Raw genomic sequence first — 72089 nt, forward strand, 5'->3', positions numbered from 1 at the left:
AAAGAATCAAGAAATCTATTAATTTCTCCCACACACATCTTGTGAAATGAGTACGTCGGTAAAATAAAAAAGAAAAAGTGGTCATATGGAGTATACCAGAAAGTCGTTCTTCAGACTCACCATTCGCGAATGTGACATCTACATCTACATGGCTACTCTGCAGTTGACACTTAAGTGCCTGGCAGAGGGTTTATCGAACCATTTTCATACTACTTCTCCACCATTCCAATCTCGAATGGCACGTGGGAAAAAGGAACACCTAAATCATCCGTTCGAGCTCTGATTTCTCTTATTTTATTATGATGATCATTTTTCCCTACGTAGGTGGGTGCCCACAAAATATTTTCGCATTCGGAAGAGAAAGTTGGTGATTGAAATTTCGTAAATAGATCTCGCCGCAAAGAAAACCGCCGTTGTTTCAGTGACTGCCACCCCAACTCGTGTATCATATCACTGACACTCTCACCCCTACTGCGCGATAACACGAAACGGGCTGCCCTTCTTTGCACTTTTTCGCTGTCCTCTGTCAATCCTACCTGGTAAGGATCCCACACCGCGCAGCAATATTCCAGCACAGAACGGACAAGTTTTATGTAGGCTGTCTCTTTAGTGGGTTTGTCGTATCTTCTAAGTGTTCTGCCAATAAAGCGCAGTCTTTGTTTCGCCTTCCCCACAATATTATCTATGTAGTCTTTCCAATTTAAGTTGCTCGTAATTGTAATTTCTAGGTATTTAGTCGAATTGACAGCCCTTAGATTTATGCGATTTATCGTATACCCAAAATTTATCGGATTTCTTTTAGTACCCATGCGGATGACCTCGCAATTTCCTTTGTTTAGTGCCAATTGCCACTTTTCGCACCATACAGAAATTCTCTGTAGATCATTTTGTAATTGGAATTGATCGTCTGATGATTTTACTAGACGGTGAATTACAGCATCATCTGCAAACAATCTAAGGGGGCTGCTCAGATTATCACCTAGACCATTTATGTAAATCAGGAACAGCAGAGGGCCTATGACATTACCTTGCGGAACGGCAGATATCACTTCTGTTCTAATCGATAATTTACCGTTTATCGCTACGAAATGTGACCTCTCTGAGAGGAAAATCACGAATCCAGTCACACAACAGAGACGATAGTCCATATGCACGCAGTTTGATTAATAGTCGCTTGTGAGGAACGGTATCAAAAGCCTTCTGGAAATCTAGGAATATGGCATCGATCTGAGATGCCTTGTCGACAGCACTCATTACTTCGTGGGAATAAAGAGCTAGCCGTATCGCACCAGAACGATAGTTTCTGAATCCGTGTTGTTTATGTATCAATAAGTCATTTTCTTCAAGATTATTCATAATGTTCGAGTACAGGTGAAGAAGGGATTGTACAGCGTGCACAAAGGGTCCTCTGCTGCACACAGTATGGTGGTTTCGTGGTGTAGGTGTCGATAGATGTACGTGAAAGTGTACAGTAGTAGGTATTCATTTACTCGTGCCGCAGACGGAATTTAGCAAGTAAACGCCTTTTGCGAGCAGTCCCTGGGTAAAGTGATGCGGCCTGTGGCTGCAGGAGAAAGAATCGCGGCCCCTGGTCGTCCTTTGTAATCTGCCCTCCGCCTGTCAGCCCCGAGCGGCCACGGCCTATCAATAAATCGCTAGCCCATTAAGTGACGGTGGGGCCTACTGGTTGTTCGACACAGGCGGCTAACCGCAGCGCCGACGCGGCACGTGAGCTACGAGCGGGTGCAGGCCGGGCTCGCCGCTGCGTTCAGTATACAGGAAGGGAGGGGGCACAATAAATATCCTAGGAGGTGGTAGTAACCGCTAATTCTAATATAACATTCTATACAACATGTGTGCAATTTTTATTGGTTACAGAGATGCACTTGTCACAGATACAGTTTTTCATTTTGCAGTTCATACACCAGTTGTTATATTTCTTTATTGATGGTCATGTTTGTTTTTTAGTTCAGTTTGTAAAAGTATGAGTTTATATAAATGAATTTTTAAAATGTGACTGTGATTTGTAAGTCAGTTTCACTGCATCGTTTAAGAACGTTCCGCTTATTCAGGGTGTTACAAAAAGGTACGGCCAAACTTTCAGGAAACATTCCTCACACACAAATAAAGAAAAGATGTTATGTGGACAAGTGTCCGGAAACGCTTAATTTCCATGTTAGAGCTCATTTTAGTTTCGTCAGTATGTACTGTACTTCCTCGATTCATCGCCAGTTGGCCCAATTGAAGGAAGGTAATTGAAGGAAGGTAATGTTCGGTGCTTGTGTTGACATGCGACTCATTGCTCTACAGTACTAGCATCAAGCACATCAGTACGTAGCATCAACAGGTTAGCGTTCATCACTAACGTGGTTTTACAGTCAGTGCAATGTTTACAAATGCGGAGTTGGCAGATGCCCATTTGATGTATGGATTATCACGGGGCAATAGCCGTGGCGCGGTACGTTTGTATCGGGACAGATTTCCAGAACGAAGGTGTCCCGACAGGAAGACGTTCGAAGCAATTGATCGGCGTCTTAGGGAGCACGAAACATTCCAGCCTATGACTCGCGACTGGGGAAGACCTAGAACGACGAGGACACCTGCAATGGACGAGGCAATTCTTCGTGCAGTTGACGATAACCCTAATGTCAGCGTCAGAGATGTTGCTGCTGTACAAGGTAACGTTGAACACGTCACTGTGTGGAGAGTGCTACGGGAGAACCAGTTGTTTCCGTACAATGTACAGCGCGTGCAGGCACTATCAGCAACTGATTGGCTTCCACGGGTACACTTCTGCGAATCCAACACTGTGTAAATCCTCATTTCAGTGCAAATGTTATCTTTACGGATGAGGCTTCATTCCAACGTGATCAAATTGTAAATTTGTACGACACAACATGTGGTTCATGCACGATGGAGCTCCTGCACATTTCAATCGAAGTGTTCGTACGCTTCTCAACAACAGATCCGGTGACCGATGGATTGGTAGAGGCGGACCAACTCCGTGGCCTCCACGCTCTCCTGACCCCAACCCTCTTGACTTTCATTTATGGGGGCATTTGAAAGCTCTTGTCTACGCAATCCCGGTACCAAATGTAGAGACTCTTCGTGCACGTATTGTGGACGACTGTGATACGATACGCCATTCTCCAGGGCTGCATCAGCGCATCAGGGATTCCATGCGACGGAGGGTGGATGCATATATCCTCGCTAACGGAGGACATTTTGAACATTTCCTGTAACAAAGTGTTTGAAGTCACGCTGGTACGTTCAGTTGCTGTGTGTTTCCATTCCATGATTAATGTGATTTGAAGAGAAGTAATAGAATGAGCTCTAACATGGAAAGTAAGCGTTTCCGGACACATGTCCACATAATATATTTTCTTCCTTTGTGTGTGAGGAATGTTTCCTGAAAGTTTGGCCGTACCTTTTTGTAACACCCTGTATACAAGTGCTGAGAATGTCGAATTGCTATTTGTGAACAAGTTATGTAAAAATATACGTTAGGGTGGTAGACGATTTTATGAATTCAGAATACGAGATTCAAGGTTGTTTGCTAAAGTTATTGCTAAACTGCACCAGACTGGAGCTTATAAGAATACGACGAACATTACTTGTAAACGGCCGCTGTCCGTATCATTTACAACGGATTCCATGCCTTCGACAAAGAGATGAGGGAACACAATGAAAATTTTGTCGTTGGCTAATTGCAAATTTCCGAGTAATCTCATTAATACTGCTTACTGATGAAACCATTTTCAGTCGTAGCGGTATCAATAGGAGTCGAACCTCATATCGGTGCTCTTAAGAAAACTCATCGGAGTAATCCGTTGAATTAAGGTCCCCATCAGTAACGTCAATTTGCAGCAGGCTTTTGGAATATATTTTCGAATATTTTGCATTTCGTCGAAGAAAACGATTTATTGACAAATAGCACGGGTTCAGAAAATATCGCTCTTTTGAAACACACCTATCTCTTTTTTTCTCACGAAGTAATGAGTGCTACCGACAGGGGATGTCAAATTATTCCATTTCTAGAAGGTTTTCGACACCGTTGCTCATAAGCGTCTTCTAATCAAATTGCGTGCCTATGGAGTGTCGCCACAGCTGTGTGAATGGAGTCTCGATTTCCTGTCAGAAGGGTCACTGTTCTTAGAAATCGATGGAAAGCTATCGAGTAAAACAGAAGTACCGTCTGGCGTTGCCCACGGAAGTGTTCCTGATCTACATAAGAGACATAGAAGCCAATCTGAGCAGCTTGCAAAGTCAACAGATGATCAGAACCAATTACAAAATGACTTAGATAAGAAGTCTGTGAGGTGCAAAAAGTGGCAGTGACTGTAAGTAATGACAAGTGTGAATTCATCCACGTGGGTACTAAAAGAAGTCGCTAAATTTCGATTACGCGATAAATCACATAGATCTAAAGGCTGTAAATCCAACTAGGTACTTAGGGATTACAGCTACGAATGAAACATAAGACTACACTGTTTTTGTTCTAATGTAGAACAAAAACAGTACTTGTTATTCAACCTTAAATATAGAATTGTTCTACCAAGAAGTAACGGAAGAATCCATAAATAAGACGAATAACTTAAATTGGAACGATCACATAGATAATTTTGTGGTTAAAGCAAACCAAAGGCTGTGATTTATTGGCAGAACACTTACAAAGTGCAACAGGTCTAATAAAGAAAATCCTTACACCATGCTTGTCGTCCTTTATTTATCTATTTTTATTTACACGTCAAGTTCCGTAATATCAGATTAAGGAGCAAATCTCCAACGTCATGGAACGTGTCGGTACATGAAATTACAACATAAAAGTAATAACAGATAAAAATAAAATGTTTGTGAACTCGAAAAAAGTCAAGCCATAAGTTTAAGTAAAAGCAATCAACAATACAACAGCCGTCCGGAGTGGCCGAGCGGTTCTAGGCGCTTCAGTCTGGAACTGCGCGACCGCTACGGTCGCAGGTTCGAATCCTGCCTCGGGCATGGATGTGTGTGATGTCCTTAGGTTAGTTAGGTTTAAATAGTTCTAAGTTCTAGGTGACTGATGACCTCAGATGGTAAGTCCCAAAGTGCTCAGAGCCATTTGAACCATTTGAACAATACAACAAGAACCAGCTTAATTTTTCAAGGAACTCCTCAACAGAATAGAAGTAGCGATCCATGAGGAAAGCCTTCAGTTTCGGTTTGAAAGCGCGTGGGTTACTGCTAAGATTTTTGAACTCTAGTGGTAGCTAATCGAAAACGGATGCAGCAGTATAATGCACACCTTTCTGCATAAGAGTTAAGGAAGTCCGATCCAAATGGAAGATTGATTTCTGCCGAGTATTAACTGAGAGCTGCTTATTCTTTAATTTACGCTGCCAACAAGCGGTCGAGATGTTCAGTAGGAGATGTCCAGTTTGTGGGACTTTCCCTTGAGGAACGCCAATATGTGTTTAACGGTTGTTGCTCTAAAAGTGCTGCGGCTTTACAGATGCAGAACTGGATGGATCAGATATTACTCTACCACGCACCACTTTCGAGGAAGAAATACACGGCTAGAGTTTCTTACGTCTCGTCTCTGTCGCGCTCATTATCGGCAGAGTAGCAGCTCGTCTGGGTGAGGATAAGGAGGGAAGTGACTGTCTATCGAAGGAATCATCGTAGTATTCGACTAATGTAATTTTTAAGAGTTGCAGGGAAATCTAGCTCTGGACGCAAGGCGAACGGCTGCCTAACGGTTCTGCTTAATTTTTTTTTTTTTTTGTCATCAGTCTACTGACTGGTTTGATGCGGCCCGCCACGAATTCCTTTCCTGTGCTAACCTCTTCATCTCAGAGTAGCACTTGCAACCTACGTCCTCAATTATTTGCTTGACGTATTCCAATCTCTGTCTTCCTCTACAGTTTTTGCCCTCTACAGCTCCCTCTAGTACCATGGAAGTCATTCCCTCATGTCTTAGCAGATGTCCTATCATCCTGTCCCTTATCCTCATCAGTGTTTTCCACATATTCCTTTCCTCTCCGATTCTGCGTAGAACCTCCTCATTCCTTACCTTATCAGTCCACCTAATTTTCAACATTCGTCTATAGCACCACATCTCAAATGCTTCGATTCTCTTCTGTTCCAGTTTTCCCACAGTCCATGTTTCACTACCATACAATGCTGTACTCCAGACGTACATCCTCAGAAATTTCTTCCTCAAATTAAGGCCGGTATTTGATATTAGTAGACTTCTCTTGGCCAGAAATGCCTTTTTTGCCATAGCGAGTCTGCTTTTGATGTCCTCCTTGCTCCGTCCGTCATTGGTTATTTCGCTGCCTAGGTAGCAGAATTCCTTAACTTCGTTGACTTCGTGACCATCAGTCCTGATGTTAAGTTTCTCGCTGTTTTCATTTCTACTACTTCTCATTACCTTCGTCTTTCTCCGATTTACTCTCAAACCATACTGTGTACTCATTAGACTGTTCATTCCGTTCAGCAGATCATTTAATTCTTCTTCACTTTCACTCAGGATAGCAATGTCATCAGCGAATCGCATCATTGATATCCTTTCACCTTGTATTTTAATTCCACTCCTGAACCTTTCTTTTATTTCCATCATTGCTTCCTCGATGTACAGATTGAAGAGTAGGGGCGAAAGGCTACAGCCTTGTCTTACACCCTTCTTAATACGAGCACTTCGTTCTTGATCGTCCACTCTTATTATTCCCTCTTGGTTGTTGTACATATTGTATATGACCCGTCTCTCCCTATAGCTTACCCCTGCTTTTTTCAGAATCTCGAACAGCTTGCACCATTTTGTATTGTAGAACGCTTTTTCCAGGTCGACAAATCCTATGAAAGTGTCTTGATTTTTCTTTAGCCTTGCTTCCATTATTAGCCGTAACGTCAGAATTGCCTCTCGTCGCTTTACTTTTCCTAAAGCCAAACTGATCGTCACCTAGCGCATTCTCAATTTTCTTTTCCATTCTTCTCCTTAATACGAGCCACCATATCCAGTGCCCACTGACGATCTGCAGAATCGCGCCGCATCGACCTGGCAGCTTCTGACTGCGTTAAAAAACTAAAAGCGGCTTCTCTGTGTCATGTCTTGCAGGAGCTCAGATCACAACATGTGTGGAATCATTCACCATCAGTTTTCCCGTTTGTCCCTTTTTGTGTATTGCTGAAAATGATATGACAAAAGAATTTATCACACTCAGTAGACATCACGCTCATACCGTGTAACACCGTCGCGAAGCAGAGAGGTCGCAAGTTCTTCAAGTATGCCACATCCAGCTGAAGCCTCTCACTGATGATTATATCAGGTAGACTCTCAATGAGAGTCGTAGAGATACCACATTGTCACGATGATAACTGCTGCTCGAAATGTTGAAATAAAAGTCCTAGCTCATGTTCACTGCAGCCTGAATTAGTGGGCGCAACTCGTGGTACGAAAAAACCTCCAAAACATCACAGAAAAATCTCCGGGCTGAACTGCAACTTCCACACGTGGCCGGTTAAACGCCTCACTGGGCCATCGGCGCACTCTATGCCGTAAATCATTTAAAAAGAGGCATAATCGCGTCTCTTCGGACCACACTACAGACCTTCATTCATCTGACGTCCAGTTTCTGTGTTGTTTGGCTCATTACGGATGTGCAGATTTATGTGTTACTGTCGCTAAAGGCCCTTTACGAGGAACCCACTTTCAAATATACATTGTATGCAGTTCCCTTCGCAGTGTTCGCCCCGAACCTGAGGAGGACCTGCATTCACTGGCAGCGGCAGTTCCCGTCGTGTTTGAAACCTACTGTCATTGAGAATGAGTGACACTCTTCTCCAGACACTGTCGGTCAGGATTTTTTTACCACCAAGCAGCATCGTGTTCAATGGCTGCGACTGGTTCACCATTGCTGGTAGACACATTCGACAATCCACGTAGATGCACCAACAAACTGGCTACTTCATTCACGGTGAGATCAATGGCCAAATACGTTCACTCCTTTCTGCTATTCTGTCACGTATAAACGTCAGCCCATATTACTGCGTCGATTCCGTACAGCTGACAGATACACACACCACTTCACCGCCACTATTTTGGTCACAAAATGAGTTCACCAGACGGAATATATTGATACCAAGCAGTAATGTGGTCCTCCACCGCTGACTAAATCATAGCAATGAAATTATGTATACTCGTACTCTACTCGCAATATAACTTTACAGTTTTCTGGAAGCTAAGGAATCAGTGGAAGTCAGATGATTTTGGACCTCTGCAGAATATTCTGTCGCCAGTTTCCGAAGCTATTAAACACTATAACTCGCCGAAGCATTGTAGTACCCACAGGCAATGTAATTTCAACTCAAGTACGCTGCCTGCCGTGCAAAAAGGAGACTTAGCTTATATCCCCCATATTCCCCCTTCCCCATTCCGGGCAGTAGCCCATAAGGATTCCCTGCAAAAGGGTCAAGATATGTTGTGCTTGTAGCACACATCGTTTCACTGCGATGGCTTACGTCAGTTTCTCTTTAGTGTACCATTTCGATTAGGTTTCCCCGGCCGGGGTGGCCGAGCGGTTCTAGGCGCTTCAGTCTGGAACCGCGCGACCGCTATGGTCGCAGGCTCGAATCCTGCCTCGGGCATGGATGTGTGTGATGTCCTTAGGTTAGTTAGGTTTAAGTAGTTCTAAGTTCTAGGGGACTGATGACCACAGCAGTTAAGTCCCATAGTGCTCAGAGCCATTTGAACCATTTGATTAGGCTTCGTGTTATTGTTGTTGTCTTCAGTCCGATGACTGGTTTCATGCAGCTGACCACGCTATTCTGTCCTGTGCAAGCCTCTTCATATTTGCATAGCTACAGCAACCTGCATCCTTATGAACCTGGAAACTGTCTTCATCTCTCTCTACATTTTTCGCCGCACTTCCTTCCACTACCATTTTAACGATTCCTTGATTCCTCGGGATGTGTCATTTCTACCGCTCCGTTCTTTTAGTGTAGTTGTGCCAGAAATGTCTTTTTTCTTATTAGTTATTAGATCTAATTATCTAATTTTCAGAACTGTCCTGTTGCACCGCTTCTGAAGAGCTTCTATTCCCTGCTTGTCTGAACTGCTTTTCGTCCACATTTCACTCCCATACGGGGCTACACTCCATACAAATACCTTCATAAAAGAAATTTTACTCTTAAATTTATATTAGACGCCAGCAAATTTCGCTGTTTCAGAACCTCTTTTCTTGAAATTGCCCGTCTGTATTTTACATCCCCTCTACTTCGATTACACTCAGTAATTACGATGCTCAAACAGCAAAACTCATCTACTACTTCTATTGTATCGTTTTCTACTCTAATTATATCAACATCACCTGATTTAATTCGAGTGCATTCCATTACCCTTGTTGATATTCATCTTATACTCTCTTTTCAAGAAACGGTATTTTATGTTTAATTGCTACTTGAGACCGATGCGTCTCCGACGGAATTACATTGTCATGAAAAATCTGCAAACTTTTCATTTCTTCTCCCTAAACTTTAATTCTCTTTCCACATTCTTCTTGGTTTCCCTTACAGTTGGCTCAGCGTACAGACTGAATAACATCGGGGGTAGACAACATCCTAGTCTCACTCCCTCCTCTATCATTGCTTTGCTTTCATGTCCTTCCACTCTTACAATGCAAAGTGGTTCTGTAAAAGATGTAGAAAATTTTTCACTCTCTGTATTTTAAAGAGTGTATTCCAGCGAACACTGTCCAAAGCTGTCTCTAAATTTACGAAAGCTTTAAACATCGATTTGCTTTTCTCTAGTCAATCTTCTAAGAAAAATTGTGGGGGTCAGTATTGCGCCGTGTGTTCCTACTTATCTCCAGGTCCCAAACTCATCTTTCCTGAGGTCGGCCTCTACCAGTTTTCCCACATTTCTTTAAGTAATTCGTGTCAGTGCTTTGCAGTCATGACTCACTGAACCGATAATTCTATAGTATTCAAACCTGTCAGCGTCTGTCGCCTTTGGAATAGGAATCATTACATATATCTTGCAAATACGAAAGGATCTCAATAATTGTGAGGGAATGTCGTCAACAGGGAACGTTTTGTAGGCGCCTTAGCTTTCACAAATAGCAATGTATTTGTCACGAGCAACGAAATCGGTTCCGGCTCTTAGGCCTACTGTATTGATCCTGGGCAGCAAGTATTAGTTTATTGACGTGGTTATTTGGCTGGTATCTAGCGAAGCGGCACCTGTTGAGCGCCACGGTCGGACAGCAGCAATGCACTCGAGTTTAACGCGGCGCGTCAGTGTGGTACTAACAGCGGCCCACGGGAAGTCCACCCCGCCCTCCCTCCACGCCACGTAACTAACTTGTGACGTCACAGTAGTTGTGTCGCCCGTACCTCTGTTCCTCCGTGCTGTGGGCTGCAGTGTATAGACCACGTGTGTGTTAGGTGTTCACTGTTTATTATGTCTTCTGTGTGAATGTTCAAACAACAACCTGCTTAACTTGTTAGTTTTGTTGTATTTACCAGAGTGTACATACAGTTTTTACGTCTTCGAAGAAGGTTTCTGGAACTGGGGAGACCTGAAGTCCCGCGTGACCCTACCGCTGTGACGCACACATTAGGGCCACTATATCCCGTTGGCTTTCAGAACTTTCAGAGCCACTCAGCGGTAAACAAGTATTAAAATGTAGCACTCCTTCCTGTTGAGGCCATCACGGTAATGGTATACCATGACCCCAGAAAAGAGCCGGAGAGTCGACACTCGGACGCATTCTAGTTCACCAATTCTCAACCTTTGAGACGGTCTAGAGGTTGAGGGAATCGGGCACGATAACACTAAATGGGGGGAGGGGTCGATTTTACTGAAAAGAAAAAAATATGAATTCAAAAAATGATTAATTTACTATGAGGAAAGCAAAGAAAAATACAATCTGACGCAATAAATAAATTCACATTCAAATTGATGCAATGCACTTATAAAAAGGACTGTATCAGTACTGCACAATGCATTTAATAATTAACTTTTCGATATTAACTTAAAAAAAGTTAAGTAACTGAGTTGGGCTTGGCTTTCACAGCAAAATTTCTGAAAAGGGAGGGGGGAGGTTAATATCGTAAATAGACATTCTGAGTTCTCCTTCAGCTGAGGCCCCGTTTTCTCAAAGACAGGATGTTCTGCATCTACATCGATAGTCCGTAATCCAGCTGACGGCGCGTGGTGGGGGGCATCCGTACCACTACTAGTCCTTGTCTTTCCTGTCCCACTCAAATACAACGAAGGAAAAATGACTATCAGGAAAAATGACCATCTACATGCCTCCGTATGAGCCCTAATTTCTCGTATCTTATATCAGGCGCAATGAATGTTGGAGGCAGCAGAATCTTCAGCAGTCAGCCGGTTCTCTAAATTTTCTCAACAGCGTTCCTCGAAAAGAACGTCGCCTTCCCTCCAGGGATTCCCATTTGAGTTCTTGAAAGATCTCCGTAATACTCGTGTGTTTTTCGAACCCACCAGTCATAAATTAAGCAGCCCGGCTCTGAATAGCTTCGATGTATTTCTTTAATTCGACTTGGTACGGATCCCAGACATTTCAGTAGTACTCAAGTATGGGCCGCACTAGCGTCCTATATGCGGTCTGCTTTACAGACGAACCACTCCTTCCCAACATTCTACGAATAAATCGAAGTCGACGATTCCCTTTTCCTACCACAGTCCTCATGTGCTCGTTCCATTTCATATCGCTTTGCAACGTTACGCCCCGAACATTACTGGTTTGTTTCTGCTGCTCATCCGCCTTGTCTACCAAATAGAAATTTTATCTAAGTCACTTTGTATTGTCCTACAGTCACTCAATTCCGAAACCTTACCGTACACCACAGCATCATCAGCAAACAACCGCAGATTGGTGCCCACCCTGTTCGCCAAATGCTTCAGTCTGGAACCGCGCGCCCGCTACGGTCGCAGGTTCGAATCCTACCTCGGGCATGGATGTGTGTGATGACCTCAGACGTTAAGTCCCATAGTGCTCAGAGCCATTTTTTTTGTTCGCCAAATATGTACATAGAGAATAATAGCGATCCTATCACACTTTCCTGTGGCGCTCCTGACGATACCCCAGTCTCTAATGACGCTCGGCGTCGATGACAACATACTGGGTTCTATAATTTAAGAAGTATTCGAGCAATCACATATATGTGAACCTATTCCATATTCTCGTACCTTATTTAAAAGCCTGCAACAGGGCACCGTCTCAAACGCTTTTCGAAAATCTAGACATACGGGATCTGCCTGTTGTCCTTCATAGTTCGCAGTATGTCACGTGAGGAAAGGGCAGCTGAGTTTCGCACGAGCGATGCTTTCTAAAACCATGTTGATTGTGGACATGAGCTTCTTGGTCTCAAGAAAATTTAATGTAGTCGAACTCAGAATATGTTCAAGGACTCTTCAGCAAACCGATATTAGGGATACTGGTCTGTAATTTTGTGAGTCCTTTCTTTTGCTGGGCAACGGCCTTGCCGCAGTGGATACACCGGTTCCCGTGAGATCACCGAAGTTAAGCGTTGTTGGGCGTGGCCGGTGCTTGGATGGGTGACCATCGAGCCGCCATGCGCTGTTGCCATTTTACGGGGTGCACTCAGCCTCGTGATGCCAATTGAGGAGCTACTCGACCGAATAGTAGCGGTTTCGGTCAAGAATACCATCATAACGACCGGCAGAGCGGTGTGCTGACCCCACGACCCTCCTATCCGCCTCCTCCTCTGAGGATGACAGGGCGGTCGGATGGTCCCGGTAGGCCACTCATGGCCTGACGACGGAGTGCTTTCTTTTGTCACTTTTATACAAAGGAGTCATCTGTACTTTTTCCAGTCACTTTGGACTTCGCACTGGCCGACAGATTCGCGATAAGTGGTGTTAGTAAAGGAGATGCTCTTTCTTTCAGTACAGAAATCTGATAATTGACCACTGCCGAAAATTCAAAGAGCGAGTTAATATTAAATTCAGTAATACACTGTCTTTTGATTTTGCCACTTGTCGTGAAGTATGTGAAGATTTTTTCTTCAGTAGTTGAGAGACCTCCAGGAGTATTTTCAAATGGACCGCTAACACTCTCGTAACGTGCTACCAAGTTTTCGTTTGCAACAAAATATTTTTAAATTACTTTTGAAGCGTGGTTAAAGGGTTTTCAATGGTTGCAAGAACAGTTTTTACACGTGTTTCTTCAGAATTTAAAATTTTAAGAGATTCTCAAATCAAATGGTTCAAATGGCTCTGAGCACTATGGGACTCAACATCTTAGGTCATAAGTCCCCTAGAACTTAGAACTACTTAAACCTAACTAACCTAAGGACATCACACACACCCATGCCCAAGGCAGGGTTCGAACCTGCGACCGTAGCAGTCCCGCGGTTCCGGACTGCAGCGCCAGAACCGCTAGACCACCGCGGCCGGCTAAGAGATTCTCGACATTTGTAAACATTTCTATGTTTTCTTGCTTTAAATATCTGCTCCAAATCCCAATTTTCTACAAAAACTATTAGCTTTAACACTCGTTTCTTATACATGTCTAGTTACTGCTTGGAGTTGAAAATAGAAGGTATTTAATTTCTCGAATATGCCGACCAAGTAAGTGAATTTCAGCACAAATAAACCATCTCGAAACTTCTTGGCTTCAGGTCGGTTTTCCTCTTCTAGAAAAATGGCAATTTCATTTCTTAATTCATAAAATCGTTGCAACAGTTACCCTCGCAATAAAATAGAAATGCGGAGTGTGCTGCACCCACGATTTTAACAAAGTACTGAAAAAAATTCTTGATGAACTCATTTATTTTGAATCCAGAGTTTCTTTGTGGATCATGAAATGTGTCCATTCACGCTGTGGAGATTTATGTTTCGGAAGTGCTTGTGTACTATGGAATCTATCAGATACTGAACGAGCACCATCGGTGCACATTCCGACGCAATTTTCCCGTTCTGTGTTTGCTCGTTTATAAAATCGTTTAAGATAGTATATTATGAAAGTGCTGCTGCTTTCAGTTATATTGGTTTGCAGAAAACTAACTGGTTTTAAAGTACGTCAAGATACTATTTCGAATGCAATAGTCAGGTTTGGGCAAGTGAAGAGGATCGAAATGACGAAATGAACATGTCGCAGTCAAACTCCATTACATCGAGAGAGGTATATAACTGAAGCTGATGAGTTCTTTTGGTACGACGCCAGTCGAAGCACTACTGGTCTTGTTAGTAATTAGGCCTTTGGACATGAAAGTAGGGTATCTAGGATCTTGTCAGTGGTTGCATAGACACAATGCAGCAAAAGTACAAGGCTAAACTAGCCAGAACGATACTGACAAGGAACAATTAAGGAATGTACGTATCTACATCAACATGATATTTCCTACATGAAGCCAGGATAGGATCAGCAACTTGGAAAAAGATTTACTGTAATTCCATCACAGTAGCCTTTTATTATACTTTCGAACTACCAAGCTCATTTTCAAGCCAGGCCGACTAAAGCCGCACTAATAGCTCATGGTTAGGCGATAATCAGTTCACACATAGATAACATACACATAATACACAGTCACTCTGTCGATGTACTCATGAAGTCTGTGCTTCATGAATACATCTACATTGCGAAACTGGTCTGATACTCCTTTTCATTGTGTATTTTGTATATATTAGCCACGTGTGAATTGACTGTCGCCTAACTAAGTACTGTTAATGAAGCTTTAGTATGCCTGGCTTGAAAACGAGCTTGGTAGTTCGAAACTAGTAGCCACCATTAAAAAAATCAGCTGTGATGAAATTACAATAAATAATTCAAATTAAGGAATTGATGCTTTGCGGCCAAAGTGACTGGGGCATCGGAAATACAGCACAGTTGGTGCATGGAGTTTTTCTAACCTCTTCTGAAAGACCTGAACAACATTATACAAGGTGGTCAGAGACAGTCTGAAAATCTTGTAAGGGTGTCGCAGGGTAGGTTGTGCTGAGAAATAATTGTTAAGAAAAACATTCCATACATTGCGTCATTTCCAAGTTAATTAGCACTGAAGTTAGTCAGGCTCTTACGTGCAAAAATAGAAGTGGCCCTCCAGAGATGGTGTCGCCATACGTTCCTCGTTTTGGTTTTCCAAAACTAAACAGGAGAGCGATACAAAAATTGGACATGGGACAGCAGTAAGAATCGAATCAGAGCCAAAGGCTGATCAGCTACGTGCGCTATTATCTACGCTTTGAGAACAAAAGAAATGGCTCTGAGCACTATGCGACTTAACTTCTGAGGTCATCAGTCGCCTAGAACTTAGAACTAATTAAACCTATCTAACCTAAGGACATCACTCACATCCATGCCTGAGGCAGGATTCGAACCTGCGACCGTAGCGGTCGCTCGGTTCCAGACTGTGGCGCCTAGAACCGCACGGCCACTCAGGCCGGCCTTTGAGAACAACTGACTCTAATTGTATCTGGCTGGCAGCTTGAATCTGCGCACGCAGCGGCCTGATTGGTTAATTCCTTGCTAATTTACTCGGAAACGGCGTAAAGTTAGCGAATTATTTCTTAACAACCAATTCTCAGCACAACTTACCCTGCAGCATCCTTACAAGCTTTTGAAATTGTTTGTGACTACCCTGTATAAACACTTCTGAATGGGTGGTACATTTTTAACAGAATTTGGCCCATATTCATGCATTTATTTGGAATTTTCAAGATTAGGACGCAACGGATAACTATGGACTGGGAAGCCAACCAGAAGATACTTCATTTGAATGTGCTACATGCACTGAATGTAGGCAGAGTGGGCGTAACATTAGACGGTGTTACAGAATAGTCCGTAATGGAGAAATGTGGCAGCTACTTGACACTATAGCGCATAATATATCCAAACTTAAGCTCGATGATTATCGAAATATAATGCTTGACATGCGTCTTGTCGGCTCGTACTGATAGCCCTTCTCCATAGTTTTCTGTGCTGGTTGCCTAGCAACGGGTTTGGGAGCGTCTCCTGAGAGGGCGCGGCCTTCCAACCTGCGATAGAGAGCCTGTATACAGAGAGAGTGGCCATAGGTGAAGTTGCCTGTGATTGTGTAAGGTGTCAGGCAAATTCAACACCTTCCATGAAAACCCTGACATGATAGCAAATCCGGCAGTATGTCACATAGCTCCGAATAAATCCTGACATTAAATTAACCAAAGTAATACGATCAGCGAGTGAGCAAATGGAATACCACAGACTAACACAAGAACGCCTAAATGCATGTCATACCTTCCCACCGTGAAACAGACGCAGTTGTGAGGGGAGAAACGAGAACAGAAGCCGAGAGCAGAGTCGTGTAGGCTAGGAGGCCCTACGATAAGGGACAGACACCCACGTTGCCATCCGACCGCCAAGATCACCCCCAGCCCATGTTAAAAGATAGAGCCCTCCAGAAGAACAGTATAGATCTTACGATAACATTAAAAGGGCCACTCCAGCTGCAAGTTTTAGCGTGAGACTATATGCGTCTCTGTTACGTTGCAAACATTAAAAACATTGCCCCACCACGAAAAGTATAACGTTTCTCATTGGATAGACAGAATTTTTGTAGGCGGGGCTTAAGGTTAACATTGAGAAACACAGCCAGATAGCTTTTTTTAAACCAACTTCTGTAAATTGTAGTAAGGAGAAGTTAGGAGAGAATTGCTTGCGAGAAGGCGAGCTGTGTGGAGCTGCGCCGCACGCCAACCCCTGACGCTGCCTAAACACTGTCAAGGTAATGAACGGACGCGATGCCACATAACAGTGCATAACGCTTCACTCAGAACTGCAGAAGTCTCATCTGTTACATCCCCTTTTTACATAATACTAGTGTCGATCGTCAATTAAAGCTCATGGTATTCACATTTGCTACTTGAAGTTAAAATCTGAAACGCGATGATTTTTCTGTTATATAATTATTGAGAAGCCACATCAGCCACTGTAACTTACGACAAGTTAAATAAGTAATTAAAGATAACTGAGGGTCACTGTAGACCATTTTGATAGTTTTCTCTTTTGTGAAACTTAATTTAAACTTAGATTATAGATGTGATATGGCATAGGTCATTTCTTCGATCCATTGTAGAACTTGGGAACCCATTCAGGGAATATTCGTTCACATTTTTGTTGAACACAGTTGGTTCTTACCATCCTGTATTAAAACATTTCCTTTTATCAATAGTGCAATTTATAAACAATGTTTTGTGAGCAGAATAAAATTTCCAATGGTAAACTTAACTGCTTTTTCGACGTTATTTTAGCAGCTAACTAAAAATAGGAAAGCCTTGAACCCATTCCACTAAATTTAGTTAGTATTAAGATTCTTTTACAGGGAGTGCAGTGGAGCAGACACTGAAATCATTAAGTATTTGGTTATATCATCGCTAGTCTCACTGAACTCCTCTGAATTCTACATGTCATGTGTGGTCTGGCGTCTCCTTACCAGCAACAGGTCCCAGGTTCAAACTAGTCAATTCTCTAAAAAAACACGCTCAGAGCGTCGTTGCGCGAAAGTGGTAGGGAGACACGACTTAGAACAAACAGACACCACGCAGAATGTTAGAATTGGTTGATTAGTTTTGGTAGAAAAATGGCGCCCAACGTCTGTCGCGCTTCCTATGTTTGCCGTGCTTTTGAGTTGAATTGAAGTTCAGAGGACTTTAGGAAACGATTAAACGATATTTCAATTATTGAGAGACTGGCTATGCGTTGTGCATGCATGTTCGATTTAGTTGCATATCGTTTTTAGTACGTAATTAGCGTTTGCGATCTTAAATACGAGTTGAAATAATGAAGCGTTTTGTGATGAAGTCGGTAGGCCTACATGTTTGAAGTAAACACGTTAGTAATTGTACAGTATTGTTTTTGAAATTGTTCAAAATGGTTCAAATGGCTCTGAGTACTATGGGACTTAACATCTATGGTCATCAGTCCCCTAGAACTTAGAACTACTTAAACCTAACTAACCTAAGGACATCACACAACACCCAGTCATCACGAGGCACCGAGAAAATCCCTGACCCCGCCGGGAATCGAACCCGGGCGCGGGATGACATCTGTAATTCGTTCTGCAGACGTTCGTAAACGATGCCAGGTTGTGCTGCATTTGGTTGTTCCAATAGATGCGAAGGTGGATTTCGCATGTTAGCATTTCCACGCAATGAAGAAAGACGAAAGCAGTGGGCAGTCGCAGTCAACAGGGCTGACATAAATCAAACAGGAGCCTTGTGGAAACCAACCAAGTACTCTATGCGAATTAAGTCGTTTTTGCTTTTTACTACATATAAAACAACTTGCAATAAGTTAAATTTGAAAACAGAACTGTAAATTGGCTGTGTGAAAATTATTATAACACATTATTCTTATAAACAAAGGCATTTAACGAATGATTTCGCCATATTGTCTTGTGCTTTTGATTCCGTTAGTGTGTACTCCACTACTCCACTACTGGCCATTCAAAAGTCCCTCCCGCAGTTTGGCAGAAAAATGGCCGCCGTATCGTTCGGTTGGCCACTCTCTCCCTATACAGGCTCTCTAACCTGCAAGGCTTGAAAGCGCTCGCCGCGCCGGTTGGAGTGGTCCTGTGTTCAGTGCGGAGCAGTGCGGCGCTACAAGTCAAAGTGGGCGTGCTGGCTGGAAACTACGTGGCTGCAGTACGTAGTAGGCTAGGTGGCACGATCGGCCGCAATTTATTCTTCCAGTTACTGATTAAAACAATGTTATTGTGCAAGGCCTTTCTCCGTAAGCTCTCAGCACCTGGAACGTATTATGAATACCTGTGTTTATTATATATGAGATATTAGACTCTTTGATCATATTTCACCATCATATGCACGCTGTATTGGCTGCGTGCTGCCAGGCGCAGAGATTTCTATACCGTTTGTCTTCTCTACTGTCTTATCAATGATCACAGTCCCTCATATCTTTCCTCGAGCGTAATGCTCTTGTCTGAAAAAAATATCATAAACATCCCCTCCCATCAGAGCACAATCTTCTCTGTCTCAATCCATCATTCAGCCACTTTCTTAATGTCTTTATCAGTAGCAAGAACTCAGTTCTGAAATAACCTCCCTTTCTATATCAGAGAACTGAATAACATCTCCAGTTTCAAAAGGCGTTTAATGACATATCTATTAAAACAACAGTAAAGATTACCATTCTCCTGTACGCACTCGTTACCCTTGCACATCCTTCTTTCCAACCAGATCTTCCCAACATTCTTAGCCAGCGCAGTCTCCTAAAATTCCCTTTCCGCTGTATCAGAAAAGATATGTTTTGTACACCTAAAATTTTTTTATACCTGACACTGTCATTATTGTTATTGTCGTTATTATTATTATTATTATTATTATTATTATTATTATTATTATTATTATCATCACTATACTGGCAGTAGCAGCAGTAGTACATATACTGCCAGTACTAACTTATTAGTTCGTAGTCGGAATTACTTACATTGTCACTCGAATCATTTTAATATTGTTCGTCATACTAAAATTATTATTTCCTACATAGCTATGTTGTAAAAAAGGTACTGTATGAGTGGAAACCTTGTCCGATGTAAGAGAGAGCCTCTTGGCCCTAATCAGATCAGATTAAATAAATATATATATTACAGGAGGAAGATAATTTAGTGAGAAGGTTTCTATTTTACTCTATATTGTGCATTATTGTACCTAAATTCCATGGTGTTTATTCAAAGCTGTGGATGTGTTATTCTTATCAAATTTCAGAGTTTTCCGGATCCTTACTAGTCAACTAACTCATTTCAAGATTCATTTAAACCTCTTAGCAGCTTTCACAAAATTGCCGAAGTTCCTATGGTCCTACAAGCAAAATAGTTGGTGCTGTACTTAAAACTCACATTACCATTTTATTGACGTCTTCACTGTTAACCGTTACTTTTTTGACTAGTGTATTTATCATATTGTAAAATAGTATGGATTGCCAGTGTTTCCCACAGCTTATTAATTCTCATCAATGTTGCGGAATTAGGAATCAATAAAGTGATCGCCCTGATTATTATGTAAATATAGTTTAGTTAAACGTATTCCTTTCTGAATATTACAGCAGGGCCAGTGACTGAGAAAATAGATGTATCGAACCGTGTAAGGGACACATACAATAGTGGTGACCAGCGCCGATTTCTTGTTGGGTGCATTACCAGCTCATTGTGAAAGTTTTCGCCGGTAGTGTCAGCGATTTTGTTGTACACTACTGGCCATTAACATTGCCACACCACGAAGATGACGCGCTACAGACGTGAAATTTTACCGACAGGAAGAAGATGCTGTGATATGCTAATGATTAGCTTTTCAGAGCATTCGCACATGGTTGGCGCCGGTGGCGACACCTACGTGCTGACATGAGGAAAGTTTCCAAGCGATTTCTCATAGACAAACAGCAGTTGACCGGCGTTGCCGGGTGAAACGTCGTTGTGATGCCTAGTGCAAGGTGGAGAAATGCGTACCATCAAGTTGACTTTGATAAAGGTCTGATTGAAGCCTATCGCGATTGGGGTTTATCGTATCGCGACACTGCTGCTCGCGTTGGTCGAGATCCAATGACTGTTAGCAGAATATGGAATCGGTGGGTTCAGGAGGGTAATACGGGACGCCGTGTTGGATCCCAACGGCCTCGTATCACTAGCAGTCGAGATGACAGGCATCTTATCCGCATGGCCGTAACGGATCGTGCAGCCACGTCTCGATCCCTGAGTCAACAGATGGGGACGCTTGCAACACAGCAACCAACTGCACGAACAGTTCGACGACGTTTGCAGCAGCATCGACCATCAGCTCGGAGACCATGGCTACGGTTACACTTGACGCTGCATCACAGACAGGAGCGCTTGTGATGGTGTAGTCAACGACGAACCTGGGTGCACGAATGGCAAAACGTCATTTTTTTCGGATTAATCCAGGTTCTGTTTACAGTATCATGATGGTCGCATCACGCCGGCCGCGGTGGTCGTGCGGTTCTAGGCGCTCCAGTCCGGAGCCGCCCTGTTGCTACGGTCGCAGGTTCGAATCCTGCCTCGGGCATGGGTGTATGTGATGTCCTTAGGTTAGTTAGGTTTAAGTAGTTCTAAGTTCTAGGGGACTGATGACCACAGCAGTTGAGTCCCATAGTGCTCAGAGCCATTTGAACCATTTGATGGTCGCATTCTTTTTTATGGACATCGCGGTGAACGCACATTGGTTGCGTGTATTCGTCATCGCCATACTGGCGTATCACCCAGCGTGATGTATAGGGTGCCAATGGTTACACGTCTCGGTCACCTATTGTTCGCATTGATGGCACTTTGAACAGTGGACGTTACATTTCAGAGGTGTTACGACCCGTGGCTCTACCCTTCATTCAATCCCTGCGAAACCCTACATTTCAGCAGGATAATGCACGACCGCATGTTGCAGGTCCTGTATGGGCCTTTATGGATACAGAAAATGTTCGACTGCTGCCCTGGCCAGCACATCCAGATATCTCACCAATTGAAAACGTCTGGTCAATGGTGGCCGAGCAACTGGCTCGTCACAATACGCCAGTCACTACTCTTGATGAACCGTGGTATCGTGTTGAAGCTGCATGGGCAGCTGTACACGCCATCCAAGCTCTGTTTGACTCAATGCTCAGGCGTATCAAGGCCGTTATTACAGCTAGAGGTGGTTGTTCTGGGTACTGATTTCTCAGGATCTATGCACCCAAATTGCGTGAAAATGTAATCACATGTCAGTTCTAGTATAATATATTTGTCCAATGAATACCCGTTTATCATCTGCATTTCTTCTTGGTGTAGCAGTTTTAGTGGCCAGTAGTGTAGTTGTACGCCTTTTGGCAGCTGTTTGTGTATTAATTCAGTTAGTGCAATCCTGGATTGAGTGAATAAGATTTTGTTGTTTTACTGGAATGATGTGTATTTGGTCACTCTCAGCGTCTCGCGCTCTAGCATTCAACAAGACATGGTCAGATGTTACTGTAAGTTTGTACAACAAGGCGGCTATGTAAAAGATTAGAATTACAGTTCTGTGTAAGAGGAAGAATGTCCACCAGAGTTTGTTTTTTGGTGTCATTACCATGCCTGTTAGGGTATATAAGGGGCTTGAACAGCCTCAGATGTAGAATGATCACTTTGAAGAACATGGAGGATGTTACTTACTTATATGAGAGAGCTTTATCAGCTCATGAGAGAGAGTTTTAAAAGGGCCTTATTGCGTGTCTCGATTGCCCGGCTGGTCGAATGGTGCAGTTAGCGGATTTATGAGGCATTCGGATGTGACGGTACACGAAGCTGGACTAAATGCGAATGCGAAGGCAGCCTTACTCGTCGTGAACTTTCCGGTCGACCATGTCTGATCACCACAAGGCACGATCGCCGTATGCTAACGCCTTCACATCTGCAGCTGTCATCCCGCACTATTGGTCGGAGACTGACAGCAGGTTGACTACAGAACTATCTTCACACGTGTAGTCTCCTCTTGACGGCTGGTTTTGGAGTGCCATGGACGGTAAGCACGGACTGCTGATGAACGACGTTGCATTGTTTTCATATATGAGTCGTAGTTCTGTCCTACCACTGAAAACCATCGTCGGCGAGTAAGGAGGCAAATGGGGAGACTTACCATTTTTCCAGCGTTTTGGAGAGGCAGAATGGCGATACTCCTAGCGTCGTGGTGTGGGAAGCCATCGGGTACGACTTCAAGTCACGGCTGGCAGTGATTCAGAGAGCTCTGACGCCACAATAGTACCTCACGAATATCCTGCGTCCTCATGTGTCACATCACGTGCGATAGTACCGTAGTGCCATTTTTCAAGAGAACAATGCCCGTCTACACATTGGACATGTCTCTATGAACTGCCTCTGTGATGCTGAGGTACTCCAGTGGCGAGGAAAGTCCCGGATCTGTCCACGATAGAACGTGTGTGCGACCAACTCCTACGTCAACTCCGTCCCTGGATATTGAGGATATTAATGATATCAAGGACCACTTACCACAGTTGCGGGCCACCTTGCCTTTGTGGAGGATACAACGGCTTTATGACGCCCTTACCAATCGAACCAGTGCAACCATGTAGGCCAGAGCATGTGCAACGTCATACTCACAAATGGCCTCATACTTCCAAGTTCTTTCTAAGTTTGACTCGATTTTATAATCACTGGGATGATATCGTATACATTCTCAAGCCGTTAACTATCATTTCGCTTCATTCTTCTGAATGCTTCAATTTTTTGTGAGGAAGTGTACATGTGGATGAAATTGGAAAGAAATGTTTTTGAAGGGGTCAAGCGTTTATCTATCGACAGGGAAAGTGTAAAATCTATAAAACGCGCAGATGCCGTGCTGTTTTTGGCTATAGATGAGATGGAAATGAACATAATGAGCTGAGTGCAGCAGCATGTCAAGACTATACGATGATAATTAATAGTAAGAAAAGCATGGTCACTAGTTCAGATGAAAAGAACGAATCTCTAACGTTAAGGCTGGATATAACTGAACAAACAAAATACGTCAAATACTGAGTCACCTTAGTAAAGCAGGATATCACCCGCATCCAAGAAATTACAATCAGAATTGCAGTGGGTAACTAAGCATTCAACAGGAAGAAACAGCTGCTATGTGGGAAACGGAACAGGCAACTGATTAAGTGTTTTATGTCGCAAAGACGTGAACATTGGAGAATGGAGATGAAGAAATATTGGAGACTTTTGAGGTGTGGATATGGAAGAAGGTGTAAAAGAGAATCATAAGGTGGACAGAAAGAGTTGAGAATAAAGAAATATCGGCGAAAGAAATCTTACAGGAGATTTTAAGAGAAAAAATAACTGCTTAAGACACTCTCTAAGAAGACAGTGTCTTGCAAGGAATGGCGCAAGAAAACATAAATGGGTGAGGAAAAGGTACCAGTTCATAGATAAACAAATGTAAACCGGTTATGTAATGTCGAAAAGGATGACAGAAATCAAAGATGGAGAGCCAATATTAAGTAAAGACGTGCCTAACAGGCAGAACATTATTTTTTTTCTCTTTACAATTGGATGTACTTCGTTTTCAATGTTGCCGTCCGCTTTGCGTACCTGTCGTCAGTTACAGGTGGATTACGTTGATCAAGCGACGTTTCAGATCTGCCTCCCTCACTTGCTGCTGCATTGAAATACATTAAGAGCCCCTAGCAACATACGGCCCCTGCACCAAATTTCCTAACACAGCAATTGGACTCCTACTTGGGTAGTGAATCGAAATATCGTCTTGAACACGCGGTAACTAGTCGTACACTTAGATGCAAATTCGCTGCTGCTTGCACCTGTTTCTTTTTCTTTTTTTTTTTTATTGTAACCTTCTTGCTGTGTAGCATTTGCACCCACGCTTCCTCATATACTTCCGCCTGTTTATGTGCCATTTAGAATACGCAAGTATATTTTCCGTCCTTATCGAGACCGTTTCGGTAGGATGGTTATCCGTAAAGTATTGGCAAGTCGGTGATTATCGACGCAGCGCGAGGTGGCGGAGAGGCGACATGCATATTCAGCGGCGCATCAAGGATGTCTTCCGCTCAGATCGAAGCGTAGATGGCGGCATCCTGTGATTCTCCCTGGAAACTCACCACGCCAATCTGAAACAACTTTTTTCGGAAAAGCCGACTCCATATGGAGAATACAGTCGTATATTGCTGGGCTATGGTCTCGTATTTGTCAACGAAGTGCAACTCACAGGCACCCAAGGCAACTAATTTTGATTTGTAGACAATTCTTCGCTTAGACCTGCACAAATCGTTTTCGGTTATAACCAATATCCATAGTATTTTCTCTGTTGGCTTTACCTTTTTGCGACGTTCATTATTAAAATGAGTGGATAAAAATCCTAGGTCAGTATCGCTAAAATTTCTTTACTGATTACAAGTTTCAGTTCATTGACGAGCCATCTTCTGATCAATAAAAATTATTACTTAATTCAGTGTACATCAACCAGCATGCACTATACATCATCATAATCTGTTGAGCTGAATCGCTCTTATTGTCATGTACTAACTAAAGTAGGTCGTCATTGTTACATAATTTACGACGTTAGTGCTCTTATTGCCACACTTGTGTTTAAATGCAAGATGACTGACGACGGTAACTATCATAAAGTGCATGTATGGATGTTAATGTAGCCTGTCAATCTCATAGTTAGCTACAGGAACAAGGAAGCAGCTGTATTACGGCTGACAGAGAACTGGCAACGCATGAAGCGTCATTGTCATACGAAAACTCTAACTGCCCTAAATGTCAAATAAAAACGTTCATTACGTTTCATTCTGGATCTCTTATGTACTTTCTGATTTATTTTACCGTAAAAAGTGATTTATGTGTTTGAGGTATCAGCAGAAATATAGGTTACATCGAAAGAGGATTTAAAAGAGGCATACTGTGGAGCGTACAGATCACTGAACCAGGAACTGCATTCGTAATTCTAAGAACGAAACGTTATCATACGGACGTGAAACCATCCACATTGATGAGGACGTAGTACACCGCTTCCATCATACAAATTGGATCTTCTGCCTTAGACGGTAGGAGTGCCATCGATGGCCAGTGGACAAACGACAGCTTAATGAGAGCGCAGGGCAGGGAGGGAACTTCTCCCTCAGGGCAGCCTAAATTCCACAGCGGATGGCGGCCGGAGCCTCTTAATGCGCCCATTCCCCTGTCGACAGTTTGCTGGCTTAGCAGACCGGCAAATTCTGCAGGGCTTTCCCTCCGAGACGCTCCACTCTGAATTCGGATACAGAACGATATTCTTGCTGACAGAAAGGCTCATCATATGCTTGTCCTCCTGTTTGAAAGATACTTTTTTTCTGCTTTCTTCTGTGGAAACGTACAGGTTTTTACTTAAATGCAAAGGTAACAAAAGTATATACAACTTTCTCTGTTTTTGCCACAGATTAAAGCTCTACCTTTTAATGATCACCACGATAATTTTCGTCAGGAGCTATTGACTGTTGTGGCTTCTGTATTGGTATACAGTAATTGTCGAACTTTTTGCGCAGGTGGCAGCACTGATATTGTGGGGTGGCACCTCGGAACACATATCTACCTATCTTGTTTCAGGCTGCTGCCGTCCGCAGCCACGCCAAAGTTATAAGACTGTAATTGCCCGACGAGATGTTGCTCTGTCGTATGTGAAAACGGACGAGTAATTAATTATCAACAGTAAGAGTGCTTATATTTAAATGCTTTATTCAATATAAAACAGGATCACAGATGTTTGCTAAATGTTTTGAATGTCACTTTCAGGGTTCCGTGCCTGAGTCTGTAAAAACGGAACCCTTACAGGATTTCTTCGTTCTCCACATCACATGGCTCCAAGCTCTATGGGACTTAACATCTGAGGTCATCAGTCCCCTAGAACTTAGAACTACTTAAACCTAACTAACCTAAGAACATCACAAACATCCATGCCCGAGGCAGGATTCGAACCTGCGACCGTAGCGGTCGCGCGGTTCCACACTGTAGCGCCTAGAACCGCTCGGCCACTTCGGCCGGCTCTTCGTTCTCCACTGACTATCTGTCTGCTATCTGTTCGACTGTCAAGACTCCTTTTTCTCAGGAACAAGTAGACGTATCACTTTCAAGTACACGTCACGTGCTAAGGCTATGGTTCCTTGGCGATAGAAAAATTTTAAGCTTCCCAGTCATTTAAATCAAAAGATACGGCCATTTATGTGACATGTTTGTATACTCGGAAACTCACTCATAAAAATCTATGGGGTACTTCCCGTTGACATAGGATCATGAAATTTGGAAATAAACAAGGTTTCCCAGTACTAGTAAAGGGAAAAATCCGAAATTGTTAATCCACTGTTAACTTGTGATTACATCAAATTAAAATATTTTCTTTTGTCGTTTGTCATCCGACTTCAGACTTGAAGTTAAATCATTTTCGGAAGTCTTGGAACTCCTGGGACCGATATCTTGTCAGTGTCAGTGTCGATAACTGGCAAAAATCGTCAATACCCCCGACTGCCGGAGTGGATGGTTCAAAAATGGTTCAAATGGCTCTGAGCACGATGCGACTTAACTTCTGAGGTCATCAGTCGCCTAGAACTTAGAACTTATTAAATCTAACTAACCTAAGGAGATCACACACATCCACGCCCGAGGCAGGATTCGAACCTGCGACCGTAGCGGCCGGAGTGGACAAACTGCCTGTAAACATAATTAAGTTTGCTCTGAATCCTCAGTGCGTGAGTCCTAGTCGCAGCTGAGAACTTTTTCTTTTACTCATCTCGTTGTGTTACAACAGCGTTCATTTACTTTCATATTCCTCGTGAGAAATGAGCACCGCATTTGAAAATGACCGTCTCTGTAATGCGAATTCACAAATCCCTTCACTTTCGTGTCGATATTAAATACCATAGCAGCTCTTCGATACGACTTGCATGCACCTCTGAGCTGTTAGTACCGGAAACGAACAATGAAGTATTTGCCCCTCTCATGCGCCTGAGATAAGAGGCCAACTTCACCTACTCCACGGCCGAGCTCACCAGCATCAGTTAAAATTAATAACATCTTAAGATATTGCTGTCTCTGTAAGGATTTGTGTTTGTTACTGGGCAGGAAAACCACACTTTGAAGTAGCTGTTAACGTTAGTCGACATTTCTCGATTCGACTTGTAAGGTGCTAGATGCAAGTTATTATAAAATAATGCTGGGAACCACGAGCTCTTCGAATACGGTACTTGATTCGGAGTGTGCAATTTTACAGCCACTGGTATATCGAGGTATAACTGTTTCTGACCTCTTGTGCAACGAAATTAAGCCGGCTGGTATGGCCGAGCGGTTCTAGGCGCTTAAGTATTGAACCGCGCGACCGCTACAGTCGCAGGTTCGAATCCTGCCTAGGGCATGGATGTATGTGATGTCCTTAGGTTAGTTAGGTTTAAGTAGTTCTAAGTTCTAGGGGACTGATAACCTCAGATGTTAAGTCCCATAGTGCTGACAGCCATTTGAACCATTTTGTAAAGAAATTACGTGGTGCATTCAAGTTCTAAAGTCTCCGATTTTTTTTCTAATTAACTACTCACCCGAAATCGATGAAACTGGCGTTACTTCTCGACGTAATCGCCCTGCAGACGCACACATTTTTCACAACGCTGACGCCATGATTCCATGGCAGCGGCGAAGGCTTCTTTAGGAGTCTGTTTTGACCACTGGAAAATCGCTGAGGCAATAGCAGCACGGCTGGGGAATGTGCGGCCACGGAGAGTGTCTTTCATTGTTGGAAAAAGTCAAAAGTCACTAGGAGTCAGGTCAGGTGAGTATGGAGCATGAGGAATCACTTCAAAGTTGTTATCACGAAGAAACTGTTGCGTAACGTTAGCTCGATGTGCGGGTGCGTTGTCTTTGTGAAACAGCACAAGCGTAGCCCTTCCCGGACGTTTTTGTTGCAGTGCAGGAAGGAATTTGTTCTTCAAAACATTTTCGTAGGATGCACCTGTTACCGTAGTGCCCTTTGGAACGCAATGGGTAAGGATTCGCCCTCCCTGTCCCAGAACATGGACACCATCATTTTTTCAGCACTGGCGGTTACCCGAAATTTTTTTGGTGGCGGTGAATCTGTGTGCTTCCATTGAGCTGACTGGCGCTTTGTTTCAGGATTGAAAAATGGCATCCACGTCTCATCCATTGTCACAACCGACGAAAAGAAAGTCCCATTCATGCTGTCATTGCACGTCAACATTGCTTGGCAACATGCCACACGGGCCGCCATGTGGTCGTCCGTCAGCATTCGTGGCACCCACCTGGATGACACTTTTCGCATTTTCAGGTAGTCATGCAGGATTGTGTGCACAGAACCCACAGAAATGCCAACTCTGGAGGCGATCTGTTCAACAGTCATTCGGCGATCCCCCAAAACAATTCTCTCCACTTTCTCGATCGTGTCGTCAGACCGGCTTGTGCGAGCCCGAGGTTGTTTCGGTTTGTTGTCACACGATGTTCTGCCTTCATTAAACTGTCGCACCCACGAACGCACTTTCGACACATCCATAACTCCATCACCACATGTCTCCTTCAACTGTCGATGAATTTTAATTGGTATCACACCACGCAAATTCAGAAAACGAATGATTGCACGCTGTTCAAGTAAGGAAAACGTCACCTTTTTCAGTATTTAAAACAGTTGTCATTCTCGCCGCTGGCGGTAAAATTCCATCTGCCGTACGGTGCTGCCATCTCTGGGACGTATTGACAATGAACGCGGCCTCATTTTAAAACAATGCGCATGTTTCTATCTCTTTCCAGTCCGGAGAAAAAAAATCGGAGGCCTTAGAACTTGAATGCACCTCGTAAACCTGTGATGAACATATTCCGAGAGAAGTCCAGAAGATCAGGAGAACGGGCTGGCCAATTTATGCGTTTCATAGGACGTGGAGGACGCATAAATTGGCCAGCCCGTTCTCCTGATCTTACACCTCTGGTCTTCCTTCTGTGGGGTACGTTAAAGGAGAATGTGTACCGTGATGTGCCTACAACCCCAGAGGATATGAAACAACGTACTGTGGCAGCCTGCGGCGACATTACACCAGATTTGCTGCGGCATGTACGACATTCATTACGCCAGAGATTGCAAATGTGTGCAGCAAATGCTGGCCACCACATTGAACATCTATTGGCCTGACATGTGGTGACACACTCTATTCCACTCCGTAATTGAAAACGGAAACCACGTGTGTACGTGTACTTCACCGCTCATGGTAAGGTACATGTGCGTCAGTGAGAAAGACCAATAAAAAGGTGTTAGCATGTGGACGTAATGTGCTGTTCCAGTCTCTTCTGTACCTAAGGTCCATGACCGTTCCCTTTGGATCCCTACGTAATTCGGTGCTCTCCGATACACACGATCGAACAGCGGAGGAGTGGTACTCAAGCATCAACTTTAGGTTACAATATCTCCAGATGTAATTAACATTTTACAATGCGACAAACGGCACTGATTACGTATTTGTTTGTATGTTCAGATGTGCTAACAAAACTAGGGGGTTCCATTTAAAAAAACGTAGGTTTGTGTTAAAAAACATACTTCCGTGCATTTTTGTATGGTTTGTATTAAACAATTACACTAGCCCCTCTCCTCACGTTCGGTCTGTGGAATCGGTTCGTCAGTATTTGATGTGGTTTACGAAATATATCCAGCGGTAACGTTAGATGACTCACCCTGTGTATACACACTGGAATCGTACTGTGTTCACGCACGGGACTAGCAGAGCGGTCTCAGGCGCTGTAGTCAAGGACTCTGCGGCTGGTCCCGGCGGAGGTTCGAGTTCTTCCTCAGGCATGGGTGTGTGTGTTTGTCCTTATGATAATTTAAGTTAAGTAGTGTGTAAGCTTAGGGACTGACGACCTTAGCAGTTAAGTCCCATAAGATTTAACACACATTTCAACATTTTTTTTTTCGTACTATGTTGCATATAAGCTGCAGGAACGTCCTCAAACGGAAACATTTTTTATCTTCCCTTATAACTATATAAACGTAGAACAGATGTGAATTTTTTTCAAGGAAATGGTATCCAGAGCGACTTTGAAATACGAATCGTATACGGAAAGTGAGGTACGATTAGGCGCGAAATAGAAACTTTGTGAAAATCCGATGGAACTTTCCACAGATGTGTTGGGCAGTGTCTTTAGTGTGCCTGTCAATCGCTTTAGGTCCCTATTTTCAGTTCAGAGTGCAAAGTGATCACGTAGAAATGCCCAAACCTGCAGTCCCTCCCTCCAAATATGTGAATCTGCTGAGAGATTTCGCCTGGAGCTATGCAGCCCATGTAACAAAAATGCCATGCGTTTCTTTCTTCAAGACAATTTTCAGCCACATTCTGCAGGGGCAATGAAGATACTACTACCGAGTTTTCGATGGGACGCGTTTGATCACCCACATGCAGCCCTTAATTGGCTCCCTCCGTTGTAAATTTCTGCTCACAAGATCCGATGGCTACGAAAAGAATTTTGGCACAAACAACAAAAGGCAGACCAGCCCAGAGAATTAGCGGAATGCACAAGCGGCTGCTTTCTGTGAGGAGGGCACTGACAAGTTTGTACAATGCCACGACAGATGTCTAAGTCTGAGTGGCGACTATTTAGAGAGGTAGCTGGAAGATGTGGCTAACTGTTGCGAATAAAAAATTTTTGATTTTCACGGTGGTTTTCATTTCGCGACCGATCGGACCTTACTTTCCAAACAGCCCTCGTATATACCAATAAGTTAATAAGGTACTGATCTGATTCCTTATAGTACACAAAACAGGCCAGAACAAAATTTCAGAATCAACGCAAAATCGTGCCAAATATAAAAGAACCAAAAAATGGTGAGGTTTTACGGAAGATCGAAATTTAGCTCGGACTTCAATGCGAGATGCTATTAGTCATTTCCACAAAGAAACTCTGTCTCGAAATCTGGCAGACAGTTCGAAGAAATTAATATCTTCAAAGCGCGATAGCGACGGTAATGTTACCGGTAGTGACACAAAAGCGGAGTAACTAAATATGGTTTCGCAAATTCCTTCAAAAAGAAGTATTAAATGATCCAGAATTCGAATCAAGAACAGATGCCACCCTGAATAACTTAAAAGTAGTTGTCCTCGGTGTAGGAAAGCAACTCAAACCACTTAATAAAAGGAATCCTTCCGGTGAAAATTGTTTATCAATTACTTTTCTTTCACAATATGGTGATCTAATAGTTCCATAATAATTAGGAACCACGTACAACCGCTCTCTGTGCGAAATGTCCATGTCTAAATACTGGAAGGTTTCCGAGGTCACAACAACACACAACAAACGAATAGGAATAATTCGATGAATTATAGACTCATATTACTTACGTCGATTTACAGTAGGATTTTGAAATGTATACCACGTTCCTCGAAGAAAACGATCTATTGACATATAATCAGTAGGGTTCCAAAAATTACAGCTCATGCGTAACACAACTAGCTCTTTATTCTCACGAAGTAAAGAGGATTACTGACAGGGGATGTCAAATTGATTCCATATTTTTAGTTTCCCGGAAGGCTTTTGACACTGTTCCTCACAAGTAGATTCTAATGAAACTGCCTATAGACTTTCTCCTCAGTTGTGCGACTGGATTAGTGAGTTCCTGTCAGAAAGGTCACTATTCATAGTAAATGAGAGAAAGTCATGGAGTAAAACAGAAGTGCTATCTGGCGTTCTCGAAGGAAGTGTTGTAGGCCCTCTGCTGTTCCTAAGGTACATAAATAATTAAACGGACAATCTGGGTAGTCCCCTTGTATTATTTGCCAATGATGCTGTTTACCGTCTAGTAAAATCATCAAGAGATCAAAAACAATTACGTAATGTTTCAGAAGAAATATCTGTACAGTATGCAAAGTGGCAGTTGGCACTAAATAATGAAAAGTGTGAGGTCATCTACATGGATATTAAAGGGAATCCGTTAAATTTTGCTTACACGATAAATCTCAGAAATTAGGCATTATAATTATGCACAACTTAAGTTGGAACGGTCACATAGATGTTGCGGGTAGTGCGATCCAAAGATTGCGTTTATTTGGCAGAAAACATACAAGATGGAAAGAAAAAAATATCCACTAAAGAGGCAGCCTGCCTTAGGCTTGTTCGTCCACTGCTAGAGTACTGTTGTGTGGTTTGGGATCCATACCATATAGGATTGACGAAGGACGTTGAGAAAGATGAAAGAAGGGCAGCTCGTTTTGTATTATCACGAAATAGGGAGAGAATGTCACGGATATGACGCGCGAGTTCAGGAGCCAATGATTAAAGCAAAGGCGTTTCTTCTTGTGGCAAGATATTTTCAAGAAATTTCAATCACCAACATTCTCCCCCGAATGCGAAAATGTTCTGTTGACGGCCTCTTACAAAAGGAGGAGTGATCATCGTAATAAAACAAGAGAAATCAGAGCTCGCACTGAAAGATTTAAGTGTTCGTTTTATCTGCGTGCTGTTCGAGAGTGATAAGGCAGTAAAATAGAGTGAAAGGGGTTCGATGAACCCCTCTGACAGGCACCTAAGTGTGAATTGCAGAGCAGTGATGTAGATGTTAAATCCATGTCGATGTAGATGTCTCCTCTCAGGTTTTGAGACAAACGTGAGTTACGAAGTGAGAGAAGGCTGAGAGCTGGTGGTTACGACCTGAGACGACTTTTTTCTCTGGAAAGAAATACACTGGAAGAATTTGAAATTTGATGTGACAGAATGGCGATGAAAATAAAATAATGGCAAAAGAATGAAATGTAAAGATGTGAGGGAGTATAACTAAAGGAGGAATTCAGTAGAAGTCTCATGGGCTAAAATATCCAATGACAGACAAGCTGAAACTATAGTCGTCAAGGACTGGGAATAAGTAGTAGGGTTGGTAAATACAGAAATGTGTATTACCACATCTCAGGGAGACATTGTGTGACTGAAATAAAGGAATAAAAATTTGACGAATAGAAATGAGTCTTAAAGACTCGCAATGTGAATTTTATTGCAAACGTTACACCAGAATAAAGCGCTCTGTCCGTGCGCAACACTAAAGACAATTCTAAACAGCGGAAAATATAATAATTCTTGAAACAAATAAAATTTTAGGCAAAACGTTGCAGAAGTTCCGAGATTTCGTTTCTAGAATGGCATTTATAGCTGTATAATAACACCGTGATCAACTCTGCGTGTTTGAACGCGGCTACCACGCAGCTGACGCAGACCTATACGTGCAGGGATTTCTGCTGCGGAGCAGGCCGTCACTGGCCATTAGTTGCATCCCACATTCATTACTGGCCGCTGAAAGTGCGCTGTACGGCGCGTGTCCCTAAATGAATCGGCTCTCAATCGAGGGCGTGGGCCACGCAAATTATGGGGCAATAAACTGTGTTCTGGCGGATTAATATCGACGCTTTTTGGTCGAGGTCACAACGCTGCTCCGTGATGTACGGCAAGCTCAGTAAAGTAAAATCAGTAGATAAATTATCATTCCTGCTACTGAGTACACCCATCGATCAATATAGGTAATGAGTGATTACTTAAACAATCTGTAATACCTTTCAAAAGTAAAGGATCAAATTGGCGATTTTATAACGCTGTTTTTTCACCACATACATACACGTATGAGTAGCGGAATTAAAGACAACTAACTAGCGGCGTGTAGCACACTCACAACAGGAAATAAACATAGTGAAACCGATTGCTGTTACCAATGAGTATACAGCTTTTACGGTTGGCTCAACACTGGAAAAAGTAAAGAATCATCGAGATCCAAACACCACAAAAGAAAAAGATAAAAACCGTTTTGTAAGGGGTGATTAAAAAGTTGCTGCAGCTTATGTGCAACCACGTGGATATATAAACAGCGACAAGTAGGCAAGGGGTTTGTGCGGCCTTCGAACGGAATTTTCCTGATCACCTCTTATGTTGTCAGTGTACGGAAGGCCTTCGGCTGTGCGTCTGAGAAGGACTTCGAGGTTTTATTCTATTGAGGCTCTAACGCAAACATCACAAAGCCAAAGTGTCATCTTGACGATGCAAAGCAATCTGCGTAATCGGTCAGATGAGACAAGCAAACTTATCTCATCGTTCAGTAAGGAATTTGTTTTCAACTCCGACCAGTTGTGATTTGAAGAGGAAATGCATATGAAAGGAACCCTAGAAATTAGAGGAACCCAGAGAATTATATGAATATCAGCTAACATCAGTGCCTTAAAGCACGCCGACAGTTAATCTGGATGGCAAATTGGCTGCGCTGCGAGAAGTTGGAGGTGCTCTGTCCCCTACGATTCTTTCTCGTGTGCCTGATCTTGCAAGGGCAGTAGGGGGTACCTACGTCACAGAAGCGAGAGTGGAGAAAATGAGCGTAAGAGAACTACAACTACGGTATGAACACTGCTTTTGGCCAATAGCTGATCAAAGCAACGTGCTTTTGCTTGATTTCTGGACTTCGTATAAAAATCATACTCCTTTAGAGCAAAATATCCCTTCTGAAAAGTGAGTGTCTCCGTAATTCACACCACCTGAAACCACTGGACAAATTCAGCCTCTGGATGTTTGTTGTTTCCTTACCCATAAAACATATTGTCGTACTGTCTGCAGCTACTCCTTAAAAGATAGCCAGTTTCACGATAAGCTCCACGACAGACTGTTTCGCATTTGGTTGCATGTCATCACATTCCATCTGTTCTCATCACCAAGATACGCCAATATGATGCTGTATGCATTCTTTAAGAGTGGCTACCTAGCTGAACATCAAAGTGGCTCTGAGCACTATGCGACTTAATTTCTGACGTCATCAGTCGCCTATAACTTAGAACTAATTAAACCTAACTAACCTATGGACATCACACATATCCATGGCCGAGGCAGGATTTGAAGCTGCGACCGTAGCGGTCGCTCGGCTCCAGACTGTAGCGCCTAGAACCGCACTTCCACTCCGGCCGGCGCTGAACATCCTTCACGGTTTGTAAGTCTCAAGGGGTTCGCCTTCCGTCTTGACAGTGTGAATCTTTGGAATCACAATGGCGCACCATTTTTCATTAGGTGTTCATGGTGTAAGTTAATGGTTTGTTTTTAACATTTCTTGAATGTCGACGATGTCCATTTTGCGAAGTGTAATAAATACATCCGGTAGAAGGTTGATCTCTGCACCTCCCGGACACTCATAATCTATCGACCTTCTGATGCACATGGTTAATCATTAGCAGCTAATACTTTTCCTGTCATCACTGTCAGCATAACACTTTCAAATGAGCCTTACTAAAGGTTGAACTTGCAATCTCGTACTCAAGGGGGTTTCTTGTGAACCATTTGCCAGTTTTCTGTCTTTACTCTTTTTGTGATGTGAACGTACCTCTAGTTCTTCCGACGTATCCATTTTATGAGCTTTATTTAGTTGGTGGGGCACTCTGAAATTTTACTGTACATTTCCTTTATGCTGTATGTGTGTGGCTATTTCTGATGTTGTGTGTCTGTTGCGTGTTTTGACTCTAATATGCTCTGTATTCCTGGTGTGGAAATCTCGGCTTGTTTGTCCTAGGTGTGTATTCTGTACATATTATTATATAGCCAAGAATCTGAATGTTGTTGTTGTGGTGGTTTTCAGTCCTGAGACTGGTTTGATGCAGCTCTCCATGCTACTCTATCCTATGCAAGCTTCTTCATCTCCCAGTACCTACTGCACCCTACATCCTACTGAATCTGCTTAGTGTATTCATCTCTTGGTCTCCCTCTACGATTTTTTCCCTCCACGCTGCCCTCCAGTACTAAATTGGTGATCCCTTAATGCTTCAGAACATGCCCTACCAACCGATCCCTTCTTCTAGTCAAGTTGTGCCACAAACTCCTCTTCTCCCCAATTCTATTCAATACCTCCTCATTAGTTATGTGATCTACCCATCTAATCTTCAGCATTCTTGTGTAGCACCACATTTCGAAAGCTTCTATTCTCTTCTTGTCCAAACTATTTATGGTCCATGGCTACACTCCATACAAATACTTTCAGAAACGACTTCCTGACACTTAAATCTATACTCGATGTTAACAAATTTCTCTTCTTCAGAAACGCTTTCCTTTCCATTGCAAGTCTGCATTTTATATCCTCTCTACTTCGACCATCATCAGTTATTTTGCTCCACAAATAGCAAAACTCCTTTACTACTTTAAGTGTCTCATTTCCTAATCTAATTCCCTCAGCATCATCCGACTTAATTCGACTACATTTCATTATCCTCGTTTTGCTTTTATTGATGTTCATCTTATACCCTCCTTTCAATCTGAATATGGATCATGATCACACCTTATATCGTGTAGTAGCGACTATTGCAGCACTGTTGTCAGTGACTCGTCGACTAAGCAGTTCAACTACACGTTGTGCCCACCATTGGGTACCTCCAGGCCCGTCCCCTGCTGCCATTGGCATCCAATATTGCGGTTGCATGACAGACAATATGTGGGCCGTCGAGTGCCGTTAACGTCATTGGTCTTTTGTGACCTCACACTCAGGGTATTCCTTGTCAGTAAATTTCTTTAAATGGGTCGATAACTCGTTAAATAAGCAAATTAAATAGTGATAATCAACTGTAAATTATAAAAATTTTAAAAACTTTCTACAAAACCTATTAAAACTTTCGAAATTTTTCTATATAGTCTTTTAATAGTACTTAACATAAAAAATTATCCATATGATGACCAGTTTCGTTAGCTTAACTACCATCTTCAGACCTGAGAACAGACAAATCAAGAGAAATATTCCCTTAAGTAACATAATTATGTAAAAATTGCTATTGACATACTTTTAAAGATTTTTTCATAGAGAATTAACATACCACGGGTAATATACTGAGAAATAAGTACCACAGTAACTAATTTCTTAGCAAATGGCGATTCAGATTACATACGAAAAATACCCTCGGAGCTAAACAATAGTTAACATGCTCTGTCGACAACCTGTAGCATCCTACCTCCGTTAATATATGTGTGATTGTTTGTTGTTGTACATTGCTATTATTAAAGTGTATATGTGCTGTGAACTGTGAAAGTGATGTTTAACATGTGTGAGTTTCTGTAGAAGAGGTGTACAAGAGAACCGTAATAAATGCTTTTTTCCCCAAATTTACCTTTACTTTGTAGAAAGACCCATTACTCACTTTAATCCTCGAATTATCAAAGAGGGAAGAAGTACTTTATGCTTACCTTTTCCAAGTATTGTAATTTAGTCAGTTACTTCATATTTTAAAAGTGTGAAAAAATTTTTGTTTTTAATGAATTTTTCTGCCAGATTCCATAACTGATTTAAATTTTTCGGATAAACTTATCCCAAACATTTAAGTCTCAGTAGTAGATGTCGCTTCTCACAATGAACGTCAGTTCCAATATTTTCAATTTCGGGATCTTAATTCGCGTCAGTATCTCTAAAAAGTATGCTGACAGTGAAACTCAACAACAGCTTACGAAATCTATAGTTTTTAAATTTTGTGTGGTGGTTATGAAGAATCCCAGCTTGGCAGTACACGTTATTGCTCATGCGTCGATATTGCTAAGCGTGCTCTAAAAGATATTTTCAGGGTCTGTACCCTATTTACATATCAGTACCTCTTTAAAAATTTTGTTATTAACGTAAGTCAACAACAGTAAATAAATTTGGCGTTTTAAATTTTTTTAGGGTGCACACTAAGTAACCCCCCCCCCCTCACCCTTGGTAAAGCATGTTATAGAAAGTGCATTGGTAGAGCTAGGGTTAAAATTGCGTGTGTTTACATACTACAATGAACGCAACAGAATAATCCAGAAGCTCATACATCGCAAACATCATTCGTAAATATACGCCGATAATAGACGAAAAACGCACTTTGAACTTATTTAACTTCAGAATTGTATCTAAAAAAGTCTCTTAACAGAAGTACGTGAAAGAAAATTGTGACTGACACCAGAAAAACTTATTTGACAACAAAGAGAACCAACTAAAACAGTCATTTCAGTATTACAAAGTTTCCCCACAAAACGAATACTATCTAAGTCTGTGGCTTCGCCTTATTGGCGGTAAAATCTTGTAGGTTGTTAGCCCGCTTCATTTTTCTCTTCTGTTCCTTCTTACAAGATCGGCATTTCGACCCCTACGCTGGGATGTTCTTCAGGATCAGCTAAACAGTTTTGCGATTAGCTGAGCGGCTAATCGGGAGCTCTAGAAGATCCTGAAGGAGATACCAGCGAAAGAAAAAATCGAAGAGGAACATGACACGAGCTAACAAACTACGTGATTTTTCCCTAAGAAATAAATGTTTATTAAGTATTACCGGTATCACATTGATATATGACCACTAATCTCATCTGTGTTATCAAGTAGGTAATTATTTTTTAATAAAATAATTTTGAGTTATGGAATTCTTGATACATCACATGCATTCATGTGTCTCAATGTATGTAAGCAATGAACAGCACTGACTGCCAGTGTATTTGAAAGTGCCCAGTTAATGAACCCACTATCTACCTTGCCCCATGGTGGCGACAACCCCTCCGCTGGTCTGAGATCGCCACGGGCCTCCATTTATTTCGAATCTTTAGCCGATTTCTTGTGGTGTGTATCAATTACAGATCAGCACTTGAAAAAAATGACGTATCGCAGTACTGCATCTTTTGTTGACATTTTTTAATAATAATAAAAATGATACAAGTTGCGAAGCCAATGTAATGAAGCTCCTTCGCTCCTAAAATTGTGTATGGATACAGTTGCTTCAAATACAGTCTGTAACAGTCGTGAAAGTTAGTTACCTTTGAGGTTTGTCGTGGTGAAATGATGTTACTCAAGAATGCCTTTAAGGCCACGAAGACGCCATTATCAACACCTCACTTAGTTTGAACGAGGTTGTGCAATAGGTTTGTGAGAAGCTGGATGTTTCTTCTACAGCACTGCAGAAACACTTGGCAGGAATGTTCCCACTGTACATGATTCCTGGTAACGGTGGTCACGATAATGTACGGTCACAAAAAGACCGGGCTTCGAACGGCCACGTGGCACTACCGAAAGGGCAGACCACCGTGTTCGACGTATGGATATGGCGCATCGTATTGCATCTGCAGCAGCAATTTGAGGAGCGGCAGGTACCAAAATGACACAACGAACTGTTACAGTTCTGTTACACCAAGGACAGTACACAGCCATTCGCCCTATAGCGTACATTCCACTGACCCCAAACTACAGCCATTAACGTCTTAAGTAGTGTCAAGGGAAAGCCCAATGGAGGACAGGATAAAGGTCAGTTGTGTTTTGTGATGAAAGCTGGTTCTGCATTGAAGGCTGATCCTGTCTCGATGTAAGTAATAGGCTTGTGTTGGTTAGAAGGAGGCCAGCTGAGGACATGCAACCAATCTGTCTGGGTGCTAGACACACTGGACCTACACCTAGAGTTACGGTCTGGGGTGCAATTTCGTATGACAGCAGGAGCACTCTGGTGGTTATCCCGCGCACCCTGACTGCAAATCTGCACGTCAGTCTAGCGATTCGACCTGTTGGGCTGCCATTCTCGAACAGCAGTCCAGGGATACTTTTGGACAGAATAACTATCGCCCACATACCGGTTTTGAAACACAACACGCTCTACACAGTGTCGACATGTTGCCTTGGCCTGCTCTATCACCAAATCTGTTTCCACTCGAACACATATGGGACAACATCTGGCGACATCTCCAACGTCATCCAGAAAAAGTATTAACCGTCCCTGTATTGACCGAGCAAGTGATACAGGCATGGAACTCCATCCCACAGCCTGACATTCAGCACCTGCACAACACAATTAATGCTCGTTTGCATGCCTGCATTCAAAATCTTGGCTGTTACACCTCTTATTAATGTATCAGCATTTCTCACTTTCAATGGCTTATCTCGTGCTTACATTAACGTGTGAAGCTGCGATGTTAATTACTTAAATATGTTACCTAGACAAATGTATTCACGAAATTTCATTACTCTACATTAATTACTTTTCGGTGCAGAAATTTTTCCGTCAGTGTATAAGTTTAAGAATAGTCACAATTTACAGTTTATAGTGAGAAAAAGCGTTCTAAAAGTAAAAACTAGTGAAAATATACTTAACTACTGGCGTAGATTAGCTAGACGTAGAGTGGAAGTAGGATAGATTACGTGATCCGCGAGAAGAAAATTGGTAGCTGGCGGTCACAAGTGTACATTAAACAGCGAGAATGAAACAACTGACAAATCAAGCTACGAGCCGACGGGAAAATGAAAGGTATACATCTGAAGGGACACGTGTGAGTTTGTGCGAGTACCAGGACCTGAGCCTAGGTTTCCTATTTTGCATAAGCTGTCACCTTAAACATAAGGTTATCGAACCACATCATATGGAATGGTTCTGATTCTCGATATCAATAAATGGTTCCCTCATCGTTTTCGAACTTACTCTCAGAGCTCCTTCCATCACGGGAGTACTACCGCAGCTAAGAATGATGGCGCAGGGCGTATCTGCTAGCCAGGGACCCGGGAATCTTATGCATTTGAAGACTTTTATTGCAGTGAAGATGTTTATCAATGTGACCACTGCGACAAGTGCAGAGATTCACGAAATTCTTACTTCATTGTTCACAAGAGTAACTTTTCTGGTCCTGAGCTGTCAGACGGACCTTCCGCCACCATTCCTATCAGTGGTGCTGCTGCCGAGGTGGATGAATTTCAGAACTTGGGAGGGGAAAGTCGAGAGACAGAGAATTTGGGTTAGTTCCGGAGGCGTAATAGGATGCCAGATAATCAGGAGGACTGCTCATTAAAGCAAGAATCCCAGCTTAGTGTAGAGGTCCAGGTAAAAATGTACTTGTGTCGTTTTAGATATTCATAAACATAGCTTTCATGAAGGTTGTAATGCTTTGAACAGTGTACAACAGAGCGCTACACACTGTGGATAAGCTTTTGAAAAGTTTTTCATTTGTGTTGCCATAGTATCCGTAGGTACTGTACCATCAGTTTAGGTAATTAAAACCTGAATTACGTCGAAATGTTAAATAACTTGATGGTATTCAAAATGCCTAACTGTATTTCTTTATATATCTGTACGTAACTTTTTGGTGGATTTAACACGTCTGAAAATTGAAATTAGTTGTCAAAACATGGAATATCTTTTTATGTCCATAAGCCATCGTGACATAACAAGTTATTATTCACATCTTTACAAAGGTGGCATACTTCCAATTGGCAGTATGTCAATTTTTAAGAAATGACGCTAAATGACAGCATCATCTGCAAATAAAACTAGTTAACAAATTTAAACTTTTTTCTGCATCTGGTTTGTAAATGGGTGGATTTCCCTAATTTTGGGGTGCTGAATACACTGGTACAATCAGTTTTCCTCTATGACGTCACATTTCCTAGATACACAGTAGAATAAAAAATGGTAATAGGGAAAATTGCCACAATTAAGCCAAACAAAAATACACATACAGGAAGTTTGAAATCAATACTATTTTGTATGTATATATGGGCTTGATGCCAATAAAAGGTCCAAATTAGTTCAGAAGATATTTTCATCTTCAATCGTATTTGGTTTATGAAAAATGCGACGACGGAGCTCTTCTTTTGTTTGCCGTTTCATCAGACCCCCTAACAAGACCCCAGCAGTAATCACCCATCATCGAAGGATTCCAATGGCCTTGGTAACGGTGTTACATGATAAGAATGTCTTGGTGAAAGTGTTCACCATGCCCATCGCTTACGGCTCCCAAATTTTCCGGGAAGAAATCAAGGTGGGAATGTAAAAAGTGAATTTTAAGCGACATTCTACACCCATTGTTCTTACAGTTGTCCAACAGATCATTGACAATGGTAACATAGATTTTGTCTTTTCTGTTACCCAAAAAGCCTTTCACAATTGCTTTAAAAGAAGACCAAGCACTTAATTGAATATCTGTGATTTTGGTATCAAAAGTTGGATGTTTCACCACTTTTCTTATTTGTGGTCCAAAAAATATACGCTCTTTCAGCTTTGCCTCACTTAATTTGGGAAACGTTTCTGTTAAGTAATTGAATGCCTCACATTCTTTATCCAGAGCTTTTACAAAGTTCTTGATAAGGCCCAACTTGATATGAAGGGGAGGCAAAATGATTTTACCTGGCTCAACCAATGGGGTATCGTTCACGTTTACGTTTCCAGGAACATATGACTTCTTTATAGGCCATTCCTTGACTGTATAGTGATTCTTAGTGCCACGGCTCTCCAAAAGGCACAAAAAGCAGTAGTATTTCGTGAATCCAGCCTGTAAAGCTGTAAGGAGTGGAACAACTTTTAAATCACAGCAAAGCTGCCATTCATGATCCTTATATTTGATTGCCTCTGGCAGCAAAGCCATGGTTTCATGAGTTTCTTCCATGTCTACTGGGTAAGCCAAAGGTACCGATGGAAATGCATTGCCATTTTGCAGTAGTACTGCTTTCAAGCTGGTTTTACTGGAATCAATAAATAGTCGCCACTCCTGTGGATTATGTTTTACACCTAACTGCATCATCAAACCATTGACATCTCTACACACACACATTGAATTCTGCATATCGAAATATTGAGCGAAGGAAACACCTTTGATCTGAAACAGGAAATTTTTGTCCCTGGAGCAGTTGTTGCAGTCTCAACCCTAAGAGTTCAGCTTGCTGTTTCGAAAGCTTTAGATCACGAACGTTTTGATTAAAGAGCTGAGGTGAAGAGGTGAAGAGGGCAGTACTCGTCTATATGTTCAATACTTTCTGATTCACTTGACATGATGTCTGATTCCGTGGCTTTAAAGTTAGAGGCAGGAACAGGCAACCCCCCGTCATGGGGCACGGGAAAATGCACTGAAGATACATTTGGATACTTTAAGTCTAGTTTTGCTTGAATGTCCCGAAATATTTGTTAGACAGAAGTAAAAGTCTGAATAATGGTCATTAGCTCACACCACACCATCGGAACAGCGAATGGCATGGCTCGGCGTTTTCCTTTCAGCCTCTCGGTTAAGGTTGTAGTACAGGTTATGCAGGCAACACGAGGTGCAAACATTTTTATCTTGATCACCAACAAGACAATCAAAATACAATTTATGTTCCTTCTTAACCAGATCAGTGATTGGTTTTGTTTGGGCTTTTGGAGTGAATTTCCCACACACATAACAAAAGCTGTCGGGGTGGTTTGGACAGCAACGAGATTTACTAGTTACCATTTTTCTTAGTGAAAGTTTTAAGCACAAAAAGTTTGCACTATCTTTCACAGGAAACACTCACTGAGGATTCTACACACTAAAATAAAACTAGTTGATGTATCACATCCCAGATGCAAAATGGCTGTTGACTAATGTAATCTAAGGGAGTTCCTCAGACTGTCTCCTAAAACATTTATGGAGAAACAGCAGACGGCCTGCAACACTTTCTTGGGGAACGCGGGTATTACATCTGTATTCCTCGATGACTTTCCATCAGTTATTTCGAGTTCTGACCTTCCTCACAGGAACTCCCAAATCCAGTCGCATAATTGAGACGATCGATACTCCACAGGCACTTATTTTGATTAAAGTCGCTTGTGAAGAACGGTATCAAAAGCCCTCTGGAAATTTAGAAATGTGGAATCAATTTGAGGTCCTTTGTCGATAGCACTCATTACCTCATGAAGATAAAGACCTAGCTCCTAGCTGTGTTTTACAAGAGCGACATTTTCTGAATCCATGCTGATTACTTCTCAATAAATCGTTTTCTTCGAGATAATTCATAATGTTCCAACACACTGTATGTTCCAAAATCCTACTACAAATCGACGTTGGTGATGTCGGTCTGTAATTCAGCGGATTACTCCTGTTTCGTTTGTGGGTACTGGTGGGAGTTGTGCAGCTTCCAATTTTTAGGTACGGATCTTTCGACGAGCGAGAAGCTGTATTTGATTGGTAAGTATGGAGTTACTGCATCAGCATACTGTGAAAGGAACGTGACTGGTATACAATCCGAACCGAATTGCTTGCTTTTCTTAAGTCTTTTAAGCTGCTTCGCTACCCGAGGATATCTGCTTGTAATTTTATCATATCCCTTTACGTTTCCAGGAACATATGACTTCCTAATAGGCCATTCCTTGACTGTATAGTGATTCGAATTCTGGAGTGTTTACTCCGTCTCGCCGGCCGCGGTGGTCTCGCGGTTCTAGGCGCTCAGTCCGGAGCCGCGCGACTGCTACGGTCGCAGGTTCGAATCCTGCCTCGGGCATGGATGTGTGTGATGTTCTAAGTTCTAGGGGACTGATGACCACAGATGTTAAGTCCCATAGTGCTCAGAGCCATTTGAACCATTTACTCCGTCTTCTTTTGTGAAGAGAATTCGGAAAACCGTGTTTAGTGACTCTGCTTTAGCGCACTGTTGTCAATGACATCACCATCTTTATCGCGCAGTGAAGGTATTGATTCCATCTTGCCGCTGGTGTACTTTACATACACTGATGTCCAAAATTAATGCAACAAAGGGAAAGTTTGCAAGGTTGCGTTTATTTCGCCACGAAACAGTATAAACAGGTGACAGTATAGCAGAAACAATGTGAAGAATATAGATCATAAACAGCTTCAACATGCATAATGGTAGACAAAGATGTTCTTGGTTTTCTCCAATTTGGCGGGTTTGCACACACATTCCGACAACTGGTTAACGTGCTCAGTACGGGGTGTGACCACCGACATAATGCGCTTGTGTTCAGAAAGGAGGAATTCTGAACTCTGTCGCATTGGGCAATAAAAGAATTCATTGGCCACAAATGAAAATTTGCACCACGGCCGGGACTCGAACCCGGGTCTCCTGCTTATTTGTTAGTCACAACTGCACGAACTACCCAAGCATGCTCCCTCCTCAGTCCATATTTCCATTTGCCGTACACTACCAAAGTATCGTCCCCTAGCCCTTTTTTCTCTGTTTGCTCGTCGCATCACGCCAAGTCCCTCACGAGTTTGAGCGAAGAGTGCTCTGCACTGAGTGATCATATTAGCCTTCATGGCGCTTACAGGGTGAGGCAGTTAAGCCATAACACCCCTTGTATCTCCCCAACCGTAATAGATACAAAGATGCCGTTTGGACAGTGAATTGCAGGGACAGGGGCTACTTGAATACATCACATTTCATGTTTGTGCTAATATTTAGCACAGAGATGTGAGGCCATATTTGTATTTTTTTATAATGGAACCCTATGTTAAATTTTAGCGTAACATGATGAGCTAAAAAAAACCGTTTCAAATATATGTGTATATAATATTTATGCGAATAGTTTTTGAGACACAGATATAGTCTCGTATCGTGTTCGTTCTTCGAAGCGGCGTTGTCCATTGCGACCTTTCCCGTTGTGTAGAGTACATAGCGAACTTCGCGAGTCCGTCCTTACACAAACACGTCCATTTACCCGACAATAGTAATACATACTGAGATATTTTGCGCAAAAATGAACTGATGATGTCGCGCAAATATTATTCAGTTATTTGACGACTGTGATACCAAAACAGTAGATAACATACAGTATTAAAATACTACAAGATGTTAATACATTTTAAGTAACTGAAATGCAAATGTAAATGAGGACGTCCTTATTGGTCACAATTATTTCGTACTAATTTGTTTTTTATTTGAAAATATTTTCTATTGATCACAATACGAAGCAAATACACACAAAGATGCAAAATACATACTGTTCATGATACAAAACTTGACTGACGCATGTGCTCAAAATGCTTCCCCTCTCCTGAAATGCACATTTGTAGTCGCCGTTCGAATAATTTGTGAACGGCTACGAGGGTGTCACGTGAGATATCAGTGCACGCTTCGATGATAGATTGCTTCATATCGTCTGGCGTGGATGGGATTTGAGCATACACTTTATGTTTGATTGCTTCCCACAGGAAAAAATCAAGAGATGTCAAATCAGGAGACCGGGCTGGCCACTTTACTTCAGCACGTCGTCCTTTCCAACAAACCGGGAATTTTCATTTAACAGCTCTGTAGCCACACGGGAAGAGTGAGCAGGACAGCCGGCATGTTGGAACCACGTGCACTGACGCGTAGTTAGTGGTACCTCCTCCAGTAAAATGAACAGAACGTTTCGCAGGAACTGTGCATAGTTATTGCCAATTAGTATACCCGGAATTACGTGCGGCCCCACAGTGACATTTCCGACGATGCCACAACGCACGTTAACATTCCTCGGTTGCTGATGCTGTACCTTTCGAAGCCAATGAGGGTTCTCTATTGACCAGTAATGCATATTATGCAAATTAACATTACCGTGGTTGGTGAAATTCGCTTCATCAGTAAAACAAAACGTTGGATCATCTTGTAGACGCTGCAGAGCAAAGCGGCGAAATTCCTGGCTCCGTTCGAAATCCACACCGGAGAGTGCTTGATGTAATGAGAGGTGAAACGGGTGAAATCTATGCCGGTGAAATATGCTTAGAACACTTCTCTAACTTATACCACATTCCGAGGCGATACGTCGCGACGAAACAGTAGGGTCGTTATGCGCCAACGCTAGAACGCCCTCTTCATGTACCTTGCCAGTTGCAGTTCTCTGCCTTGCCCTCTGTATGGCGTTCCATGATCCCGATTCAAGTCGTTTCTTGCAAATCCGTGCAAGAAGCTGGCGCGTAGGACGCTCACGATCAGGATACAGTTCTCCATATCGCTTTATTGCTCTAACAGCATTTCTTCTGCTTTCACCATACACTAGAAGCATATCTAACTTTTCTTCGTTGGTGTACATGTCTGCTCCAAGAAACTGTGACGGAAATGCGATGTCTCATTACCCCAGCAGTACATTTATACCCTTCTCTCCAGCCACCTCGTGCGTCACCTTGCGGCGTTATCGAGAAGCAGGAAAACAACGCCTTGCCTGTTAAGTTCCTCAGTGGTCAACAGGAAGGTCGCATTGGACAGCGCCACTTGGAAGAATGAATACGATATGAGAACATATCTGTGTTTCAAAAACTATTCGCCTAAATATTATGATATACACATATTTGAAACCGTATTTTTAAGCCCATATTGTTACGCTAAAATTTAACATAGGGTTCCATTTAAAAAAACTAAACATGGCCTCATATCCCTGTAGTAAAAAATAGCACAAACATGAAATGTGATGTATTCAAGCAGCCCCTGTCCCTGAAATTCACTGTCCAAACGGCATCTTTGTATCTATTACGGTTGGGGTGTTATAATGGTTCAAATGGCTCTGAGCACTAGAACTTAGAACTACTTAATCCTATCTAACCTAAGGACATCACACACATCAATGCCCGAGGCAGGATTCGAACCTGCGACCGTAGCGATCGCGAGGTTCCACACTGAAGCGCCTAGAACCGCTCGACCACACCGGCCGGCCGGTGTTATGACTTAGCTGCCTCACCATGTATATGTCTAAATGAGTGACACGTCCGAAAGAGCAGACGTCACTCATATAGACATAATCCACTTGCTTAAAGCATCAATCACTGGATTATACAGGGTGGTCCATTGATCGTGACCGGGCCAAATATCTCACGAAATAAGCGTCAAACGAAAAAACTACAAAGAACGAAACTCGTCCAGCTTGAATAGGGAAACCAGATGGCGCTATGGTTGGCCCGCTAGATGACGCTGCCATAGGTCAAACGGATATCAACTGCGTTTTTTTCAAATAGGAACTCCCATTTTTTATTGCATACTCGTGTAGTACGTAAAGAAATATGAATGTTTTAGTTGGACCACTTTTTTCGCTTTGTGATAGATGCCGCTGTAATAGTCACAAACATATGGCTCACAATTTTAGACGAAGAGTTAGTAACAGGTAGGTTTTTTAAATGAAAATACAGAACGTAGGTACAATTGAACATTTCATTTCGGTTGTTCCAATGTGATAATGTACCTTTGTGCACTTATAATTTGTGAGAACGCATGCTGTTACAGCGCGATTACCTGTAAATACCACATTAATGCAATAAATGCTCAAAATGATTTCTGTCAACCTCAATGAACTTGGCAATACGTGTAACAACATTCCTCTCAACAGCGAGTAGTTCGCCTTCCATAATGTTCGCACATGCATTGACAATGCGCTGACGCACGTTGTCAGGCGTTGTCGGTGGATCACGATAGCAAATATCCTTCAACTTTCCCCACAGAAAGAAATCCGGGGACGTCAGATCCGGTGAACGTGCGGACCATGGTATGGTGCTTCAACGACCAATCCACCTGTCATGAAATATGCTATTCAATACCGCTTCGCCGGCCGCGGTGGTCTAGCGGTTCTGGCGCTGCAGTCCGGAACCGCGGGTCTGCTATGGTCGGAGGTTCGAATCCTGCCTCGGGCATGGGTGTGTGTGATGTCCTTAGGTTAGTTAGGTTTAAGTAGTTCTAAGTTCTAGGGGACTTATGACCTAAGATGTTGAGTCCCATAGTGCTCAGAGCCATTTGAACCATTTGAACCAATACCGCTTCAACCGCACGCGAGCTATGTGCCGGACATCCATCATGTTGGAAGTACATCGCCATTCTGTCTTGCAGTGAAACATGTTGTAGTAACATCTGTAGAACATTACGTAGGAAATCAGCATACATTGCACCATTTAGATTGCCATCGATAAAATGGGGGCCAATTATCCTTCCTCCCATAATGCCGCACCATACATTAACCCGCCAAGGTCGCTGATGTTCCACTTGTCACAGCCATCGTGGATTTTCCGTTGCCCAATAGTGCATGTTATGCCGGTTTACGTTACCGCTGTAGTGGATGATGCTTCGTCGCTAAACAGAACGCGTGCAAAAAATCTGTCATCGTCCCGCAATTTCTCTTGTGTCCAGTGGCAGAACTGTACACGACGTTCAAAGTCGTGGCCATGCAATCCCTGGTGCATAGAAATATGGTACAGGTGCAATCGATGTTGATGTAGTATTCTCAACACCGACGTTTTTGAGATTCCCGATTGGTTCAAATGGCTCTGAGCACTATGGGACTCAACTGCTGTGGTCATAAGTCCCCTAGAACTTAGAACTACTTAAACCTAACTAACCTAAGGACAGCACACAACACCCAGCCATCACGAGGCAGAGAAAATCCCTGACCCCGCCGGGAATCGAACCCGGGAACCCGGGCGTGGGAAGCGAGAACGCTACCGCACGACCACGAGATGCGGGCGAGATTCCCGATTGTCGCGCAATTTGTCTGCTACTGATGTGCGGATTAGCCGCGACAGCAGCTAAAACACTTAGTTGGGCATCATCATTTGTTGCAGGTCGTGGTTGACGTTTCACATGTGGCTGAACACTTGCTGTTTCCTTAAATAACGTAACTATCCGGCGAAAGGTTCGCACACTTAGATGATGTCGTCGAGGATACCGAGCAGCATACATAGCACACGCCCGTTGGGCATTTTGATCACAATAGCCATACATCAACACGATATCGACCTTTTCCGCAATTGGTAAACAGTACATTTTAACACGGGTAATGTATCACGAAGCAAATACCGTCCGCAGTGGCGGAATGTTACGTGATACCACGTACTTACACGTTTATGACTACTACAGCGCCATCTATCACAAAGCGAAAAAAGTGGTCCAACTAAAACATTCATTTTTCTTTACATACTACACGAATATGCAATAAAAATGGGGGTTCCTAATTAAATTTAAAAAAATACGCAGTTGATATCCGTTTGACTTATGGCAGCGTCATCTAGCGGGCCAACCATAGCGCCATCTGGTTACCCCCTTCAAGCTAGACGAGTTTCGTTCTTTGTAGTTTTTTCGTTTGATGCTTATTTCGTGAGATATTTGGCCCGGTCACGATCAATGGACCACCCTGTATGTCTCTTAATGAATGTTGTTCAGACAGGCAGCAGTATCGACGTGATTATAGCGTCTCTATCGCCGTCCTGTTATAAGCTTTGTGCTCTACATTTTGCCCGCTTTATAACTCCAAATCGCCTAAAAATTTAATAAAGTCTTCTCTCTCTACACTGTATAAAAAGAACAATTAAAATATTTCGTGTTGTTATTATTTTAGCAGCTAGTAGTCGTCTTCGTAGTTTCTTCCTTGAGTGGAGATACGCGGGATCCGCCTGGGCTGCCCTGCCTGCGCGTGGCTCCCAAGCTACCGCGTCACGGTGTGGGCGCCGACCCACTCGACTGGCGGTGTTCCGTGCTGCCCACACTAGCGGCCAGCACTCGTGGGTCCCGGTAATGGAGCGGCGGTGTCCCGGCTCTCGCGGCCCGGCGCGGCCTGTGTGTGCGGCCCGCTGCTTATTGATCTGTCGGCGCGAGAGGAGTGGAGCACAGGACTCTGCCCTGCACCAAGGAGGCCGCGGACTGCCTCCCACGCGTTGGGTCCGCACACCCCGCATCTCCCCGCACGACGTCCCCCGCCTCTGGGCACAGCCGGTACGCGCACTACGTGCTAAGTAACCACCGTCACACTATACTGCAGTTATCTAAGTTAATTTATTATAAAAATCGTAAACATGTTAGTAGTACTACTTCTACTTAATAACTATTCAGAATTAAGAATTTGTTATACGAGGGGTAGTCACGAAATTTTAATTACCAGTTCATAAAAATAAAATTACTTAATTTTTTGTTAATTTTTTGTTTGTTGCCAGGCGGAGTGGCCGAGCGGTTCTAGGCGCTACAGTCTGGAGCCGAGCGACCGCTACGGTCGCAGGTTCGAATCCTGCCTCGGGCATGGATGTGTGTGATGTCCTTAGGTTAGTTACGTTTAATTAGTTCGAACAAGGGAACCTCCCCATCGCGCCCCCCCTCAGATTTAGTTGTAAGCTGGCACAGTGGATAGGCCCTGAAAAACTGAACACAGATCAATCGAGAAAACAGGAAGTTGTGTGGAACTAGGAAAAAAATAAGCAAAATATACAAACTGAGTAGTCCATGCGTAAAATAGGCAACATCAAGGAGAGTGTGAGCTCAAGAGTGCCGTGGTCCCGTGGTTACCGTGAGCATCTGCGGAAAGACAGGTCCTTGATTCAAGTCACCCCTCGAGTGAAAAGTTTAATTTTTTATTTTCCGGCAATTATCAAAGATCAGGCAATCACACATAATTAACTTCGCTCTCCAAAATTCCAGGACATGTCCAGATTTGCTTGGACATATACAGGATTTGACGGTCTACACACGGAAAAATATGAAAACGTTAAAAACATATGTTTTGACAGAGCACAGGGAAAACTGTGCGACTGTGAAACTGTTGCATTCATTTGTTGCAGTTTATGTGACAAACTCTTATGTTTTCATCACTTTTTTGGGAGTGATTATCACATCCACAAGAAAACCTAAATCGGGCAAGGTAGAAGAATCTTTTCACTCATTCGCCAAGTGTGCGAGTTAGGTGGGTCGACAACATATTCCTGTCATGTGACGCACATGCCGTCACCAGTGTCGTATAGAATATACCAGACGGATTTTCGTGTGGAGGAATCGGTTGACCTATGACGTTGCGATCAAATGTTTTCCCATTGGAGAGGCACGTCCTTTCGTCTACTAATCGCACGGTTTTGCGGTGCGGTCGCAAAAAACAGACACTAAACTTATTACAGTGAACAGAGACGTCAATGAACGAACGGACAGATCATAACTTTGCGGAAAGAAAAAAAATTAAAATTATCACTTGAGGGAAGACTTGAACCAAGGACCTCTCATTCCGCAGCTGCTCACGTAAGCCACGGGTCCATTTTTTTCATAGTTCCACACAACGTCTTCCTGTTTTCTCGATTGATCTGTGTTCAGTTTTTCAGGGCCTATCCACTGTCCTAACTTATAACTAAATCTGAGTGGGGTGCGATGGGGAGGTTCCCTTGTAAGTTCTAGGCGACTGATTACCTCAGAAGTAATGTAGCATAGTGGTCAGAGGCATTTGAACCATTTTTTTGTTTGTTTGTTGTGGGTACTGGACACCAGTAATGAGCTCTGTGTATTCGTTTTAAACCCGCCAGCGGATCCTATGACATCATCTCCGAACTCGTCGTTTCTGTACCCTCGCATACTGTACTCGCCTGGCTCCGTCGCTGCCCACATAACTGTAAACTCTCCACTGCGATCTACCGTCGGGTACAATTGCGCTATAGCCGCGTAGAAAGAATAGTGAGTACACAATTTAGCAAGTTTAACCAAGGACTTAACAGCATTGTCGCTGGCTACGCAACCGCCGGGCATGACGATTATTCTGTACCATTACAATGACTGACTGGTTACCAGTGAATATTGGTCACCTTATCTATAATGTGTATGTGTGTGTGTGTGTGTGTGTGTGTGTGTGTGTGTGTGTGTGTGTGTCTGTGTCTGTGTGTGTGTGTGTGTATGTATATGTAAGTACGTATTTATGTTTATTTATGTATATGTGTTCAAATGGTTCAAATGTCTCTGAGCACTATGGGACTTAACATCTATGGTCATCAGTCCCCTAGAACTTAGAACTACTTAAACCTAACTAACCTAAGGACAGCACACAACACCAAGCCATCACGAGGCAGAGAAAATCCCTGACCCCGCCGGGAATCGAACCCGGGCGTGGGAAGCGAGAACGCTACCGCACGACCACGAGATGCGGGCTGTATATGTGTGTATATGCATGTACATACTTACATCCCCCACAGCACGTAATATTTATGGTTTATTCAGCCATCATATTAGGCTCCAGGAAGCTATTCCCAGGGCAGTGGAGATGCAAGAAGCATAGAGATGACGCAGTGTGGGATGAGGTACCGGTGACAGATGTTAGATTCGGTACCATTCCCGTGAGAAAGACCGGCTGCATGATGCTGCTGCTCTGTGATTGGCTGCTGTGTTCGGCGGTAGGGCGCCAAAACGTTAAACTTTAGTTGCTATTATTAATTAAACCTGTCATCCAAATTACTTCATTTTTTAAATAAACGTCTCTCAACAGCCAGCTATCAATCAGTCATTTCAAAATTATTAAAATCAAAGTATTACTAAAACAAAAGACTGACGATATTACTGCCGATGCACTTCGGTGGCGTTCGGGTCACGCTTTGCTTGGCTTGGCTTGGCTTGGCTTGGCGCGCGAAGTGTCTCAGGTAGTCCGGCTCTCCGGTTCCGACCGTTGCAGTAGACACACATGTTGTCTGTTATAGCAGTATTTGTTTCATGCAATTTTATTTACTACAGTTCCGGCCGTCGCTAGGTACAGCCATGTTGTCTGTAATAGTAGTATTTGATTCATGTAATTTTATTCTCCAGTTCTGACGGTTCCAGTAGACAGACATGTTGTCTGTGGCAGGATGAAGTGTACAAGAACTTACGAATTCCTCACAGGGCAGTGGAAACAACTAGGCACCTCATGTGTACTGCATGCACAGTACAAATGTGCTCAGTGACACGTCATCTGCAGCAATGCAGAGGAGGTAAAGAAAGATGAAAGTATTAACACTATGTCACTTTATTCCTTTTTTCTTGCCGTAAGCACCTACACACAACGTAAAACCAGAACGGCAGTAGCTCCGTACATCTGCATCTAAATCTATACTTCGCAGCCCACCTTATTGCGTGTCGTGGACGGTAGTTCGTGTACAACTGTCACCCACCCGCTTTGCTGTTCCAGTTGCGAATGTTTAGCGAGATCAACGATTTTTGGTAACCCTCTGTGTGAACTCAACTTTTACCTTCACGGCCTTTTCGCAAGATGAATGTAAACGGAAGTTATGGTTTGGCTGACTCTTGGAATTTTAACAGTAGACCGCACCGTGATGCAGCACGTCTCTTGGTATGCCACTGGACTTCAAATGATTCAAATGGCTCTGAGCATTATGGGACTTAACATCTGAGGCCATCAGTCCCCTAGAACTTGGAACTACTTAAACCTAACTAACCTAAGGACATCACACACATCCATGCCCGAGGCAGGATTCTAACCTGCGACCGTAGCAGTCGCGCGGTTCCAGACTGTAGCGCCTAGAACCGCTCGGTCACAACGGCCGGCCTACTGGAGTTCTCCGTGACTCTTTCCCACTTGCTAAATGAACCACTCACGAGACCACTACTTCTCTCTGAATCTCCTCTATTACCTCTATGAATGTTACCTGTTACGGATCCCAGACTGAAAAACAATATTCATGTGTTGGTCAAAAGAGAGCTTCGAATGCTCCCTCCTTCGTAGATCGACTATACTTTCTGAGGTTTCTTCCAACTCCGTCTGGTATCTGACTTATACCGCAATGCGCTCATGCCACGCTGAATCGCTCCGCACTTACAATTTCAAATGTTTAATGGATGTGACTGCTTCCAGCGATTTTTCTGCAATCCTTTAATCATACGTTATGAGCTCTTTATATCTACATTCCCGGAAAAAATCGCAACACCAGGAAGAAATTGAGCGACATTAACGAAAGTTAGTAGGCGTGTTTGTACATCTGAAAGATTATGTCTAGTCAAATTTCGCGCCAGACACATATGAATGATGCTAGTAGCGCCACTAGAAGGATGCTAATCAGGTTTACTATGAGAAGCTGGATGTTCGTTCGGCGATATTGCAGAAAGACTTGGCAGAAATGTGGCCTCTGTACATGATTGCTTCCAGCTGTGTTCACGAGAATGTTCAGTCGCAGGAAGACAGGGCTGTCGGCAGCCACGTGACACTACCGACAGGCAAGACCATGGTGTTCGGTGTATGGTTGTGTCGCATGCTACTACATCTGCAGCAACAATATGAGCAGCAGTTGGCACCAGAGTGGCACACGAACTGTTACAAATCAATTACTTCAGGGACAGTTCCGTGTCAGACACCATGTAATGTGGATTCCGCTAACCACAACTCACCGCTATTTACAGAGGTGTGAAGCGAGAACTCAGTCGAAGACAGGGTGGAGGTCTATTGCATTTTCTTATGAGAGCTGGTTCTGCCTTGGTGCCAGTGATGGCCGCATGTTGGTTAGATGGAGGCCTGTTTGAGGACATTCAACCAAATTGTTTGCGTTCTACACACACTGCACCTACACCTGGAGTTATGGTCTGGGCTGCAGTTTCGTGTTACCCCACGCACCCTGACATACCTAGTAATTCGACCTTTTGTGCTGTCATTCATGAACAACATTCCGTGGGATGCTTTCCAACAGGATAACGCTCGCCTTCATACCGCTATTGTAACCCAACGTGGTCTACAGAGTGTCGACATGTTGCCTTGGCCTGATAGATCATCACATCTGTCTCCATTCGAGCACATATGGGACAACTCTAGCGTCATCCACCATCCGTGTATTGACCGACCAAATGCAACAGGCATGGAACTCCATCCCACTGCCTGACATCCGAAACGTATGCAACACAATGCACGCACGTTTGCATGCCTGCATTCAATATTCTGGAGGTTACACCGGTTATTAATGTACCTGCGTTCACATATGCAACTGCTTTTCTCGCGCTTACATTTGTATTTGTACGAGGATTGGAACTTTAATAATGACAACTATTTATTTACAGCTCGTACAAAATAGATACGTGTTTTACTGACCTTCAAAGTAGTAACCAGCATTATGTATAACCTGTTTCCAGCGATGTGGAAGTCGTAGGATACTCTTAGCAGTGCCAGTTGTGTTGACAGTTCGAGCGGCGCGGTCTATTGCCCGACGAATTTGTAACAGTTCTGAAGCGAATGCCGTGAAGAGTTTCCTTACTGTTGTTACTATGTTCTTTCACTGTACAATATAGAAAACTAACTCGTTTCAAGGCTAGGAAACGAATGAAACAACGCACTAACGATCGGCAACAATGAGATAAACGTTTCTACATTCTTAATGGAAAATAAATTTACTTGTGTAGTAGTCTAATCTTTGCTTCTCTGGGTGTTTGGGAAAACTACTGCAGGTACACGTGTGGGGTTGTTTTATTAGATTCACCAGACCAATAACAACAAAATAAACGGAAATCGTGCTTTACTTTAACTTCTTACAGTTTTGCGATGGCTTCATATTAGCGAAGTTGCTAAATTTCAGGCAAAATCTTTTATTAGCCTAACTCCATAACGAAACATTTGCGGACCTATGTTCATACGAACTTTTTTCTTTACTTTTATTTCAAGAATAACATATTAAAATATTTACATAACTTGGTGAATCACCCTATATATCATTTGACGTCCGTGCAACGATGTAAAAGAGGAACCGCAGTAGTACATTCAGAAGTAACCAGTGCAACGAATAAACTATCAACACACACATGTCCGCCAAGAATAAAAGCGAGAGAGGCGAAGAGGTGGAACAACTATGCAGCGCTCTTATCGTACGTTCAAGGCGTCGCTGACAACCAAGAGGGCATTAAACAATGTTAGACACTTTTGCGCCGGCCGGTGTGGCCGAGCGGTTCTAGGCGCTACAGTCTCGAACCGCGCGACCACTACGGTCGCAGGTTCGAATCCTGACTCGGGCATGAATGTGTGTGATGTCCTAAGGTTGGTTAGGTTTTAAGTAGTTATAAGTTCTAGGGGACTGATGACCATAAACGTTAAGTCCCATAGTGCTCAGAGCCATTTGAACCAGACTCTTTTGCAGAGGCAACCGAAGATGCCGTCGTTAAGCTGCACACTCCGGGCTTTTAAAACGGAAGCTGCGAGTGCGGCGTAGTTCACATCGGACAGATGAGGCGACCTGTCAGAACACGGCCACAAGAGCACAAGAGCCACCCACGGATCGGACAACATCACAACCCTGCGGTGGCAGAACGCCAAAATGAATGTGTGTGTCACGCACGTTGGCGAGGCAGTCACTTACCTTCGAGAGGAAGATACGAAAAGCGACTTCGACGTGAACCACGTTTATATCTACAGGCATTCATCTTCTTCACTGGCAACAATAGTCAACAGCCAGCAGACGGGCAGACTGCGTCCTCAAGGTTGCCTCAGCTCGCGCCGCCGGAAACACTTCCGCAGAAGGAACACAGCGTACTGACCCGTCCTAACCGTCACCAGATGCGGGAGCCGCTCTATGTAGCAAAACCAGCTTCTTTCTCATGCGCTAATGTAGAGCAATAAAATTTCATGTTAAATCGCAAGCAATAAGCAATAAGCTCCCTTCATCCATACTTGACAGCCGGCCGTTTAGGCCGAGCGGTTCTAGGCGCTTCAGTCTGGAACCGCGTGACCGCTACGGTCGCAGGTTCGAATCCTGCCTCGGGCATGGATGTGTGTGATGTCCTTAGGTTAGTTAGGTTTAAGTAGTTCTAAGTTCTAGGGGACTGATGACCACAGATGTTAAGTCCCATAGTGCTCAGACCCAGCCATACTTGACATATAGCAACCTGGAGGACAATTCTTAAAAACACGGACGAAAACAATGTTCTACACTCATCAATGTTTTAAAATAGGTTGGTTGGTTGATTTGGAGGGAGGAGCCAAACAGCAAGGCCATCGATCCCATTGGATTATGGAAGTATCGGGAAGGAAACCTTCTGAAACGAACCTTTCCGGCATTCGCCTGAAGCGATTTAGAGATATCACGAAAAACCTAAATCAGGATGGTCGGACGCGGGTTTGAACCGTCGTCCAGTCGTGCGAGAGTCCATTGTGCTAAGCTTTAAAATAACTACTGTCGTAGTGGCACACTTACTTGAACATAACTACTCGCACAGAAGAATGTCGTGCACGGGATAATGAGACGCTGTCCATTTTACAGCAAACAGCTGTTCAAAGATATACCGACGAACAGTCACCATCGCCCAGTTGATCACACCTATCGATATATGCCGGGCTATGGTGCCTCATTGTTAAATACTTTTTGTGTGTTTAAAATTTTTACTATACAGGGCTACTCCGCTGATTGTTATGCAACCTGCAACAGCTTCAAAAACCTCATGCGAGATTTTCGTATCCGCTCACTCACCATGCGCAAACTATTACTACTACAGAAAAAAATAAATAGAATCTTCTAATAGAAAATGTCATGTAGTTAAATTTTTTACTGGGATATGATTTTGCTGAAGACCATGGTTTTCGAGTTATCCAAGAAAACGTGTTACAAGATCACTTTTGTACGTTTTTCTTGAGTAATGGGGAAAGTATGGCCTCTAGCGAAAACGTATTCCAGTACAAAATTCAACTACATCAAATTTCCTACAACAAGTTCATGTTCTTTTTTCCTGTAGGACTACTAGTTTGTACGTGGCGAGGGAGAGAATATGAAAATTTTGCTCTTGTTGTTTGAAGGCATTGCGGGTTGCATGAAACCCATTCGTGGTAGCTGCTGAATCAGCCTGCACATCTGTTCCACCTCGTGCACACAAGTATGCTCATGCTTACGTCATGGCACATAATAAGTTATTCCATAAAATTAAGTCGAAACTTTAAAACTAACATTGACAAGAACTGAAATTGAAAACTTTCACAAGTTTGTAAGCTCACAAGCTTTCATATCGGCGCACACTCCGCTGCAGAGGGAAAATTTCATCCTGGTTTCACAAGCTTGCCGAAGGGGCAAGTTGTAAGTAGGCTGTTTAGGTTTTTATGTTGGTAACGCCACGTAGTGCTCTGTATGAAAATCACTGACTGCGCTGTGTGCAGTCTGTGGCTGGTTGCACTCATTGTTGGAATATTCGCTATTGCAGTGTTCGACAGTTGGATGTGAGCAGCGTGTAGCGTTGCGCAGTTGCAGGTGAGCCGCCAGCAATGGCGGATGAGGAGAGAGACATGCCAGAGTTTTGAGAGGTTACTATAAGCAGACGATCTGTACGTGTGTCCGCCAGAAAAAGGAAATCTGTAAAGAATGAATTGATATATACATTTATGATGACTTTTGAACATTATTAAGGTAAATACATTGTTTGTTCTCTATCAAAATCTTTCATTTGCCCACTGTGCCTATCAGTAGTTAGTGCCTTCAGTTCTTAGTATCTTTTATTTAGCTGGCAGTACTGGCGCTCACTGTACTGCAGTAGTTCGAGTAACAAAGATTTTTCTGAGGTAAGTGATTCATGAAAGGTTAGTCAGGGCGATTCTTTTGTAGGGATTATTGAAAGTCAGATTGCGTTGCGCTAAAAATATTGTGTGTCAGCTTAGTGATGATCAGAATAAGTAAAGAGAAAACTGATTGAGTACGTTGAGTTTTGCTCAGCTGTTTGAAAATCAAATAACGTAGAAGTTTACCAGCACAGTCATTCATAATTTTTCAAAGGGGACGTTTCAAATTTGTCGTACGAAAATACATATATAGTTGCAGACCGCCTAAGCACTTACTTGGAACATTTGTATCGTTCCATGCCATCAAATACTCGGCTTAAATTCTGTAAAAACCCTGTGCTACGTAATTCTGTTTGCTCAGCACATTGTCCTGTTCCCTTTTAGCATGCTTGCATATTTCTGTTTTCTCAAGTGCATCCATAACTCTTTCCTTCTTGCTTGTACGTAGTATTTGCAGTGCTTCGACGTCTTGTGAAATAGCATGGGCAGTTTCTTTCAAATATATTGCCACTGTGGAATTATTATTCTCTCGATTGAAAAGAAAAACACTGTTTTTGCCATATGTCTACCCCTTTAGGAGCTAAGAGCTTATAAACCGCATACAGCTGATACCTGTGAGACCTGCAGTTTCCGTTCCAAATGTGGTTGAAACCGATTCAGTAATTTCGGTGACGATCCCAGATATAGATATAGATATATACACTCTGCTCTACATATGTAACAGTTTAAAGAGAGTTGCAGTTCATTATTCCAAGTGGAAATTTTGTGCAAGCCTTTTTGCAATTTCTTATTGACATTCAACCACAGGCAATCTGAGAGTGCTCCTAGCAAATGCAAACCATGGGATCTACTGTCCACATTTTAGGTGTAGACCCGAAGGGATAAGTAGGTCATACAGTTTACAGAAGTAAGTATAAAGAAAGAGCGAAGTAGACACAAAAGTCGATTCTATTGTTAGAACAAGAATAATTTGGAGAACTACGGTGGCCACACCGTAGTTCTCCACACGGTGCTGTGTGGTGGCCACACAGCACCGTGCTTGCGTCACTGTGGCCCAACGAGGGCGACAAGATGGAAAGGCCTGTAAGGGTTATCTAAACGGCAGCGAGCGACGCTATGTTGTGAACTGATATCATAATAGTCACTCTCTTATTTTCTCTTACAGGGCACTTCCTGGGAATGACAGTGTCATCCTGTATCTCGAAAAAGCCCCAACTTCACTGATGAACCATAAAATTTTGACCATTGCCCAGCGAAAGACTGAATGCCATTGCTGGCACATGACACGGCAGGACAAGTTAATAAGCAGAACAGAGGCGTATGGGGAATCATTCTAGCTACGTTACTGGCTGCAAATGGGTGTATTCAGTGATATAAGCGGCTTTGAGAAAAGGGCAGATCCTTACGGCTCACCTCCTGGGATCGAGTATCTGGGAAGCGGCGACGCTGGTCTGCTGTTTGCATACTGTTGTCATTGGCTTTTATGGAAAGTAGTTCAAGGACGGTATAACCACGAGCAGGCAACAAGGTGGTAGACGTCCGCGCCTTAACACAGAACGCGGTGGTCGGACACTTGCCCGCTATGTAAATCATTATAAACGGTGATCTGTGGCAGGTCTGACGATAGAGTACAACGATGATGCAGGCCTAAGTGTTTCGCACAGTGCACATTTTGCACATGGGGCTCCACAGCAGACGATCCCGTGTGTTTTCATGTTGACCCAATGAAACCGCCAATTAAAATTGCAGTGGGTACAGGATCGTCTAGAGTGGACCATGTATCAGTGGAAACGTCTCCCATGGTCTGTTGAATAATGCCTCTTGTTGAAGCATGTCCATGGCCGTGTCTGGAAGGACGCGAAAAACAACCTGGCTAAAACTGATACTGGTATCTTAGATGTAAATAACCGATATTTTTCGGTATTTGTTTGGTCTCAGTTATAAGAGGTTTTTCACTTTTTATTAATAAGCGGGTAAAAATACCGGCACTTCAATTTGCCATGGCAACAGTGATGGGGATGGAAAAAATGACCAGCAAAGATCGATACCACTATTTTATTTTTGAATAATCGGTAATTCTCGGCACTCTGTTGGTCTCAGTTATAAGCTTTTTTCATTTTTTACTAATAACGGGGTAAAAAACACGGATATCATTTTCTCATAGCAGCAGAGGTAAAATCCCTAGTTTTTGAAACCTAGTAAGTTTATGAGCAGAATTTTCATTGGTTTGAAGTACTGGATAACATACACTACTGGCCATTAAAATTGCTACACCAAGAAGAAATACAGATAATAAACGGGTATTCATTGGACAAATATACAGGGTGAGTCACCTAACGTTACCGCTGGATATACTTCGTAAACTACACCAAATACTGACTAATCGATTCCACAGACCGAATGTGAGGAGAGGGGCTAGTGTAATTGGTTAATACAAACTATAAAAAATGCACGGAAGTATGTTTAACACAAACCTACGTTTTTTTTAAATGGAACCCCGTTAGTTTTGTTAGCACATCTGAACATATAAACAAATACGTAAGCAGTGCCGTTTGTTGCATTGTAAAATGTTAATTACATGCGGAGATATTGTAACCTAAAGTTGACGCTTGAGTACCACTCCTCCGCTGTTCGATCGTGTGTATCGGAGAGCACCGAATTACGTAGGGATCCAAAGGGAACGGTGATGGACTTTAGGTACAGAAGAGACTGGAACAGCACATTACGTCCACATGCTAACACCTTTTAATTGGTCTTTTTACCGTTCTTTAGCTGACTTAGTGATAACTCGGTGTTGAAACTGTTGTCGTCTCATCAGTACCACGTAAAAAGTAGCGAACCAACAAATGATGATGAAAATGACAACAGAATACTACACATGGCGGTAAATTCAGTAACTGCACTACCGTAAACTTGTAGTAGTTGAAGAATATCGACCAACCAGTTGCAAATAAAGTTTTATTGGAACTATATAGACCAGAGCACATCTGCCGTAGAAGCACGATGACGAATTGCTATTATTTCTTCAAGGTATCGTTAGAAAACGTCATCCTGGTACACGACAACAATATCGTCGTCTTCCCACAAACACATCAGTGCAGTTAGGTTGCACGCATTTCATGTTTTCTCTTTAGTGAAAGTAAATTTTGCTTACACGACATATTTTGATGGCTCGTGGTCTTGCGGTACAGTTCTCGCTTCCCGCGCACGGGGACCCGGGTTCGATTCACGGCGGGGTCAGGGATTTTCCCTGCATCGAGAGCATCAGGTGTTGTTGTGTCGTCTTCATCATCATTATTCATCCCCATTACGGTCTGAGGAAGGCAAAGGCAAACCACCTCCGCTAGGACCTTGCCTAGACGGCGGTGCGGGTCACCCGCATCGTCCTCTATGCTCCTCGGAGTATGGGATCTCATCATCATCACTCTCCAAGACAATGCGCCTACTAAAACCAATACGTACACCGATTAAAGCCCATACATTATCAGGGCCGCACAAACACGGAAAACCGCACGCGTGCAAAGCGAGGTGCAGCGAGTGCCTGCACAGTGCATCGGTTCAACTCGGCATACTTCGCCTCAACTCGGCTTGCTAGGTGAGGCCGACGCTGTGCGCTGCCGAATGCGCTGCCACACGGCTTAGTCGACATTGGAATACGTAAGCGCAAGACAATTACCGGAATAATGGAACCATCTGCTCCAAAAAAAGGGAAAATTGCCGAAAGTCAATTGAAACCGGAATGGGAACTCTCCTACTTTTTTGTGCGTTGTGACGATAAAGCCAAATGTCTAATCGTCTATTGAAACGCACTACAGCAAATTGCATTCAGAAAAGTATAGTGATATAACAGGGGATTCCAGAGAGGAAGAATTACGGAAGTTGCAAACTCTTGCAGAAGAGAATTCTGTATCTACAAACGAGGTTTGTTGCAAGTACTTTAGCATGTATATTTTGGTTAAAGGTCATGCGAAACGAAATAACATTTGTTTAGATTCTTTAGTTTTAGTTTTCGCATAAATTATTTATAACGTATCTTTTTTTCTCTACTTTAGGGTGAAGAAGATGAGGGGTGTTGCGAAAGGACTCTCAGAGCTAGTTACAAAATGTTGGACGTAGTAGAGACAGTGAATCCCACATTCGCTCCCGCGTACAGCAGAATACCACTTTCCAGAATGACAATACATCAGAGAATCAACGACATTGCTGAGAATTTGCATGAACAACTGGCAGCCAAAATTGAAAACTTCCTAGCGTACTCCGTCGCACTTGATGAGTCCACGGATATTAACGACACGGCTCAGTTAGCAATATTTTTGCGTGGCGTGGACGACGACCTACATGTAACGGAAGAGCTCCTGGATATGATTTCGTTGAAGGACACTGATTACAAGGGTGGATATTTTAGCAGCTGTTGAAATGGCAGCTGAAGGAATAGGACTCCCCTGGGAAAAGCTGTTTTCCGTAACCACAGACGGGGCACCAGCAATGTGCGGTAAAACAAAAGGGTTTATTGGCCTACTGCGGAAAAAACTTAACATGCTGAATTTACCTTCCGGTCATTGTTTTGCACGCCAAGAGGCTCTTTGTGCGAAAGTTATCGGTCTTCAAGATGTGATGAAGGTAGTGGTGCGTATCGTGAACTACATTCATTCTCATGGACTCACTCATCCTAAATTCAAAGAATTTTTGATTTCCTTTGAAGAGGAGTATCCAGATATTCCCTACCACGCTGAGGTGCGCTGACTGAGCAAAGGGAAAGTGATTTCCCGAATTTTTCGACTACGCCACACTGTGGCTCAGTTTTTGGAGAGCGAAGGACGTCCGGAGCCACTTTTTTATGACCGTGAATGGGTAGCTGATTTAGGATTTTTAGCAGACATTATGGCTCTCCTAAATTATTTAAGTCTGTAACTCCAAAAAGAAAACAATCTCATCAACGATATGATCAGCAAAATAAACGCTTTCCAGTATAAACTGAAGCTCCTCAAAAACAACCTTTCAGAGAAAAATACGCAACACTTTCCTGAACTAGGTCAGCGAGATATAAATTGTACCTTTATTAAAACAGCCTGATTTTTATAACCGCTCTAATCAAAACGGTACTGTGTTTTTGTTTGACAGCATCTGTGCAGGAAGGAGCGCGCTTTGAAAAATACGTCGAGGTGCTACAATCCCTTGAAAAAGCGTTTAACGACCGATTCCAGGTAATGTGCCGGTATATGACATACAGCTAAATAAAGGACATTGCGTTACATAAGCAAGTGTAACATTACATTAAAACTAATAGTACACATTACATGTTTATTAAAATCTATCGCATTTTAGTACTTCGAAACAACGGCTTACATTACTTTCATTTATTAACATTGGCTTTGTTATTGTTTCAGGAAATTACCTACCTGCAGCCAATTCTCGATGTTGTTGTGAAACCTTTTTCGATGTATATTGAAAGTGCCCCTTCAGATTTTCATTTCGAACTAATTGATTTGCAAAGCGATGTTCACCGAAAGGATGTGTTTTACAATACAAAAGGTTTGCGCCAGTTCTACCAGAATTTACCGAAGGAAGAATTTCCCAAGTTACACAGAGAAGCAGCGAAGATTGTTTCTATGTTTGGTTCCACTTGTGTATGTGAAAGGTTTTTTCTGTTTTGTCTTGTACAAAAACTAGATTGCGTGCGAGTATTTCTAATTGTAATTTAAAAAATTCTCTCAGAATTGCTGTCGGCAAACTCTTGTTCCAGATCTTAGTAGCATAATTGCAAATAAAATAAAGAGTGTTGAAACCAAATTTAAAATTCTTACCATTACAGTTATTATATAAATCTCTTTTGTACCGGTACACCAAACTAAGCTCTCCACCTAGTGTACATTAGTATTTGGCAATGACGAAGACAACAGCGTAAAAGCTTTGAAACAGGCGGCGCGAGCGACACAAACTAAGGAAGTGAGAGGCAGCGCTGTTGCGCAAAGCCGAGGAGTGGGGGGTCTGCACCGTCGTCAACATAGCGCAGCCGTCTTCTGCACTCTGCACTGTGCGATGTACCGGTGCATGCACCTTGTGCGGCCCTGCATTAAGGATTATATCATCCGCCCCCGGTAGCTGAATGGTCAGCGTGACGAATTGTCAATCCTCTGGGCCCGGGTTCGATCCCCGGCTGGGTCGGGGAGTTTTCTCCGTCCAGGGACTGGGTGTTGTGCTGTCCTCATCATCATCCTATCATCCTCATCGACTGCAGGTCGCCGAAGTGGCGTCAAATTGAAAGACCGGCACCCGGTGAACGGTCTACCCGACGGGGAGCCCTATCCATACGATTAAATAATTAATTAAGGATTAGTTTGACATCGCATTCGGTGATAAATGCATCAAATTTTTTCTAAATGAACGAAAATAATTCCAATATGGCACAATGGCCCAATTAAATAAGGGCAACTTGCTGATTTTTTTTTTCAAGTAAGTACTCTCATTAACTATAATGGGTCCAACGTAGTCAAAGTCTCGATCGATCAATACAATTTTCAAGCAAGTAAATTGTGTCCTGCATTGATTTTACACCGGTTACATCAATGTGACGTTTGATTCTTTTTCTTTTCTCTTGCAAAACCCGTAACTTATATTTAAGTGTTCAACTAGATTGTAATACAAATTTGAAATTATTTCTTATGAAATATTGCAGGATATGTATTTTCAAGTGTCAGACCTACTTGCATGTTCGAATGTAACCATGTTTTTACACACTGTCGTTCTGCTGTTTTGTTTTTAAGATGATCCGAAATTATAACAAGGGAAGTGAAAGAGACAATACTTCTGAAGCAGCTATGATATTAGCACGGACAGAAGTAAAACAAGTGAAAAATCAGTTGAGAAAGTGACTAGAGATGGTCCTGTTGGTAGCATAGGTAGCGCCCGTCCCTGAGGGAGGATGACGGAAACAAGTTTCTTGAAATTCGTGCAACGTTTCGTAATACATGTTCGATGTCCCAAAAATCGTACTAATTGATAACCATAGTTCTCTGTTAACCGCTAAAGTCTTGGATTTTTTCAAGTCTAATGGTGTCACGGTTTCGTCTTTCCAGCTCACTGTAGCTACAAACTACAGTTCTTAGGCAGAAGTGTTTACACCCCTTTAACAAATTCGTGAACTCAGTGTGCTATGCTTGGGTGACAGCGAACAAACAAGCAATGACAGTATACATCCTTCCAAGGCATTGTGAAAACTGCACTTTCAAACGCAATTACACCCAGAAATATATTGGCCTGATTCAAAGTGACCGGCATCTCCCCCTTAAAAACGGACTTCTCGCCGATAGTGACTTTTTGGCTTCGTACATAACCGATGTGCCTGATCCAAATGCTGATCGTTGTGGTTTAATTGTTGAAGCTGGTCCTTCAACTGGCCAAGAACACAATGTTAGGCCTGTTCTGTCATTAACAACGCCCGTTAAGTTAAACGTCACATCACTTTACTAACCGTGCTTCCCAACATCCGAAAAAGTCAGGCCATTTGAGAAATCGCAGCCAAGAAAAAATACAGCAAACAAACGGTACAGAACTCCAGCAACACCGGCAGATATTCCAGTGAAAATCTCGTTGTACTGCGAACAACAAGACTCCACAGACAAAAACGAAAACGATATAAGGATTAATATGGAGGTTCCATTTAGAAACCTATTTTATAAAATAAATGTATCCGTGGTAAAACTAAAACACATGATAAAACACCTAGAATAGAGCGCAGAGGGAAAGTAGGTATTACAAAATTGTTAAGGCTTTCGTGGCCACTTGTTGACAAACTGGCTATTGGCTTTTATCTCGGGTTCTTCACCGACGTTCGTCTGATGATTTTACTGACGTTTCGCCAGCACGAGTGGCTGGGATTGTCTAAGCTTCACCCTCCATTGCCGGCGGTGAACTGGAGCCGAGCTCGCGGCTGCAGACTATAGTATGTTCCTGGTGGCGCGCCAACGTCCTAGGTCTTGTCTGCGGTCATTTCCGGTGCGGTTCTCCTCTCGCTACCTGCGACGGTCGTTCCCTGCAGTACTGGAAGCCAGAATCCGTTTACCTTAAGGCTTTATTCTTTCTTGTTGAAGCTATTCGCGTGTTTTTTGTATTCCTACAACTTCTCTGAACAAGCGGGTGTGATAGTGCTTCTCTACAGCCAGGACTTCTATGTCGGAGGAATCGAGGATTACAGCACAGCCCTCATGTATCATGAGGTATTATCTACTACGGTTGGTGTCGATTAAAGTAAAATCAGAACCCCCATTGGACATAGCAGGCCACAAATCCAACTTATGGACTTCATCAGTGCGATGTGAAGAATTTCATGGATGGATTCCATTCCAGGTCCATGGTGCCGAAGTCCACTCTTACTCTCAGGTTTCTTTAAAAAAAATGTCAAATATACATATTGATTAACCAAAACTTGTCTTTATAGCTCATTGTTTTGTATACAACTCAAAAAAGATGCTCACAGTCACAAATTACATCGGACGTACTTATGCACTGTTGCCAACCTACATTTGGTCGGTATTCACAAAAACTGGTAGTCAGATAAATTCCCAATTGCGAATAATGACTACCATCAGCTGTAGAATGGAATGACGACAGTGAAAATTTGTGCCGGACTGGGACTCGAACCCACTCTCGATAATACTTCAAATAATATTTCTGAGGCGTATTACATTTGTCTGAGTGTGTACTAACGTGGCAGTAACTCTAATTGAGTTCACTGTTATTTCCACAAACCTGTCTGCCGTCTTTGCGAAATAAAATAAATGAAGTTTTTACAAAATTAAAACGACTGACAAATTATGTATAAACCTGTTTAAGGATTCCAGGACTGGTCTTGGATTTAGCGAGTCTGTGAATTTTCAGAAGTTATGAAGAATTTAACATCATGATCTATATTTTACCAATATGTTTTCATTTTTTTTCTGTCGAGTGCACTGTTCATCCATTTGTTATTGATGCTCATTCTAACTATGCCTTACCCGGTGTTATCTCGCCACCTAATGCTGGATGTTACGGTGTTTGTAGAGCTCTCTGAATTCTTCATTTGTACTTGCCTCCATTCCAAGTTATTTTCATCACGTACAGGTCCAAAATTTTTCCATAGTATTTTCCTTTCGAATATTAACAGCTTTTCTTCGGTTTTTCTTCTGAATTTTAATGCTTCACATTTGTATGATGTTACGGTATAACAGTCGATTGATACAGGCAGATTTTGAAGTTACATCGACACTTCGCAATCCACCTTACGGTGCGTGGCAGAGGGTACTCCGTACCACTAGTAGTCATTGCCTTGCCTGTTCCACCCGCAAATAGAACAAGGGAAAAATGACTGTCTACACGCCTCCGTATGATCCCTAGTTTCTCGTATCTTATCTTTGTGGGTCTTACGCTCAAAGTATGTTGGAGGCAATAGAATCGTTCTGCAGTCAGTTTCAGATGCTGGTTCTCTGGATTTTCTCAATAGTGTTCATCGAAAAGAATGCCCCTTCCCGTCAGTCCCATTTAAGTTCCCGGATTATATCCGTAAACTTATGTGTTGTTCAAACCTATCAGCAGCAAATCTAGCAGTCCGCCTCTGAGTTACTTCGATGTCTTCGTTTAATTCGACCTGGTAGCCATCCCAAACAATCGATCAGTACTAAACAATAGGTCGCACTGGCATCCTAAATGCGGCCTCCTTTAAAAGTGAACCGCACCTTCCTAGAATTGTCCCAATAAACCGAAGTCGACCATTCGCCTTTCCTATCACAATCCTCACATGCTGTTCCATTTTACATCGCTTTGCTATGTTGCGCCCGGATATTTTAACTCCATTACTGTTTCAAGCAGGACACTACGCTGTATCCGAGCACTATGGTTTTTTTCCCTAGTTATCAGCGTTAACCTAGATTTTTCCACATTTAGAGCTACCTGCCATTCATCACACCAGCTATAAATTATCTCTAAGCCATCTCTAAGTATCCTCCGACAGTCGTCAACTTCGATACCTTACCACACACCACACCATATTCAGTAAACAGCCACAGATTATTGCCCACCCTGTAGGTCATGTCATTTATGTATATCGGTATTTTTGCCAAATCTATCGTTACACACCGAAGAGCCAAAAAAATGGTGCTCGTGCCTAAAATCGTGTACTGCCCCCATGGGCATGCTGGAGTGCCTCAACAACACGTGCCATGGACTAAACTAATGCCTGAAGTAGTGCTGGACGCAACTGTATGAGTACAAGGGAGTGGAGACCTCTTCTGAACAGCACGTTGCAAGGTTTCCCAGATATGCTCAATAATCTACATCTACATCTACATCCATACTCCGCAAGTCAACTGACGGTGTGTGGCGGAGGGAACCTTGAGTACCTCCATCGGTTCTCCCTTCAATTCCAGTCTCGTATTGTTCGTGGAAAGAAAGATTGTCAGTATGTCTCTGTGTGGCCTCTAATCTCTCTGATTTTATCCTCATGGTCTCTTCGCGAGATATACGTAGGAGGGAACAGTATACTGCTTGACTCCCCAGTGAAGGTATATTCCCGAAACTTCAACAAAAGCCCGTACCGAGCTACTGAGCATCTGTCTTACAGAGTCTTCCACTGAAGTTTATCTGTCATTTCCGCAACGCTTTCGCGATTACTAAATGATCCTGTAACGAAGCGCGCTGCTCTCAGTTGGATCTTCTCTATCTCTTCTATAAACCCTATCTGGTACGGATCCCACACCGGGGAGCAGTATTCAAGCAGTGGGCGAACAAGTGTACTGTAACCTACTTCCTTTGTTTTCGGACTGCATTTCCTTAGGATTCTTCCAGTAAATCTCAGTCTGGCATCTGGTTTACAGACAATTTCATGTGGTCATTCCATTTTAAATATCTCCTAATGCCTACTCCCAGATAATTTATGGAATTAACTGCTTCCAGTTGCTGACCTGCTATATTTTAGCTAAATGATAAAGGATCTTTGTTTCTATGTATTCGCAGCACATTACACTTGTCCACATTGAGATTCAATTGCCATTCCCTGCACCATGCGTCAATTCGCTGCAGATCCTCCTGCATTTCAGTACAATTTTCCATTGTTACAACCTCTCGATATACTATAGCATCATCCGCAAAAAGCCTGAGTGAGCTTCCGGTGTTATCCACAACGTCATTTATATATACTGTGAATAGCAACGGTCCTACGACACTCCCCTGCGGCACACCTGAAATCACTTTTACTTCGCAAGACTTCTCTCCATTGAGAATGACATGCTGCGTTCTGTTATCTAGGAATTCTTCAATCCAATCACACAATTGGTCTGATAGTCCATATTCTCTTACTTTGTTCATTAAACGACTGTGGGGAACTGTATCAGAAGCCTTGCGGAAGTCAAGAAACACGGCATCTACCTGGGAACCCGTGTCTATGGCCCTCTGAGTCTCGTGGACTAATAGCAGGAGCTGGGTTTCACCGATCGTCTTTCTCGAAACCCATGCTGATTCCTAGATTTCCCCAGAAAAGTCATTATACTCGAACACAATACGTGTTCCAAAATTCTACAACTTATCGCCGTTAGAGACATAGGTCTATAGTTCTGCTCATCTGTTAGACGTCCCTTCTTGAGAACGGGGATGACCTGTGCCCTTTTCCAATCTTTTCGAACGCTACGCTCTTCTAGAGACCTACGGTACACCGCTGCAGTAAGGGGTGCAAGTTCCTTCGCTTACTCTGTGTAAAATCTAACTGGTATCCCATCAGGTCCAGTGGCATTTCCTCTTTTGAGCGATTTTAATTGTTTTTCTCTCCCTCTGTCATCTATTTCGATGTCTACCATTTTGTCATCTGAGTGACAATCTAGAGAAGGAACTATAGTGCAGTCTTCCTCTGTGAAACAGCTTTGGAAAAAGACATTTAGTATTTCGGCCTTTAGTCTGTCATCCTCTGTTTCAGTACCATTTTGGTCACAGACTGTCTGGACATTTTGTTTTGATCCACCTACCGCTTTGACATAAAACCAAAATTTCTTAAGATTTTCTGCCATGTCAGTACATTGAACGCTTCTCGCATAGCCCTCCTCACACTACATTTCGCTTCATGTAATTTTTGTTTGTCTGCAAGGCTTTGGCTGTGTTTATGTTTGCTGTGTAGTTCCCTTTGCTTCCGTGGCAGTTTTCTAACTCGGTTGTTGTACTACGGTGGATCTTTTCCATGTCTTACGATCTTGTTTGGCACATACTCATCTAATGCATATTGTACGATGGTTTTGAACTTTGTCCACTGATCCTCAACACTATCTGCACTTGAGATAAAACTTCCGTGTTGAGCCGTCAAGTACTCTGAAATCTGATTTTTGTCACTTTGGCTAAACAGAAAAATCTACCTACCTTTTTTAATATTTCTATTTACGGCTGAAATCACCGATTCTGTAACCGCTTTAAGATCGCTGATTCCCTGTTCAAATCTTGGGAGTTTGGTGGACAGCGGAAGTATGTGTGTTTATGGAGCCACTCTGTAGCAATTCTGGACGTGTGGGGTGGTGTTGCATTGTCCTGCTGGAATTTCCGAAGTCCGTCGGAATCCACGATGGACAAGAATGGATGCAGGTGATCAGATAGGACGCTTACGTACGTGTCACCCGTCAGAGTGGTATCTAGACATATCAGGGATCCCATATCATTCCATCTGCACAC

The sequence above is a fragment of the Schistocerca cancellata genome, chromosome 3, assembly GCF_023864275.1.
Source record: "Schistocerca cancellata isolate TAMUIC-IGC-003103 chromosome 3, iqSchCanc2.1, whole genome shotgun sequence".
NCBI lineage: Eukaryota > Metazoa > Arthropoda > Insecta > Orthoptera > Acrididae > Schistocerca > Schistocerca cancellata.